The 70897-nt window shown below is 46.4% G+C and overlaps 3 protein-coding genes across 6 annotated transcripts in view; 1 reads left to right on the forward strand and 2 right to left on the reverse strand.

The window, feature by feature from the left end:
- Window positions 1–9391, reverse strand: part of LOC118090351 (lymphocyte antigen 6E) — a 12875-nt gene extending 3484 nt beyond the window's left edge. The window contains exons 1-2 of the mRNA XM_035125980.3: window positions 9269–9391; window positions 394–513 (exon numbers count right to left, since the gene is read on the reverse strand). Of these exons, the coding sequence (XP_034981871.1) occupies window positions 394–513; window positions 9269–9320 (172 nt within the window). The 5' untranslated portion in view covers window positions 9321–9391. The remainder of the gene's footprint in view (window positions 1–393; window positions 514–9268) is intronic.
- A 25067-nt stretch (window positions 9392–34458) lies between these two features.
- On the reverse strand, window positions 34459–39399 carry LOC118090499 (lymphocyte antigen 6E). Of its 4 annotated transcripts, none has more exons than XM_035126300.3 (3): window positions 39241–39399; window positions 36308–36424; window positions 34459–34902 (listed from the first exon to the last, which is right to left on the reverse strand). In XM_035126300.3, the coding sequence occupies exons 1-3, from the start codon at window positions 39293–39295 to the stop codon at window positions 34697–34699; spliced, it is 378 nt and encodes a 125-aa protein (XP_034982191.1). In that variant the 5' UTR covers window positions 39296–39399; the 3' UTR covers window positions 34459–34696. The 4 variants fall into 4 exon arrangements, with proteins under 4 accessions (XP_034982191.1, XP_088532187.1, XP_088532188.1 ...); XM_088676061.1 differs by having other exon boundaries at window positions 34459–34898; window positions 36304–36424; XM_088676062.1 differs by having other exon boundaries at window positions 34459–34898; window positions 36304–36421; window positions 39241–39368.
- Window positions 39400–62825: 23426 nt separating this feature from the next.
- Window positions 62826–68085, forward strand: LOC118090556 (lymphocyte antigen 6E). The gene is made up of 3 exons (XM_035126421.3): window positions 62826–63096; window positions 65232–65351; window positions 67528–68085. Exons 1-3 carry the CDS (start codon window positions 63036–63038, stop codon window positions 67659–67661), a joined length of 315 nt encoding a protein of 104 aa, XP_034982312.3. The 5' UTR covers window positions 62826–63035; the 3' UTR covers window positions 67662–68085.
- Window positions 68086–70897: the final 2812 nt, after the last annotated feature.

Here is a 70897-nt window from a genome sequence, read left to right on the forward strand (position 1 = left end):
TTGCGCACGAACGCACACACTTCTCTTCTTCTTCTTCTTCTTCTTCTTCTTCTTCTTCTTCTTCTTCTTCTTCTTCTTCTTCTTCTTCTTCTTCATACCCCACCCATCTGCCTGGGTTTCCCCAGCCACTCTGGGTGGCTCCAATTTTCGATTTTCAAAACTGATAGAAATGATAAAATTCTTCAAAATGAAAGGAATTTATAAGAGAGAATAAAATCGAATCTGCATAAAACTGGCCCCCTCAAAGGTCAGGATTGCACCCCTCTGAGGTCTGTGCCCTAGGCAACTCACTCAGATAGGCCAGGTAAAAGTAATCAAGAGGTTGCCCCCTTGGGACATTTCAGTTTAGAGAAAAGGCGAGAATGGTCGTTCACGAAGCTATGCGGCACTTACCGACGCCTCCACCGAAAAACTTTGTGACGCAGTACTTGTCTGCGGAGTCGCAGCCCTTTGGCTTCATGCAGCTCCAGTTGGACTCCTCGTTTTCACAATGGAAGCAGGTCAGCGAAGCCACTGCAAATGGAACACAAAACATGCTCCTTAGGTACAGACCACAAAGCAAGGGCATGAATCATAGAAGCTTGGAGTTGGAAGGGGCCACCGAGGGTCATCTAGTCCAACCCCCTGCAATCATAGGAATCTCAGCTAAAGATTCCCTGACAGATGGCCACCCAACATCTGCTTAAAAACCTCCAAGGAAGGAGAGGCCAACACCTTCCGAGGTTGTTCATTCCACAGTCTAGCAGCTCTTGCTATCAAAAAGCTCTTCCCAATGTTGGTTATAAGGAAGAGAATAAGGGGAGAAACAGGCAAGCAAGCTAAGGCATATACAGAGGGAAACAAACTGGGAAAATACCAATAAAAACTACTTCCCAATGAATTCATCCCTTTGTTGTTTAGTCGCGTCCAGCTCTTCATGACCCCACGGACCAGAGCACGCCAGGCACTCCTGTCTTATTCATCTCTTATGGGAGTTAAATTGAGATGGGGCTGGTTATTCAGCTGGGTCATCACAGTGCTACCAAAAGCTCACAAAACCTTATTGAAGCTGAAGTCCATTTTCGGCTTTCCTTCTTTTCTTTTCAGTGAAACATACTAGTCCTCATGACTTCGTAGTGCTGGTGGTTTGGCCTCACCCGCATGTGATGCCTACAATTCCCAAAACTTTTAACACCTCATCATTGCTAAATTGGAACATATAAATACTGCTTGGTGTGCACTCCTATGTATGCCCAATAATAAATTTGAGGATAATTAGTTACAGGGTTCTTGTAAGGAATGATTACTGTCATTATGTGTACACTGTGCTTCAAACGCTCAGAAAGCATTGTATAAACCTTGAGGTGCAAGACAGGAGTGCCTGGCGTGCTCTGGTCCATGGGGTCACGAAGAGTCGGACACGACTAAACGACTAAACAACAACAACAAAACTTTGAGGTGTCCTTTGTTATACCAGCAAGCTGTAAGTGCAGACCCTCCAAGTGTCCCTATTTTCCAGGGACAGCCCCAGATTTACAGAAGCCGCCTCGGTTTCTGATTTGATCCTGGAATGTCCCACATTTCCTTAGGACGCCCCTATTTTCATCTGAAAAATGTTAGAGGGGATGTCTCCATTTTCATTGGAGAAATGTTGTAGGGTATGAAACTTCAGAGCCAGAAGACATCTGAAGATGACCCGTAAAAACTGTCTGCGGACAAACATCGGCTCCCTCGGACAGTAAAGCGAGATGAGCGCCCCAACCCCAGAGTCGTTCGCGACTGGACTTAATTGTCAGGGGTCCCTTTACCTTTATATATAGGGTGCCTCCATTCTTCATGGACTGATTGCATGGCAACATGTGCAAATGGCTTTAGATACCTACAGGTATTAGGTCCATAAATGACCATATAGTATACCGTATATTCAACACAAAAAGCAACGACAATTTGTTGTTGACAAAGGAGAGCTGGACATCTAAAGGGCCCCATTACCTTCAGTAGCTGAGGGCCTCATCAAACCTCAATCCGGCCCTGTTCAGAAGCATCGCTTCCTCTAACTGTGGAGGCAGGGCATAAACATCCTGGCTACCGTGTTTCTCAGAAAATAAGACACCGTCTTATATTTATTTTTCCTCCAAAAAGAACAACACTATGGCTTATTTTCAGGGGATGTCTTATTTTTTTCCTCCTCCTGCCGCGCCTATCACTATGTCTTATTTTCGGGGTATGGCTTATATTCCTTGAATGCTTAAAAATCCTGCTATGGCTTATTTTATGACTACGTCTTAAAATAGGGGAAACAGGGTAGTAGCCATCGGTAGCCATCTCCTCCTCTATGGATTTGTCCAATACTCTTTTTTAAAGCCACCCAGATCGGCAGCCATCACTGCTTCCTGCAGCAGTGAGTTCCACAGTTTAACTCGCTCTCTGCTCTCACATCAGTCCTGTTTTGTTTTGTTTGTTTTTTACCAAAGGACAGTGAAAACTATCCAGCACTTCGAAGCCCTGTTTTTCTAGGCAACTGCTCTTCCTATGAAGCACATTAGCACAAGGAGCTGCCTCAATCTCCATCAGACTATGGGAACATCTCTGGCCCATCCAGTTTGCCCTGACTTGCTGCGGTGCTGCAAAGTCTTTGCCGGCCTTGCTACTTACAAGGGGTGTTGCAAGGTACTTAAAAGACACACAGGCCCTTGACCCAAATATGCTCATTCATATGGATAGATGCAAATCCAGGCTTTCAGGAGTACGCATCAGAAGACTATTAGACTGTTTTTCTTTAAAGCCTTCATGAAAATTCATCAGCATTTTAAGTGCAAATTTCTCCTAATGTGTATATTTGTGTATGCAGCTTTGCCTAATATACCTATTTTGCAAAGCAATTTTCTCTGATATAATGTCTTTCCGTATGCTATTTTCACTGATATATGCATGTTATCCACATTTTACCACAATGCAAGGATTTTTGGCACACATTACTTGACACTGCAAAACTCAGAGAAGTGCAGATTCCCAAGGGTGCTTGCGTTTCAATTCATGTATTGTATTTTGCAATGTGCAATTTATGCGGTTTAATCTTTAAATGCCAAGTGACTCAAAATTCTCCCCCATCTCTATCAGGGCTTACTCTGAGATTTGGGGTGCCAATAGGAGGTTCTGCATGTAAACTGGGCCTTCCTCCCTACCCTCGGTCGCCTGGCAAGAACACTTGCTGTTTGTATTAAAACTCAGGTGAGTGCCTCCAGGAAAATTAAGACGACAGGTGGCTGGCGCCTCACCTGAACGCCACTTTGTATTGCACCCAGTTGCCCTAGGATCAAAGTTATTTTCACCCCTGAAAAAATAAAGCAGTGAGCAAGAGACTTAAGGTATAATATACAGCTTATAGCTTGGGAAAAGTTATGGAAATGGGACGTAAAGTTCACCGCATGTTATATGTTGAAAGAAAATGACATGAAAACAATGTACCGATGGTATTTAACTCCTAGTAAATTAGCAACAATGTATAAAACATGCTCATATGTATGCTGGAAATATAAGGAAAAAGAAGGCACCTTTTAGCATATGTGGTGGAATTGTAAGGTGGTAAAAGGATTTTGGGAAATAATATATAATGAGTTGAAAAAAAATGTTTAAAACAACCTTTGTTAAAAAACCCGAAGCCTTCCTTTTAGCAATTCTAGGTGCTGAAATCCCAAAGGGGCAGAAAAGGCTATTTATGTTACTGGCCCAGAGATGGAAAAAAGATAAAGCTCCTATCAGAGAAGAATGGCAGATGAAGTTAATGGACTATGCTGAAATGGCTAAAATGACCGGAAGAGTCAGAAATCAGGAAGATCAAAATTTTAATAAGGAATGGGGAAAATTTATAACTTATCTTAAAGATCTTTATAAACAGTTAAAATCGTTAGTAGGAAACTTGTTTTATGATTTATGTTTGATATATCTCTGTAAAAGTTTAAGTTGAAAAATTGAATTAAAAAAAGAAGCAGTGAGCAGAGCGAAGGATTCAGGTTTTGGGGTAATTCTCAGGTAAGCATCTTCAGAGTTCCCCCCAGTGTTAGAAACCCAGATATGGTACATAAACTAAGCGTCAAATGTCACCTTAAACCAAGGTTGCAGTGGCCAAAATGGAATGTCTAGTTGCCATTTTGGGGTAAGACAGCTCTAAAGTCGAATTTGTCAAATGATGGACTGACTGTGATTGGTTCTTAGTTAAACATCTGGCTAGTTCAGCTGACAACCTTGAGCTACGGTAGGTTAAGAGCTCTGAGATCTTAAAGGAGAACAGTCACGAGATCCAGGGACAGTCCGCATCTCTATTGCCCTGCTCCTACCTCTTTTTGTTAAGGGTGACACGGACCATTCACAACATAGGAATATTCTTCACATCTGTGAGCAGGGCAGTGGGGTGGGGTAAGCAAAGACAAGCGACAACAATTCGCTATAACCTCGTTCCCTGCTCCTGCTCAGGCTGCACAGAAAAAAAAAGCATTTTGGTTCCAGAAATTCATTCTGATTGTGCAGATAAAATTCATTCTGATTGTGCAGATAGAATTCTACAGGACGGGGTACTGGTGTGTGAAAACAGCCCAGATCCAAGGATCTCCAGATGGTGGAGATGTCAGGCGCCATCGTATGGCCCAAGCATCTTCACTTGGTCAACAGTGGTTGAAAGCCATGTGCACAATGCGCCTGGCCAATTTCCAACACTGCTTTCCCCGGGAGAAAAGTATCCTATCAACTGAAAATTTTCCTCTGACCTCCCAAGGAAGTGTGAAGCCATGCAACACTGCTGTGAGCAGGATCCCCCTTGGTCAGGCCTCACTTTCCTAGATCGGCTCCCCAACCAACTACCTTCCCAAAGTTGTTCTTCGAAGACAGCCAAAACAAGAGTGATGTCATTGCTCAATCAGCAAGGGAGCTCTGGGCAGGCACGCTCTGTGGGCAGATGTTTTTGCAAGAGGCACATGCCAGGCGGTGATTGCGGGACTTAATGAACACCCGTTTGGAGCTTGGCGCTGGGGAGACGTCAAAACAACAACAGCAACTGGTGTGCATGAGAACAGAGTGGGAGAGAGAGAGATAGAAAGAGGTTTGGTGATAAGAAGCAGCAAGGAGGAGTTGAAGGGCATGTGGGGCACAGGGTAAGCCAGCTGAAACTCTCAAGCTGGGAGGGGGTCGGCATTCTTGATAGTGGCGCCCACCTTGTGGAACACCCTCCCACCAGATGCCAAGGAGAGAAGTAACTATACAAGCTTTAGAAGACATCCGAAGACAGCCCTGTATAGGGACATTTTTAATGTTTGATGTTTTACTATGTTTTCGTATAGGTTGGAAGTTGCCCAGAGTGGCTGGGGAAACCCAGCCAGATGGGTGGGGTACAAATAATACAAATAACTGCAATGAGAACAGCCTGCCGGATCAGGCCAATGGCCCACCTAGTCTGGCATCCTGTTCTCACAGTGGCCAAATACCTAGAAATCTAGATAGACTGCCTCCAGACCTGGAGGTTCCACAAGGACATACGAAGAGCCTGATGATTGTTTAGGCCAAAGGGGGGGGGATCTAGTCCTGCATCCTGTTCTCACAGTGATCAATCAGATACCCCAGACGGAAACCAGCAAGCAGGACCAGCAACTGGTATTTCGAACCATTGCTGCCTCCAGCTGTGACGGCAGAGCATCGCCATCATGCCTAGCAGCCATCGAGAACCCTCTCCTCCTCCGTGAATTTGTCCAATCCTCTTTAAAAGCCACCTTGGTTGGTGGCCATCACCGCCTCCTGTGGCAGGGAGTTCCACAGTTCAACTCTGTGATGAATCTGCTTTCCCCCCAAGGGGGCTACTTCCTCCGCTATGGGACCCAACAGCCTCCCAGATCATGCTCATTGTTAGTTTGGGTGGGTTTCCCCCCCCCCCTTAATGCCCTTCTCTGCTTCTTCCAAGGAGACAGGTTGTGGGAAGCCTAGGGCTGGGAAGAATTAGGGCTGGGAAGCTGCCAGTACATAGGTTCTGAGTCCAGCAATGTTTTGGAGACTGCCAACCTCTTCTGTGCAATGTAAAATTGGATTACTGCAATGGGTTATATACATGGGGCTGCCTCTGAAGACGGTTCAGCTGGTGCAGAATTTGGCATCCAGGATGGTCACCAGCGAAAGATGGTTTGAGCATATTACTGTACACCAATCCTGGTCTGACTGCACTGGCTGCCAATTAGTTTCCGGGCCCAATTCAAAGTGCTGGTTTTGACCTATAAAGCCTTAAACGGCTGAGGGTCACAAGACCTCATGGACCGCCTCTTTCTGAATGAACCTACCCGGACCCTGAGATCATCCTCAAAAACCCTTCTTTGTGTGCCTCCTTCAGAAGAGGGTGGCAACATGAGTACTGGCCTTTTCTGCGGTGACTCCTCACTTGTGGAATGCTCTCCCCGTGGAAGCTCACCTGGCATATGTTTAGATGCCAGGCAAAAATATCCCTCTTCAACCAGGCTTTGGGTTTATTAAAAAAGCTGGAATCAATTTCACGCATTGCCTCACCTGAGCTCAGTGCGGCAACTTTGGAACCCCATCAGGCCTACTGATATCAGGCCTACTGAGATGTTTAGAAAGTTTGTACTGAGTTTTAATTTCTTTCAATCTATTCCATTGTGGTTTAAACTTTCTCTATGCTTTAAATTATGGTTGCTGATTTTTTAGTGATAACTTCGTAGAGGTCTATTTGAGGGTTTCTCCTATGATCAAGCTGCAGATACATTTTATGAAACAATCTGCTGCTCCAGAGAAGCGGACACGGAGCAATGGATTCAAATTTCAAGAAAGAAGATTCCACCTAAACATTAGGAAGAACTTCCTGACAGCAAGAGCTGTTCGGCAGTGGAATTTGCTGCCGAGGAGTGTGGTGGAGTCTCCTTCTTTGGAGGTCTTTAAGCAGAGGCTTGACAGACATATGTCAAGAATGCTTTGATGGTGTTTCCTGCTCGGCAGGGGGTTGGACTGGATGGCCCTTGTGGTCTCTTCCAACTCTATGATTCTATGATAATCTTTTTAAAAATGTGCAATCTTGGCTGAAATTCTTTTGCAGTGAGCTGTTTAGCAGAAGATCTGTGGTCCCGAAAAGTGACATAGAAAAGGAAGGGAATGCCAACTATCCTTGCCAAGCCCTGAGGCCACAAGCGATGAGCTCATTGCCACCGCCTGGAGCAGGAAAAATACTGCCCCGCACAATGGCAGAGGAAACCCCCCTCCCCATTGGCTCCGATGTCTCAGCTGACCTCAAAACTCCAAAGTGTAAACAGGCGCCTGTTACTCATATTCTCTCCACTTCCTCGGACAACAAAGGACAATCCAGGGTGTGGCTCTATTGCACATTCGCCTCTGGAAAACCTTTTGAAGGCTGCATGCTAGTGTTGGGCAGGGCCAAGGGCAAAATGCATGACGATTTCCCCTCTGGTTCATCCTTTGGGTTTCGACACACGCTTGCCTGCCTGCCCGCCCCCTCTCCTATCTGGACAATCAGGAGGAATTGTGGGCATTCAAGGACACCGTGTAGCCTGAGAGAGACTTTCAAGGAGGCAGGAGGGGGTGAAGACGGGTTGGTGAGGGGTGTGTGGACCAAGGGGCCTGAGGTGTGCTATCAGAGCTGGATATTAGATCGAAGGGGGCACAGGGATGTTGTGTCCTGAACCCTACCTCACAGGGTTGTTGTTGTAAATGAGGAGCAGGGGGTTGGCAGAGAACCATGAACACCACCTCAAGCTCCTTGGAGAAATTAATATCAGCCTGGACAGCTCAGTTGGCTAGAGCGTGGTGCTGACAACGCCAAGGCTGCAGGTTCGATCCCCACGTGGGACAGCCTATTCCTGCATTGCAGGGGGTTGGACTAGATGATCCTCAGGAACCTTCATGATTCTATCATTTCAGTGAAAATAGTGAGATATAAACACATCCGTGATCTTTGGGCACATAAATTTCACGAATGAGATCACAGTAATGAATAAGCAACATAAAACGAAATGTCAGCCTCTCTGCTTATCAGTCACCCTCTTGCTGCCATCCAGTTTTCACCTACCATAGACACGGCTAGGAAAATGATGAAGGGAAGGGCAATGGCCAAACAGCTGAAGAAGGTCCCAGGGTGGAGACAGGGAACCTCTAGGCAGGGCTTGAGATGAAATCCAAGCGAGAGGCTGCCATACCAAGCTAGAGGGACAAAGGTTCCCAGGCTCAGTGTAAGGCAGCTTCCCGAGCGCCTATCTGGGAAGGCCCATACCCTTTTGCTCTGCGTGGAATCACAGAATTGTTGGAAGGGACCCCGGGGTCATCTAGTCCAACCCCATGCAGATGGTCTCTGGTTCAATTGGCACTGCTCATCAGTTGAGACCATGCTGGGCGTAATGGTCTGACTTGGCATAAGGTAGCTTCCTACATAGTCCTACGTATCAGCTCGGTGGGTAGAGCATGGGACTCCTCAGGGTTGCGTGTTCGAGCCCCACATTGGGCAAAAAGATTCCTGCATTGCAGGGGGTTGGACTAGATAATCTTTGTAGTCCCTTCCAACTCTACAATTCTTTGTCTATGAGTCTATAGCTACCAGCCCTGTTTTAATTAATTGGAAGCTGCTCAGAGTGGATCGTAGAATCATAGAGACCACAAGGGGCATCTAGTCCAACCCCCTGCCAAGCAGGAAACACCATGGAGCAACATAGTCAGATGGACAGCACGTACGTAAATGAATCACCATCACCATGAGGACTAGAATCTTGTCTGCTTAGTGGACACAGGGCCAGAGTGTATCAGCTTTGCATGCAGAAGTTCAGTTTCTGGCATCTCCGGGTTATTTATTTCATAAAAATTGCACATTGCTTGACTAGCGAAAAGCCTCAAGGTGGTTCAGGGAAAAAAGGCAAAGCAATTAAACCATCCCAGGGGAAAAAAATTACAGCCATAATTCCAAACATGCCGAAAGTTAAAACCACAACAGACGAAAGCAAATTAAAACTCATACCAGCTTCCTAAACATCTGGGGTGGCTTGCCTCAAAAAAAATGTCTTTGGCAGGCGATGGAAAGAACACAGGGAAGGTGGAAAGAAAACAGGGAAGAGACCTGCCTGATATCAACAGGCAGGGAGTTCCAAAGTTGCCGCCACTCTAAACGGCTGAGCTCTTCCAGATGCGGTGTGGGTCTTGTATGCCCCCCCACCTGAAGCCCTGGGCTGCTGCTGCCAGCCAGTGCAGACGGTACTGAGCTAGGTGAACCTTCAAAGGAGGAGAAAAAAAAAAGTCTTACCTCTCTCGACGCAGAGCAGAGCTGCCAGCAGCGCGGCAAAGGAAGCCTTCATCCTTGGTGATGGTGCGTTTTGCAGTCCCAGCAGGCAGGTGAGCAGGAAGGGATTCTCTCCGGGTCAGAGGAACCGCGCTAGGAGCTGCCTGCTCCCGTTGAGGGTGCTGTATAAGGGCTCGGTGGCAGGGGAGGGGTCAGGGAGGTGTGGGCCGAGGAGGAGGCTTCTGCAGCCACTCACCACTCCGCGGGATCCCGGATCAACCACAGGGGGGAGGAGAGCGCAAAACCTCTCCAAAGGGACATTCCAAGCGGCTGCGCTTTGCTCCAGTTCCTTCGCAGGCGATGAAAGAATGCAGATGAGGGCAGAAACAGTAGGGCATTCAGCTGGGAAAAGAACAAAAGGGGAGGGAGAGAGAGGCACACACTCTTCCCAGCTCTGCTCCCGATTTTGTCTGTATTGAGGGATGGAGAGAGAAAGAGGGAGAGAGCATTCGCTCCAGATTTCAAGGGGTGGTGTGTGGCCAAACACGTTGCGTGACTTTGCAAGGACACAGAGAAGGGGAACGGGCAGGAAGGAGGGCTCTGGCGGCGCAGCGGGCGAGCAAATGCGCACAGGCTCACGGAATGGCAGGGTTGGTTGGGACCCCCAGGGGTCATCTAGGCCAACCCCTTGCAATCACGCCTCCGGGAACCCAGGCAGATGGCCAGCCAACCTCTGTTGAAAGGCCTCCGACGAAGGAGAGTCCGCCACCTTCCAAGGCCATAGGACCGTAGAAATGTAGAATTGGAAGGGACCACCAAGGGTCATCTAGTTCAGCCCGCAGATGAGGAAACCCTGCCAGAATCCCACAGTATGTTGAATGGCAAGAGAACATAAAGCAGGGCCTGTATAGGAATGTGCCCTTCTTTTCAGGCAGGTTAGTATGTTAGGAGGGGCTTCAAAAGCTATCCTGTCTTCAGGTCAGGGGTGGTGGTATTTATTTAGTATGCTTTTATTTATACTCCAGAGCTCAAGGTGGCATACATGGTTCTCTGCTCCTGTTTTACCCTCACAAAAACCCTGTGAGGTAGGTTAGGCTGTGGGGCAGGGGGATTCAAACCTGGGTCTCTTGGGTCAGAGTCTGGCACTTTAACCATTACACCACACTGCCTCTCTCTCTCTCTCTAAAAAAAAAATTAAAATCAGAACAGGATCATAGGAAAGTGTCTTATTCCACTGGTGTCATTTGGGTCGGTATTCCTTCTCTCTCTCTCTCTCTCTCTCTCTCTCTCTCTCTCTCTCTCTCTCTCTCTCTGCAGTACTGACTGGCCCGTGGACGGTCTGGGAATCAGCGTGTTTTTACATGAGTAGAATATGTCCTTTTATTTAAAATGCATCTCTGGGTTATTTGTGGGGGGGTAGGAATTCGTTCAATTCCCCCCCCCAAAAAATATATAGTCCAGCCCCCCACCAGGTCTGAGGGACAGTGGACTGACCCCCTGCTGAAAAAGTTTGCTGACCCCTGCCTCTAAGCTCTGGACCTCCTATCACAAGCAGAGCCTGAAAAAAACAAAAAACTGCCCAGTAATTATAAGTGAGGTTTGTTTGTTTTTTAATAATTAAAAAAAACCACAGAAAAGAGAATTCAAACGAGAGTAATCATAGCGGGGGGGGGGGAGGGGGGAGCAGATCAGCTGAACAACCATAAGAACATAAGAGCTTGCTGGATCAGGCCAATGGCCCATCTAGTCCATCATCCTGTTCTCTCAGTCGGCAACCAGATACCCATTATGGGAAACCAGCAAAGAGAATCCGATCCAGGGGTGTACCCAGGATCAAAATTAGGAGGGCAAGGGGCGGGGCCAAGGCACGAGAGGGGAGGGGCCACAGTGGGAATGTGGGCGGGGCTACGTGGCCTGCGCCTTTCAGCTGTTCAGAGGAAGCGGCCCCAGGCTCCTGCTCCCCGCGCAAAGCTCCGGAGGCGCATGGGGAGCGTAAGCCTGGGGCCGCCACGCTGTGCCCCTCAGCCTTTTGCTTCTAGGGGGGGCAACTGCCCCCCCTGCCTACGCCCATGATCCGATCACAAGAGCCCTCTCCCCTCCTGTGGTTTCCAGCAACTGGTTTTCAGAACCATTGCTGCCTCTGACTGTGTGGCAGAGCCGAGCCATCGTGCCTTATAGCCAATGCCGGATTTACGTATAAGCTAAACAAGCTACAGTGGTACCTCTGGTTACAAACTCAATTCATTCCGGAGGTCCGTTCTTAACCTGAAACCATTCTTAACCTGAGGTACCATTTTAGCGAATGGGGCCTCCCGCCTGGGGCAAAATTCTCAACCCGAGGTACTACTTCCGGGTTAGCGGAGTTTGTAACCCAAAGTGTTTGTAACCCAGGCCCGTCTTAGCCATAGAGGCTAGAGAAGAGGTCTGGGGGCCACGGCTCAGTTGGGGGTGTGCAGCATGGTGTGCCTTCGCTCCGGGGGAGGCGAGCGGGACTCCTACCGGCCCCGCGCCGACGCTACTGCGCGGACAGAGCTCCCGCAGCCGCGCCGCCAGCCGACGCCCACCCGGGGAGCCCGGCAGGCAGGCAGGCAGCGGTGGGCTCGCCACCTCTGTGCGGGATCCCCACCAGCCGCTATGTGGCACTGCCTCCCTTCCAGTGGGCAGTGGTGACCTGTCGTGGCAGGTGCCGTCGCTCTCGCTCGGCCGGGGCCAAAGGGGGCCACGCTCACCCCGCGGAGCCTCTTCCCTCGCCCAGCGTCGCATGCCTCTCCTAAGCGACTCGCTGGCCAGCCCAGCTCCTCGCGGCCGCTGGGTAGCAGCGAGAGCGGCGGCAGCGGCCTCAACGGCACCCTCCGCTCCAGGCTAAATTTTGGGAAGGGAGGGGGCACCAGAGGGACCTTTGCACCACGGCGCTGGATGTGGTTAAGACGGGCCTGTTGTAACCCGAGGTACCACTGTATAGCTTAGGGCCCCACTCTCTTGGGGGCCCCAAAAAAATTAAAGGGAAAAAAACTGGATGTACATTTCCAAAATATAAGATGAAAAACAAATAAAATAAAACCTACATACAGCAACAGTGTTTGTGTTGTGTAAACTCCTATGATGTAATGCCCCCCACCTGTTAGCCTGCTCCCTAAAATATCACTGGTTTGCTCATTATGAGTCATTGTAAATTGTGTTTCTAAAGGAACTTTTGTTATTGCCAAATGCCAATATGTTTGCATTATTAAGTTTGTTATGAATAAAAAATCATTTTAAGTTAGAGCTTAATCATTATTTCACTAATAATATGCTTCTTGATTGTATTTCACTATTAATATACTTCTTCTTGATTGTGATTCAGTTCAACAATTACTTTGATAAAATACATATTTTGTTATGTGCAAATGGCTTTAGATACCTATTAGGTCCATAAATGACCATATAGCATCTATTCAACAACAACAACAACAAAACAGCAACAATTTGTTGTTGTCAAAGGACAGCTGGACATATAAAGGGCCCCATTACCTTCAGGAGCTTAGGGCCTCATCAAACCTCAAGCCCACCCTGCTAATAGCCATTGATAGCCCTCTCCTCCATGAATCTGTCTCACCCTCTTTTAAAGGCATCCAAGTTGCGAATGCCATACAAAATATGTTAGGTTAAATTACAGGATAAATCTGCAACGATACACTGGGTGAGAGATTTGGGGCATAAGCCATAATATTCAACTTTCGGATTGGGAAAGGTTATGGAGAACTGACCTGACGTTGTACGCTGAAAGAAAATTATATGAAAATGATGTACCAGTGGTATTTGAATCCTAGTAAGTTGGCAAAAATGTATAAGAGCAATACAGATACCTGCTGGAAATGTAAAGAGAAAGAAGGTACCCTTTACCATATGTGGTGGTCGTGTAAGATAATAAAAGTTTTTGGGGAAATGATATGATATATAATGATTTTTTTTTAAAATGTTTAAAATAGTACGTATGTTTTTTAAAAAAAAACACAGAAGCTTTTTTTTAAAGGAATTGTAGGTACCGAGATCCCAGAGGAGCAGAAAAGACTATGTATGCGACAACAGCCGCACAGGAGGTGCTACTAGCCCAGAGATGGAAAGAAGACAGAGAGGAATGGCAAACCAAGCTGTTGGAGCAAAATAAAAAAATTCCTTCAGTAGCACCTTAAAGACCAACTAAGTTTTTATTTTGGTATGAGCTTTCGTGTGCATGCACACTTCTTCAGATACAAGCTGTTGGAGTATGCCAAAATGGCAAAACTGACTGGAAAGCTCAGGAACCAAGAAGACAAAATTATTATTATTATTATTATTATTATTATTATTATTATTATTATTATTTCTTTATTTATACCCTGCCACTCTGGGCGGCTACTACAAATACCAAAATACATTAAAATATCACAGATTAAAAACTTCCCTAAACAGGGCTGCCTTTAGGTGTTTTCTAAATGTCAGGTAGTTATTTATCTCCCTGACCTCCGATGGGAGGGCGTTCCACAGGGCGGGCGCCACTACCGAGAAGGCCCTCTGCCTGGTTCCCTGTAGCTTTGCTTCTCGCAGTGAGGGAACCACCAGAAGGCCCTCGGTGCTGGATCTCAGTGTCTGGGCTGAACAATGGGGGTGGAGATGCTCCTTCAGGTATACAAAAACTTCAATAAAGAATGGAAAAAAATAAAATTTATTTAAGAGACCACTGTAAGCAGATGAAAACATCCTGTAAACAGGATTTTAATAACACTCTAGCATTTATCATGGACAATATGGAGAGAGATAAAACATGGATTGTGGAATAATATGCAATTGAAAAGGTTGACAAAAGGACCCATGGGAAGTCTGGAGATTCAGAGGCATCTCTAAATATGGATATGTATTTGGTAGTGTTATAATTTTACACTTGTGAAATGAAATGAAAATCATTATTACTTTCACCGCCTCTGCCGCTCACACCATAGGTAGGCCGGGGGGAGCGGGGAGAGAGAAGCCGCTTTATATACACACACACTGTCTGGCCCGCCACGCAGTCTGGGGGACGGTCAACTGGCCATCTCCCCAAAAAGTTTGCTGACCCCTGGGTAAGTGGGACCCTCACTCAATTATAAGCTATGGGGGACTTTTTCAGCATAAAAAATGTGCTGGAAAAGTCGGCTTATACTCGAGTATATATGATAAGTCTAATAGAGCAATAGAGGTATAGTTACAGGGATAGAGCATATAATTTCAGGGATAGAGCATAGAGCAGGCATCCCCAAACTGCGGCCCTCCAGATGTTTTGGCCTACAACTCCCACGATCCCTAGCTACCAGGACCAATGGTCGGGGAAGATGGGAATTGTAGTCCAAAACATCTGGAGGGCCGAAGTTTGGGGATGCCTGGCATAGAGGTATAGTTACAGGGATTGCATTTTAGGAGAGCCCCCCCCCCCCCCGACTTCTCTGTTCTGGGTTTGGCTCCCTTTATTCTTTTAATAACAGCTGCATCTGTGGGGGAGGGAGACAGTGGTACTGAAGGTAGGAGTCTATCAAATGCTGAAGATGATCGTCCAAATGTCAAGGACCAAATGGAGCAAACAGCATGCAGACCTAGTGGCGGGATGAAAATATCCTTAAATAAGAGACATGGGGGAATGATCAATGGTCTTCAATGTCTGTATACTAATGCACAGAGCATGGGAAAGGATATATAAAAGGATGTCATATAGAGGAGGGTGAAAGGTTGTTTTCTGCTGCTCCAGAGAAGCGGACACGGAGCAATGGATTCAAACTTCAAGAAAGAAGATTCCACCTAAACTTCCTGACAGTAAGAGCTGTTCGGCAGTGGAACTAGCTGCCAAGGAGTGTGGTGGCGTCTCCTTCTTTGGAGGTCTTTAAGCAGAGGCTTGACAGCCATATGTCAAGAATGCTTTGATGGTGTTTCCTGCTTGGCAGGGGGTTGGACTGGATGACCCTTGTGGTCTCTTCCAACTCTATGGTTCTATGATTCTATGCTGCTGCTGACGTTCTTGTTTTATTGTAGAATATATATCTCCAATATTACTTTGCATTGTGTTGATATCTTGTAAGCAGGTTGAATAACTTGTAAAAAAAATATGTACATGCCACTATATCATTTTAAAAAACACCAAAGCGAATGTCTTTTCAGAGATAGCGTGATAACCAAAAGACAGAGGAGTACATCTAAAAACAGATGTTGGCAATGTGGAGTCTACTTTTGTTTTGTTTTTAATCCTTGGGGTGGGGGTGGGGGAACCCACCCAGAACACTAGAGTCCACCAACTGCCACTAGGTGCGAGAGCCAGTGTCGTGTAGTGGTTACAGTGTCAGGCCGGGAGACCTGGGTTCGAATTCCCAACGTGAAGCTTGCTGGGTGATCTTGGGGACCAGTCCCTGCCTCTCAGCCTCACTTACCTCTCGGGGTTGTTGTGGGGGTTAAATGAGGAGGGGGAAGAACCATGTGTGCCTCCTTGAGCTCAATGGAGAGAGAGAAAGTAGGATATAAATGCAAAAACAGTGGTGCCTCGACTTACGAATTTAATCCGTTCTGAAGGCACCTTCGTAGGTCGAAAAATTCGTAAGTCGAAAAGCGCAATTGGAAATGCGATTTCCCATAGGAATGCATTGGAAACAGAAGAATTTGTAAGTCGAAGCAACCCCATCTAAAAATTCGTAAGTCGAAAAAACCCTATCTAAAACCTCCATGGTTTCAGTTCGGATGTCGAGTAATTCATAAGCGTGCATCCAATTGCCCCATTCATAAGTCGAAAAATTCGGTTGTCGAGTCGTTCGTAAGCCGAGGTACCACTGTAATGATAAAACTGATTTGGGGTGCAGTTAAATGCAGAATGGCGCGAGGTGGGTGAAGGCAGGGACCTGCCACACTTCATAATCCAGGCACTGAATTGTAACCTGAATGCGGAAGCTGAGATTGACAGAATTGCTACTGATCCGGGAGCCGAGCATGAAACTTGTAAAGCTGGCTGGCAAAGTTCCTGAAATACTAGGTCAGGGGTTATTGTGTTAGCTCAGCCCAAAGATTGTGTGGGCAGTAGCAGAACAGAACTCTGTTCTTTCACATTCAGGAATCCACTCCCGGTCTCTCTGACACATCCAAGTTTTCTCAGGGCGCTTCTAGACAACCTGTTTATATAGGGTGATCCCAAAGTTGGTGGTACTGTCCCCCTGAGGGGATGGGGGGGTTACCTAGGGTTGTGTTAAGAGGCAAGCAGACAGCAGGGGGGTGATGGAGGTTCATCGGAGGAGCTACATGATCCACACTTCCTGAAATAAGGCACAGACCAAAATGGAGCTCTCCTTTGTTGTTGGGGAAATGTTGCAGAATCGCCTCCTGTATTTACAGTAAAAAGAATAATCGCCTCCACTTCATGCGGAATAGCATCAAAGTCGTTCAGGTGCCAATTCAAATTAAAACCATTGTGCACCTTAACAAAATGCAGTGGGTGTCTTACCCATAGAGGCTAGTGCCGCGGGGCGCCGGGGCGCCAAGTTCTGGAGGGCACCTGGGAAGAGGCGGAGGCTGGACGCGGCACCTCCCAGCATCAGCTTGCCGCCCTTGCCCGCCTCCGCCATGCCGTGCCTAAGCAGCGCCGTGGCCGGAGCCTCCGTCTGCCGTGGCCACAGTGGCACGAAGTGGCTAGCTGAGCCTGGAGGTGCCACGTCCAGCCTCTGCCTCTTCCCGCCAGAGGAACCGCCCTCCAGCCACTGCCCACCTCCTTCAGCCCCGCCGGCAGCGCCGTCCTCCCTAAAAAAACTCTGGGAAACGGGGGGTGGCGCTGGAGGGTGCTTTGCACCACAGCGCCGGATAGGCTTATGTGCAGTGGGGATCTCTCTCTTTTCACTTTTGGCAGAAATCAACCAATCAATCAATAAACTTTATTTGCATAGCCAACAGCCATAGCAACAGAATACACACAATATAGAATTAAAAACAACATGGATAAAAGGATCATATGACTATGATTGGCAGAAACATGAAGCAATTCCAACAAGCGACAGTACGTTTGAACTAGTTTCGATTGTTGCCCAGCAGGAAATTGTTGTGGTTCTTCAAAAGTATTTTTAAAAATGCAAAACGGGGAGAAATCTGCACGATGCCTACAGTAGATTACTAGCCACAATGACTACGTATGTTCTGCCTCCAAGGTTGAAAGGAGGCAGTTTGCCTCTGAATGCCAGTTTGCCTCCTGGAAGCCACAGGAGGGGAGAGTACTGTTGCGCTCGAATCCTGCTCCAGGGCTTCCCATTGGGGCATCTGGTTGGCCGCCGTGAAAACAGGAGGCAGGACTAGATGAGCCTACTTGGGCCTGATCCAGCAGGCGGGTTGATTTGTGCTACAATGTCACCAATAAAGTGGGGGGGGGACACACACACCGACCCCCGTGTCATATTGTAATACCTGGAAAAGACTCCTGCCCGGAAGCGTGTCGCCCTCTTTGCAAAACAAAGGTTTCTGTTGGGGTGAGTTGTTTCGCTGAACATCTAGTGCATTTTTCAGCTCCACCCTTTAAAATTAAGCTTGCTTATGTAACAAGGCCCAGAGATTTCCATTAGGCATTTGTTATCTGTTTGCCAACTCCAGATGTAGAGTCATCGCCCTGCGAGTTTCTCCACCCCCTGGTGTCAACAGCCAAGAATGAAGAGTGAAGAAACGGGAGCTCTGCATGCAATGGTGTCGTGCTGAGCATAAGGAGCATAACATTGTTGATCTGGAAGGGAACCAAGGCATCATCTAGTCCAGCCTCCTGCAATGCAGGAATCACGGTGTTGTATTCTCTGAGAGTTAACACAGAATAGCGAGAAATGGAGCTTTCGTAAGCTCTCGTTCCTCCCTAAGAACGCACTTTCTTACTAGTGTCTCTTCAGAACTAGAGCTGAGCAATATCTGGTTTTCAGCACTGTGATATATCACCAACTAAACATTATGATATATCGTAGGGTTGACATATGTCTGGAATTTCCTGGACATAGCCTGTATTCGTCCCTTGCTAGCATCGTCTGGGTGGAAATCGCTCAACAACTTTTGTGTCCGGATTTTCACTTTCTGAAATACGGCAACCCTAATATATTGACATTCACTGCTCGAACAAGTGAAACCAACCACCTGTCTGATTGATCCTTGCCCATCCTGGCTCATAAAAGCGAACCGGGAAGGGCCGGGCGATGGGTTCTGTGGGGTGATGAATGCTTCCCTCTGTGAGGGAGCCTTCCCAGACCCGCTGAAAGAGGCGGTCATTAAACCACTTCTTAAAAAAACATCTTTGGACCCAGACAATATGGCCAACTATCGCCCAGTCTCAAGTCTTCCATTCTTGGGCAAGGTGATTGAGCGACTGGTTGCTGAACAACTCCAGGCACGCCTGGAAGAAGCGGACCATTTGGATCCCTTCCAATTCAGGCCTCATCATGGGACTGAAATTGCCTTGGTCACGCTGGTCAATGATCTCCAGCAGGCTAGGGACAAAGGTGAAAGCTGTTTCCTAGTTCTGCTGGATCTCTCATACATCATGATTCACAAGATGTTGCCAGGTCAAAAACTATGAAACCGATTTCAAACCGGTTTGGGACAATATATCCAGATATCGCCCAGCCCTATTCAGGACTACTCTTGAGATAATGGACTTGAATCCCACAGGCATCTGGTCGGCCTCTGTGAGAACAGGATGCTGGACTAGATAGGCCACTGGCCTCAACCAGCAAGGTTATTCTGCTCTTAAGTGAGCTGTCCTTATGCGTGGAAGGGATGATTAAGGCATCATCCTCCAGCCACAAGGATTAGGGCGTTGTCCCAGAAACTGAAAGGCCTCGAGGTCACAAGGAGATGGACATAAATAAATGCACCCAGAAATAATAGACTTGCTATGGTACTCCTAGCAAGGAAGGTAATTTTAGGGACCGCACTTCTGGAAACATTTAATGATGACTCACGTGCTATGGCTCAATCCACCTGTCCCCATAGCAATCATCCAATAGCTGTGGAAAGAATGAGCCGGATATTTGGAGCAGAGCAGGAATCCCCTCCAACAGAAAAGAAGTAAACAATATTTTCCTACTTGGGCTCAGCTCCCCAGGAGCATGCTCAACTTTGTGTGTTCTGGGTGTTGTTGTTGTCTAGTCGTTTAGTCGTGTCCAACTCTTTGTGACCCTATGGACCATAGCACGCCAGGCACTCCTGTTTTCCACTGCCTCCCGCAGTTTGGTCAAACTCATGTTCGTAGCTTCGAGAACACTGTCCAACCATCTCGTCCTCTGTCGTCCCCTTCTCTTAGTGCCCTCAATATTTCCCAGCATCAGGGTCTTTTCCAGGGAGTCTTCTCTTCTCATGAGGTGGCCAAAGTCTTGGAGCCTCAGCTTCATGATTTGTCCTTCCATTGAGCACTCAGGGCTGATTTCCTTCAGAATGGATAGGTTTGATCTTCTTGCAGTCCATGGGACTCTCAAGAGTCTCCTCCAGCACCATAATTCAAACGCATCAATTCTTCAGCGATCAGCCTTCTTTATGGTCCAGCTCTCACTGGGTTCTGGGTAGGCCCAATAAATGTGTCTCTCCGAGGGAATTCTGACCCAGTAGAGCAGTTAGGAGATGCTAATCTTAGGGATATCCTGGGAACAGCCCCTTTATTACAGACTGCACAAATGTCCCATCAACTATCACACCAGGAACAAGACTTTGGGGTCATGGTGGATAGCTTGTAGTCCCCCTTCTTATCTGGGGAAAGGGAACCAGGGGCGGAGGAAGGGCGGCAGTGGGGGCGGTGCGCCCTGGGTGTCACCCCTGAGGGGGGTGACAAAATGCCGAGGGGCACTCACTGCGGGGCCTGCAGTATGCTCAAGCCACACGTCTCTCCTGGGAGTGACAAGGTGGCTTGGGTGCCCACACGCTCCGCGCTGCTCCATACCCACCGCCTCCCCCTCAGCTGTAGGGCGGCACCGCCCCAGGCACCCAATCAGCTTGCTCCGCTGCTGAGGGGAACAATGGGAAGAGCCAATGTGACCTATGTTGCTCTGGGTATAAAGAATGGGTGCATTTTTGCTTTGATGGAGACAAGCCATCGCCTCGCTGTGGTGCCTGTCCCATGCCTCTGTCAGAGAAGGCTTGGAGAGCTGGCAGGCTGACTTGTTGCAGTTTTTTACCTCTTGTAATAAAGCACTGGCCATTCTGATGTCTGACATGTGCACCCTGTGACTCCCAGAGCCAGGGCCGTCTTACCCATAGGCACTAGGGGTGCGAGGCACCCGGGCGCTGGGCTCTCAGGGGTGCCAGGCCGAGAGTTGAGTCTGGGGAAGAGCCCGTCCGTCGGTTGGAGCACCACGGCGAGTTCCTCTGCTGCGGGCAGCTCTGTGCCGCAATTTCAGGGGCGACTGAGCCAGCGAGATGCTGAGGCGGCCGGCCAGCTCCTCCCTCCTATGCGCCTGGGACTGGGCAACCTGGGGAGCTACCAGGCAACATCTCATAGAATCATAGAATCATAGAGTTGGAAGAGACCACAAGGGCCATCCAGTCCAACCCCCTGCCAAGCAGGAAACACCATCAAAGCATTCTTGACATATGCCTGTCAAGCCTCTGCTTAAAGACCTCCAAAGAAGGAGACGCCACCACACTCCTTGGTAGCAAATTCCACTGCCGAACAGATCTTACTGTCAGGAAGTTCTTTCTAATGTTTAGGTGGGATCTTCTTTCTTGTAGTTTGAATCCATTGCTCTGTGTCTGCTTCTCTGGAGCAGCAGAAAACAACCTTTCTCCCTCCTCTATATGACATCCTTTTATATATTTGAACATGGCTATCCTATCACCCCTTAACCTTCTCTTCTCCAGGCTAAACATACCCAGCTCCCTAAGCCGTTCCTCATAAGGCATCGTTTCCAGGCCTTTGACCATTTTGGTTGCCCTCTTCTGGACACGTTCCAGCTTGTCAGTATCCTTCTTGAACTGTGGTGCCCAGAACTGGACACAGTACTCAAGGTGAGGTCTGACCAGAGCAGAATACAGTGGTACTATTACTTCCCTTGATCTAGATGCTATACTCCTATTGATGCACCCTCTTTACACCCCTGGGCCGCATATGCTTAAGACAGCAGCCCTCCTTTGGCTCTGTCGTTCAGAACAACTGCCCTTCATCCCAAGATCACAGAGCGAGAACACAAAATGCACAATGAAACAAAAACAAACCCATCACCCCACTCCCACTGAATACTAGTTGGCAGCTGCAGGTGGGGAGAGGGCTCTGATGCTCAGATCCTGCTTGCTGGTTTTGCATAGGCATGTGGTTGGCCCCTGTGAGAACAGGATGCTGGACTAGATCCCAGATCCTGCAGGTGCTTCTTATGTTCCTACACATTTACTGCAGGAAATGGCAGGTGTGCCCAATTCTCACCGAAGTCAAGGAAAACTTCAAAGGCAAACTCCAGTGTGAAGCCACTGAATTGCGACTCACAGAGAAGTTTGGTTTGCTCATGTGGCTCTAAATACAGGCAATGGTTTAATTTCCTGTCCTGCCATTTACTCAGCAACGCTAAGATGCGTGTCTTCTTTCCAATTAATGTTGCTAGGAGGGGGCCGCTGTGCTCATTTTGCACACATTTTAGACCCTAATCAGATCCCCACCTTTGTCCCTCTTAATGTTTTCCAAAGAGATGCTTTGTGTTGCTTTGCGTATTTCCTGTGACCTTGTCGTGGCATCATGCAACACCCTGAGAATCACCTGCTTATTTAGCAAGTATCTCAGTATGGCCAATTCCTTCCTTGCAGAACACATTAGTAGAAACACTTTGCGGTGAAGCTGTTTTGCAGCATGGAACCCTCTGCTATGTACTGCCAAACCATCAATATTGCTGAAGCTTCGTATGAATGTGTGGAAAGGATTGACATGTGAAAAGGATCTAGGGGTCTTGGTGAACCACAAGCTTAAGATGAGTCCGCAGTGTGATGCAGGAGCAAAAAAGGCAATGCTATTCTAGGCTGCAGCAACAGAAATCTGTTGTTGTTGTTGTTGTTGTTGTTTAGTCATTTAGTCATGTCCGACTCTTCGTGACCCCATGGACCAGAGCACGCCAGGCACTTCTGTCTTCCACTGCCTCCCACAGTTTGGTCAAACTCATGTTCATAGCTTCGAGAACACTGTCCAACCATCTCGTCCTCCGACGCCCCCTTCTCCTAGTGCCCTCCATCTTTCCCAACATCAGGGTCTTTTCTAGGGAGTCTTCTCTTCTCATGAGGTGACCAAAGTATTGGAGCCTCAGCTTCACAATCTGTCCTTCCAGGGAGCGCTCAGGGCTGATTTCCTTCAGAATGGATAGGTTTGATCTTCTTGCAGTCCATGGGACTCTCAAGAGTCTCCTCCAGCACCATAATTCAAAAGCATCAATTCTTCGGCGATCAGCCTTCTTTATGGTCCAGCTCTCACTTCCATACATCACTACTGGGAAAACCATAGCTTTAACTATACGGACCTTTGTCAGCAAGGTGATGTCTCTGCTTTTTAAGATGCTGTCTAGGTTTGTCATTGCTTTTCTCCCAAGAAGCAGGCGTCTTTTAATTTTGTGACTGCTGTCACCATCTGCAGTGATCATGGAACCCAAGAAAATAAAATCTCTCACTGCCTCCATTTCTTCCCCTTCTATTTGCCAGGAGGTGATGGGTCCAGTGGCCATGATCTTAGGTTTTTTGATGTTGAGCTTCAGACCATATTTTGCGCTCTCCTCTTTCACCCTTATTAAAAGGTTCTTTAATTCCTCCTCACTTTCTGCCATCAAGGTTGTGTCATCAGCATATCTGAGGTTGTTGATATTTCTTCCCGCAATCTTAATTCCGGCTTGGGATTCATCCAGTCCAACCTTTCGCATGATGAATTCTGCATATAAGTTAAATAAGCAGGGAGACAGTATACAGCCTTGTCGTACTCCTTTCCCAATTTTGAACCAATCAGTTGTTCCATATCCAGTTCTAACTGTAGCTTCTTGTCCCACATAGAGATTTCTCAGGAGACAGATGAGGTGATCAGGTACTCCCATTTCTTTAAGAACTTGCCATAGTTTGCTGTGGTCGACACAGTCAAAGGCTTTTGCATAGTCAATGAAGCAGAAGTAGATGTTTTTCTGGAACTCTCTAGTTTTCTCCATAATCCAGCGCATGTTTGCAATTTGGTCTCTGGTTCCTCTGCCCCTTCGAAATCCAGCTTGCACTGGAGTTCTCGGTCCACATACTGCTTAAGCCTGCCTTGTAGAATTTTAAGCATAACCTTGCTAGCGTGTGAAATGAGCGCAATTGTGCGGTAGTTGGAGCATTCTTTGGCACTGCCCTTCTTTGGTATTGGGATGTAGACTGATCTTCTCCAATCCTCTGGCCACTGCTGAGTTTTCCAAACTTGCTGGCATATTGGGTGTAGCACCTTAACAGCATCATCTTTTAAAATTTTAAATAGTTCAGCTGGAATATCATCACTTCCACTGGCCTTGTTATTAGCAATGCTTTCTAAGGCGCATTTGACTTCACTCTCCAGTCTAGTGTCCAGATCAAGGGAAGTCATTGTACCACTCTATTCTGCCTTGGTCAGACCATACCTGGAATACTGTGTCCAGTTCTGAGTGCCACAGTTTGACAGGCTGGAATGTGTGTAAAGGAGGGTGACCAAGAATATGAATGGTCTGGAAACCAAGCCTTGTGAGGAAAGGTTGAAGGAGCTGGGTACATTTAGCCTGGAAAAGAGGAGACTGAGAGGAGATAAGACAGCCATCTTCAAATATCTCAAGGGCTAATTGAGCAAGCTTGTTTTCAAGGGCTAATTGAGCAAGCTTGTTTTCTCCTGCTCTGGAGGGTAGAACCTGAACCCATGGTTTCAAGTTACGAAAAAGATTCCAACTCAACACCAGGAAGAAATTTCTGAGAGCAAGAGTTGTTCAACAGTGCAGAGGGGGAGGACATAGTTTTGTTGCTGAGAGCCAGGCAGCGCCTTCGTGGATGAGATCCACCCACCAGACAAGAGTGTGAATGTGTGTTTGCAACAGACTCAGAGGGCGGGAGAGTCCAATGGGCAAGATCACCACAACTTGTCTGTAAACACTTTGTGGAAAGGATGTGCCAAAGGCAGGTACAGCTTCGTAGCTTCCGTTCAGCTATGAACCTATTGCCTTGCTCCTGTACCTTCAAATCTCAACATGCTGGTGAGCCTGTGTAAATTAGCCTGAATAAATATCTCTTCCTTGCTAGCAAGAAAGAGTTCTTGTAGTCTGGGATGGGAGCCTGAGACTAGACAGGACATAATAGCCAATGGCCCATCTAGTCCAGCATCCTGTTCCCACAGTGGCCAACCAGATGCCCGTAAGAAGCCCCCAAACAGGATCTGAGCACAAGCCCATTCTCCCCTCCTGTCGTTTCCTCAAATGGCATTCAGAAGCATCACTGTCTCCAGTTGGATATGGAAACCAAGCCTGATGAGGAACGGTTGAAGGAGCTGGGTATGTTTAGCCTGGAAAAGAGGAGACTGAGGGGAGATATGATAGACACCTTCCAATATCTCAAGGGCTTGGACGTGGAAGAGAGAGCAAGCTTGCTTCCTCCTGCTCTGGAGGGTCGGACTCAAACCAATGGCTTCAAGTTACAAGAAAGGAGATTCTGACTCAACATCAGGAAGAACATTTTGTCAGTATGAGCTGTTCAACAGTGAAATGTTCTCCCTAGGGAGGTGGTGGACTCTCCTTCCTTGGAGGTTTTTAAGCAGAGGCTGGATGGCCATCTGTCATGGATGCTATAGCTGAGATTCCTTCATTGCAAGGGGTTGAACTAGATGACCATTGGGGGTCCCTTCCAACTCTACAATTCCACGATTCTATGAGAAGATGGTTCCACTAAGCATCCTGAGTCGGGGCACCATCTTAGGGGGACCAAGGGCCCCCCATTTTTCAAGGAGGGTCTCCCCTCAATATTGCACAGCTTGTAGTGGGCCCTATCAGACCTCATTGGACCTACCCACAGCTGAGGCGGTCCCCGTTGGGCCTACCAGCAACTGCGGCAGACTTCACAGCCTTCTTCCATGTGTGACATCACTTCTGAGATGAAGCTGGGACTGTCCCTGGAAAATAGGGACACTTGGAGTGTCTGTTACTGTGGTTAAGTTATATGGGAAGTTGACGTCTAACACGCCGTGCAAAGGCAACCGCGATGTGTCTCAAATTCCGAAAGCAGAAGAAGCTAAAATATTCTATGTCGGGGTTGAGGAAAAGCTGGCATCTAAAAATAAAGCATTAATGCTTCTTTCTTCTTCTTCTCCTAGTAGCCGAGTAAGATTGTCTTCCATGAACACGGTCTTAACACTGAGTCTGTAAGTGACTGTGGAGGCCAATTCTGGATCCACACGTCCTTCCACAGTGGGGACATTGGTTTCTGGGCAGGAGTTGATCACGGTGTGGATTTGCCAAGTTACAGGTAGGTAGCCGTGTTGGTCTGAGTCGAAACAAAATTCCTTCAGTAGCACCTTAAAGACCAACTAAGTTTTTATTTTGGTATGAGCTTTCGTGTGCATGCACACTTCGTCAGATACAGCAGCTGTTTTAGCAGTTTTATAGCAGCTGTTTTATTACAGAAAAAATTCAGAAACAGACTGGAAAGAGAAGTTGCTGAATTGCAACTCATTAGCAAGCTTAAAACCATGGAGCCACCTGGAATGAACAGAGACACAGGATTCTTATCTCATTATACATGATCAAGCTTTCCTTAGCACCTCAGCCCTTGCTCCCCCCCCCCGCAAGACCAATTGCAGTCGTTAACAGCCATCAACAGGTTTACCACTCCTATCAGCCCATCACCCATTCCCATCACCCCACCCCCCACCCTCTGAATATACATAAGGGTCTGGTGACTTCTGTTTCAGTGTATCTGACGAGGTGTGCATGCACACGAAAGCTCATACCAAAATAAAAACTTAGTTGGTCTTTAAGGTGCTGCTGAAGGAATTTTTTTATTGGATTTGCCAAGCATGTCTTCCTCTTAGCTCATGTCTCTCTTTTGTCCTGAGTTTGAGCATCTTCAAAGTCCATGACACCTTTGGTAAAGGCTGTTCTCCAATTGGAGCGCTCGCAGGCCAGCATTTGCCAATTGTCAGTGTTTTTACTACATTTTTAAAATAGATTTGCCTTGAGAGAGTCTTTAAACCTCTTTTGTTGACCACCAGCATTACGCTTTCCATTTGTAAGTTCGTGCCGGACACCCTCAAAGATGAGCGGAACCCAGCGCCTGTATCCTGAGCTGCAGACTGCGGCTTGGCAACCCTGAGACAGGCCCAGCTGAAGTGTTGCACAATGAGAAACAGGCTCCCCCTAGCCTGGCAAGTCACATGCACCACTGTGACTCACCGTTTCCAAAGCCTCCTACACAATCCCATTGCAAAAGTGGCAACACAACCACCCACAGAGACGACAGGCAGGCAGCACTCTCTGCCGGGGGTGGCCTCGCAATTTGTGAGTCCCAGCGGAAGGGCGAGGAAGCAGCACTTAATTCCTAAAATTAGAGGTGCCCAGGATCAGCTGTATCAGGAAGGAAGTCCTTTCCCTTTAATCCGAGAGGCGGACGATCTGGTTGAGTGGTTGGGTTGGTTGGGCTTGCTTTTTGCTTGGCCCTGGGCCAAAGACCTGCTTCTTCCTCCCTGAAAATTCCTCCCTCCCTCACCTCCGCAGTCCTGAACTCACCCTCACAGGGGCCAAAGGTGGTGAGATTCAGGCCACACGAAAGGAAGCGCTTTGCACGTCGTTAAGCTGCGGAACTCACTGCCACAGGAAGCTAGCGACGGCCAACAGCTTGGGTGGCTTGAAAAGGGGCTTAGACAAATTCATGGAGGGCTAAGGGTAACAATGGCCACTGGCCACGATGGCTACCTTCTTCCTCCGCTGTCTGAATACCAGTTGCTTGGAATCGCAAGAGGGCAGTGCGCTGTTGTGCTCAGGTCCATTATGGAATATGGCTAGGACTTATCGGTGGCTACTGGCTAGGAAGAGGAAACAGAATCTCCATATGGCAGCTAATGGATTGAGGTTGAATCCTGACTAGACAGAAGTACTGTTTTGGGGGGACAGGGGACTGGCAGGTGTCGGGGACTCCCTGGTCCTGAATGGGGTAACTGTGCCCCTGAAGGACCAGGTGCGCAGCCTGGGAGTCATTTTGGACTCACAGCTGTCCATGGAGGCGCAGGTCAATTCTGTGTCCAGGGCAGCTGTCTACCAGCACCATCAGGTACGCAGGATGAGACCCTCCCTGCCCGCAGACTGGTGCATGCTGTGGTTATCTCCCGCTTAGACTACTGCAATGCGGTCTACGTGGGGCTACCTTTGAAGGTGACCCGGAAACTGCAATTAATCCAGAATGCGGCAGCCAGACTGGTGACTGGGAGCGGCCGCCGGGACCACATAACACCGGTCCTGAAAGACCTACATTGGCTCCCAGTACATTTCCGAGCACAATTCAAAGTGTTGGTGCTGACCTTTAAAGCCCTAAATGGCCTCGGCCCAGTAGACCTGAAGGAGCGTCTCCACCCCCATCATTCAGACGAAAACAGTACTTCTGTCTTGTCAGGATCCAGTACCGAGGGCCTTCTGGCGGTTCCCTCACTGCGAAAAATGAGGTTGCAGGGAACCAGGCAGAGGGCCTTTTCAGTGGTGGCGCCCGCCCTGTGGAACGCCCTCCTATCAGATGTCAATGAGATAAGTAACTACACAACCTTTAGAAGGCATCTGAAGGCAGCTCTGTTTAGGGAAGTTTTTAGTGTTTGATGTTTTATCATTATTATCATTAATTTTGTTGGGAGCCACCCAGAGTGGCTGGGGAACCCCAGCCAGATGGGCGGGGTATAAATACCGGTAAGTTGTTGTTGTTGTTGTTGTTGTTGTTGTTGTTGTTGTTGTTGTTGTTGTTATATTCAGGGGTGGTCTACCTCTAAACACCAGTGGCTAAGGGGGAAGAGAGGGAGATTGTTGGTGCCCAAGCCCTGCATGAGAGCCCTCCAGGGTCATCTAGTTTGACTGCTTCTGCAGTGCTGGGAATGGCAAAACATTTCCCCAGCTCTCTCCAGAGATGTTCTCCTCCTATTGTTTTAGCATTGTGATAGCAAAAGTCACATCTTGTATGGAAACTCAGAAGACGTAAACACAAGCTATTTATGAAACACAGATGTGACAGAAGAGAAGGTTAAGGGGTGATACGATAGCCATGTTCAAATATATCAAAGGATGTCATATAGAGGAGGGAGAAAGGTTGTTTTCTGCTGCTCCAGAGAAGCGGACACGGAGCAATGGATTCAAACTACAAGAAAGAAGATTCCACCTAAACATTAGGAAGAACTTCCTGACAGTAAGAGCTGTTCGGCAGTGGAATTTGCTACCAAGGAGTGTGGTGGAGTCTCCTTCTTTGGAGGTCTTTAAGCAGAGAGGCTTGACAGCCATATGTCAAGAATGCTTTGATGGTGTTTCCTGCTCGGCAGGGGGTTGGACTGGATGGCCCTTGTGGTCTCTTCCAACTCTACGATTCTATGATTCTATGACTGTGTTGAGGTGATTAAGCCACTCTTTGCACAAATATTACCCTTTAATTCGATTAACAAAACAAGCAGGCCACCTCCCAGTTTAACAGGTTACATTAAGGGCTTTGCATGTCCTGTCAAGCTCCAATATGTCAGGAAATTACAGCCCTGGAGAGAGGCATTATTTAAGCAATATTGATACGATATGGGGTGTTCGCCTGTCCTGACTTTTGATCTTTATGGCTGAGCGGCGGATCGAAACCCCAGGCACATGGAATGTAGTCAACTAAGTTTTACTAAGAGTAGACCTATTGAAATTAATGTGCCTGACTTAGAGGGGCAAGAGCATTTTCCAAAGGGCCCATTCCGAGTCCTTTTCACCATTTCGAAGTTTCAAACAACCCCTGTTATTTCAACAACTTCCTTCCTTCCGAACTGAGTCAGAAAGAACAAAACAAGGCAAGGCAAGGCGCAGTAAAGACTTACCTGCCTTGCTCAGTGGTGGACTTTGGGCACTCAGATTTCAGCACTGCCCTAAAACCACCCCTGCATTGCACAGTCAAAATCCCAGCCTGAAGCTTTTAAGCCCTTCGAATTGAGGTGAGCCAATGGCCAATCCGGCCCGGTGGAACTGCTTCAGGATCCAAGGATCTTTTATGGCTTAAGGGCGATGCTCCAAGTCCAACCTGTAACTCTGGAGGATAATCACAAGGGGGCGCTGTGGGCTCTTGGCTACAGCCTTAGCAGCTCCTGGCAAGAAGATATGGGATAATAAATGGGTGCTGGACCCAACTTTGGGCCCAAATGAAGTTATTAGGATTCAGGAAGTTGGAGTGGGGTGAAAGTGCCCTCTCCCACAATTATAGAAATTGTGTGTGAGAGTGTGGATTTTGTAAAATGTCTGTCCTTACCTTAATGTTAAATGTGAGGTTTAAAACAACAACAAAGCCCGACTGCTGCTCTGACCACATTCCTGAATGGCATGACTCTCCCAGAAGGACACTATGTGTGACATTCTTTGGTGGGGAGGGGGGACACCACTGTTGCTGGCATCCGTCTCTCTCAAGAGAAAGAGTGTGCCTCCGGGGATGAAGTCGAAGCATTGTTTTAGCAGCACTGAAGTGACCTCCCCAGGGTGCAAGCCTGGGCAGCGGGTCTGGGCGTCCCGGGCTGCCCAGATGACAGGACCCTTCCCCCTCTTGGCCTCAGAGCAAGATGTTTGGCACCAGCTTGGCTGCAGGAGTTGTCAGAAGGAGGCGTACAAGGTGCCATCCAGCTGCCTCAATGGCTCCACTTTAGATGTGTGTAGAGTTTATTCTTGGGCTCCATGATCACTGCAGATGGTGACAGCAGTCATGAAATTAAAAGACGCCTGCTTCTTGGGAGAAAAGCAATGACAAACCTAGACAGTATCTTAAAAAGCACTGGAAGGACAGATCGTGAAGCTGAGGCTCCAATACTTTGGCCACCTCATGAGAAGAGAAGACTCCCTGGAAAAGACCCTGATGCTGGGAAAGATGGAGGGCACAAGGAGAAGGGGACGACAGAGGACGAGATAGTGGGACAGTGTTCTTGAAGCTACAAACATGAGTTTGACCAAACTGCGGGAGGCAGTGGAAGACAGGAGTGCCTGGCGTGCTCTGGTCCATGGGGTCATGAAGAGTCGGACACGAAGAAACGACTAAATAACAACAAGAACAAAAAGTTTACTCCTGAACCTTTTATCCTCCTAAAGATATCCTGCAAGGCAGCAGAGGTTTAGGGTCAGAGTTTTCCTTCTCAGTTGTGGTGACCGCCCTGTGGAACATCTTCCCATCAGCTGTCAAGGAGATAAACAACAACCTGGCCTTTAGAAGACATTTGAAGGCAGTCCTGTACAGGAAGATTCTCAGTGTTGGAGGTTTAAACACCGACAACTGGGAAACACTGGCCTGCGAGCGCTCCAATTGTAGATCAGCCTTTACCAAAGGTGTCGTAGACTTTGAAGATCCTTGAACTCAGGACGAAAGGGAGAAACATACCAAGAGGAAGGCACGCTTGGCAAACCCTCACCATGAATCAACTCCCACCCGGAAACCTATGTCCCCACTGTGGAAGGATGTGTAAATAACAGTCACAAACTCACTGTTAAAACTGTGTTCATGGAAGACAATCTTACTCGACTATGAGGGACCGCCAAAGAAGGAGAAGGAGGAGGAGGAGGAGGAGGAGGAGGAGGAGGAGGAGGAGGAGGAGGAGGAGGAGGAGGAGGAGGAGGAGATCCATAGTGGTCTCTGTGACCCAGAGATTTGGGGGGAATGAAAGCAATAGACAGAAAACACACACACACACACACACACACACACACAAAACAAACTTGGATGATTTGCTTTTCTGTAGAGCAAAATGATTATTTGTTGCATTTAGCATTTGTAATACAAAAGGTAATCATCTCCCCACCTACAAAGCGGCCAGGTTGCTAGATAGTTTAAGACATGCCCAGTGGGGAGGTAGAGGAAAGAGAACGGGGGGGGGGGGGGTATGGAAAAATTGTTTGAGAGAAAAGGGGGAGGGGTTGTGGGGAGCCTCATCAGGAAAAAAGCAAGGCAGTCAGCAAAGTAAAATTTGCTGAAAGCGATCCGGAGGCAAAAAAAAATCACATGCTGAGTTAGGGGAAAGAAATGGAGTATCCTCAAGCAGGGCTTTCCTCAAGAAGACGGGAATTCACAAGGCATTAGCAGCATGTAGTAAACTATGGAACTCACTCCCACAAGAGGCAGTGTTGGCCACCAACCCAGATGGCTTAAAATGAGAATGAGACAAATTTCTGGAAGAGGAGAGGGCCATTGATGGCGACCAGATTGTGTATAGGAAGGCAGTATAGGAAACAAAAGTGAAATGAAAATGAAATGATGGCTCTTTTTCCACAGCTGGAAGCAGCAATGCTTCTGAATACCAGTTGCTGGGAACCGCCGGAGGGGAGAGGGCTCTTGTGTTCGAATCCTGCTTGCGGGGTTTCCCATAATGGGCATCTGGTTGGCCACTGTGAGAACAGGAGGCTGGGCTAGACGGGCCATTGGCCTGATCCATCTGGCTTTTTTATTTTGGAAGCTCCTGCCTGATGCCACAGAAGCGTTGTGTGTGATTCAAAGGATCTCAACACTTAGTTCTCTTTGTTCGTTGCAATGCATTGTCTGGACCCCATTCCTGAGTAAATCCATGCCTGTTTTTCAGGGCTGCTTTTTCTCCAAACAACCGAATCCTGTACTTTCGTTGTTGCCCATTAGAGGGCAACATTCTTCAATGAAAAGTGCATTATGATTTCCTTGGGCAAATGGTATTATCACTTGTTTACCTGGCTGGCCTTTCCCACCCTAATCTGGGAATGCCAGGGACTTTCTGCATGCAAAGCAACTGTTCTGCCACGGAGTCATGACCATCCCCAGTTTGGTTAGGCAAGATTTGGTGTGTCAGGGCTCACCATCCCAAGAGGGGGTTGGGCTAGATGACCCTAGGGGTCCCTTCCAACTCTAAAATTCTATGATAATTCCATGACTGTTTTCGCACGTCTGTTTGTGATGCTAAAATCAGCCCCGAATCTCCCTGGTGTCTAATGGGTGGAGTACTAACAACAAGGAAGGCAAGAAGGAAGGATCTTATTAGTTTCCAGTTTTTCCAGTCTCAAATTCAGTTTGCCACATTCCCGCATCTACTCGTGCTTTTGCTTTGAAGTCCTCACCAGCATTTTAGTCCAGCTTTAGTCCACATTTGGGCAAGCGATTTCCCCAACAGATAATGCATTTTGCCTGTTCTTTTCACCAACAAATGCATTTGTTCAGTGGCGGAGGAACCCTCTCCGGCACCCGGGGTGGGAGGCCGAGGGGCAGGGCGAACCGCCCGGTGGCGCACGCATGACATCTGTACGGACTGCGCATGTGCGGCATCCCATACGGAATGCGCATGCACGGCAGCCTGTACGGTCACCGTGCGAGAGGCAGGCCATATGGGCAGTGCGTGAGAGCGACAGCCCATACAGATGCCGCGTGAGCAGCGCACAAAAGGACTGTGTGCGCCCTCGGCCGCTCTACAGCTTGGGGGGGAGGCAGGGGTCACCTTGTCAAACCCCCCCCCCCAGAGTGGCACCTGGGGCGAACCACCCCCTCCGCCCCCCACTTTGTACGCCCCTGCATTTGTTTGCACCGTCTTCTCGTAGCCTGTGCAGCATTGTGCCAGTTTTGAAGGATAGTCCCGTCTTTGGTTCATGTGTTTGTTGTTTGGGAAGGTGCAGATTAAGGAATTTTGTATCCAAATGCAGACTGAAATCTCCCTCCCAACGAGGAGGGAAGACATTAGTAAGGCAAAGGAACATGCCGCCAGCGTAATAAGTGCACTGCAAAGCAACATAGGACCTAGAAGGGGCTGGTCCCTTTGGCCCCACCGAAAAAAATATTGGAGGGGACTGCCCCCCCCCTGGTTGACGGGCATTGCCATTCAAATGGTATGAATGTGCTGTGTCTTGTGACTGATTATGCAGGCAGGACTCACCTGCACCCACCCACCCCCCATATTTTATTCAAGTTGGTACCCCTGCAAGGCAATGTCAAAACAAGAGGGGGCTTCCCAATGTCTCAACAAATGAAACTGATTTGTAAAAACGTTACGAGAGACATTGCACATATTTCTGAAAATCAAGAAAATCTTTAATAAAATAAAAAATAAAATGAAAAAAGAGGGGGTGTTTTGTGTGTGTGCGTGTGTGTGTGTGAGAATATTTGTGTTGAGAAGAAAATGAGGAGATCGTCAGAAACAGAGAATCAGTTTTGTCTAAGCCAGCAGTGTTGTCCAAACTTTTTTCAAAGAGGGCCAGATTTGATGAAGTGAAGGGCCGTGAGGACCAAGGTTTTTTAAAGGATTTTACCCCTGGAAATAAACTGCCACAGGGGCCGGATTAAACCAACAGGTGAGCTGGATTACGTCCCCGAAACAGACTTTGGACACAAAGACCAAGAGGTCTCGAAGAGTCACTCAACCCATTACAGTGGTACCTCTGGTTAATAACTTAATTCGTTCTGGAGGTCCGTTCTTAACCTGAAACTATTCATAACCTGAGGTACCACTTCAGCTAATGGGACCTCCCGCTGCTGCCGCTGCGCCGCCACCGCACGATTTCTGTTCTCATCCTGAAGCAAAGTTCTTAACCCGAAGTACTATTTCTGGGTTAGCAGAGTCTGTAACCTGAAGCGTCTGTAACCTGAAGCGTCTGTAACCCGAGGTACCACTGTACACAGAAACAGGAACTGTTTTGAACTGTGCCACTTCAAAATGCAGTAAGGGAGGTTGTATTTTTGAGTGCCCCCCATGAGGAGGAGGAGGAGGAGGAGGAGGAGGAGGAGGAGGAGAGGAGGAGGAGGAGGAGGAGGAGGAGGAGGAGAAGAAGTTTGGATTTGATATCCCGCTTTATCACTACCCGAAGGAGTCTCAAAGCGGCTAACAATCTCCTTTCCCCTCCTCCCCCACAACAGACACCCTGTGAGGTGGGTGGGACTGAGAGACTTCGGAGAAGTGTGACTAGCCCAAGGTCACCCAGCAGCTGCATGTGGAGGAGCAGAGACGCGAACCCGGTTCCCCAGATTACGAGTCTACCGCTCTTAACCACTACACCACACTGGCTCACCACCCAAGCCCCCCCCCCTTTGTTGTAAACATGCTGTGCTCATTTACTTAGTGGCACGCAGAGAGATTTTTATTTTTCGCATCGGCGAGCGTTACATAAAATGGTGCCCTCCCCCCCCCCCCGCCATCACGTGCAACAAAAGGCAACAGCATCCCCCGTCGTGTTTGTAGCATAGCTCTCAGCGAAGCCAGAATCAGGCCTTGTAAAAAGAAGACGTGGAGATTAGTGCCTCCCATGAGCTTCCCAAAAGACAGTTGGTGATCTCTACCACCACCCCCTATCACAGCCCTGTCCAGAGGATACAGGCAAAGCTGGCGAATGTGGCCAGGATCATGAGAGCATAGCTGGTTTTCACACTGCTGGGAGCACCGCTGTTGCAGTAATCGGAAACGCAGCAATTGGTCTCGATGGCCGTTTGGCCGTGCTTGATCTCAAAGTTGCTTGGGCATACGTCTGCACACCACTTGCTGACGGAAAACTCACTGCCTGCAAAACGAGAGAATTCAAGGGAGGGAGGGAGGGAGAAAAATTGCTGTGGGATTCAGTGGCCAATAGTTTGGAGAATAGTTTGACTTGAAACAGCACAATCCTATCCACAGGCATTTTCTTATGTAACAACAACAGAGAACCCCACTATTGTCTTAAATAATTGGTTTTGAGTAGCAAACCAGTTTGATACACGGTTATTAAAGGAGGAATGGAATAAAGAATTGGGGGTCTCAATCTCAACTAAACAATGGGAAACTGTGTTAAGTTCTATAACAAGGGTTCTCTGTACCTCAAATTAAGACTCATGTAACACAAAATAATATTTAGAATTTACAGGACTCCAGTATGCTTTTTTTATCTAAGACATCTAGCTGCTGGAGATGTCGCAGGAGTAATGCTTCTCTAAAACGTATGTTTCTACAATGTCCCATATTGATAAATTTTTGGCAGAAGGTAATAGAGACAATCAACACAGCATTACAGAATAATCATAAATTTGCAGAGGAAATTATCCTTTTGAATGGTTATCTAACAAAGAGACACTATGAATGGACTCTCCGTGGCCTTAGTACGGCACAAAGACAGGTTTTCATGAACTGGGAAAATAAAAACGAGGCTCCCACGATTGGATTGAAGATATGTACAAACTCGCTACACACGAACAAGTTGCATACAAACCTAGACTTGCCATGGGCAAATCTAATTTGGAATTCATTTTTATAAATACCGTCATAGGTTTCGGTCTAGTTAACGACGATAGCATTTTTTTGTAATGTACTGTATACAGGTCCCCACCCTCCCGTTCTGTTTTGTTTTCTACATGGGTGCTATTTCTTTTTTCCCCTTCTTCTTCTTCATTTGTGTCTTATCTTACTCTGTGCACTTATGATTTATGTGCTTTTTATCTTTCAATAAAGAATATATATATATATTTAAAAATCCTATCCACGGGTACTACTATGTTGAGGTGGGGGTCGGTCACATGGCAGCAAATTCAGGTTGAGCAATCGTAATCGACTGGGAGGTTTCCCTTTCCCAAAAGACTGGACTTTTTGCTGTCATGTGATGCATAGAATGTGCTGGAATGTGCTTGGTAGCGCATGTTTTAATGCAAACAAATCAGAGCAAATGCTCATTAAATGGCCAACATCGTCTAATCTCCCCACAAACAAACCAAAACATAATCTCCTGGAATAGCCCATCCCATCCGATCTTCCTGTAAACAAATGGACTAAAGGGTCATTAAAAAGTCAACGCCGTCTTTCTCACTGCAAATCTGTGCAAAATTAACTGACAGTTTAATTGATCAAATCTTCAGTTCCAGCCAGCAAGGCCTATGGAGTACAACTTCTTTTTCTCTCTGGCTTCCTGCAAACAGATCATGAATTACCCTGAAACTTACCAGGACCTCTGTGGGCCGCCGACACGCAATATCTGTTCATATCCGAACACCTGTTCTTGGTGCATTCCTCGTGGGATTTCGCCTTTTCACATGTGTAACAGTGCAAGGACGAAACTGCTAAAAAAAGGGGGGAAGTTGGGGGTATTAGGTTGCTATAGCTACAAGATTTCTACTGAATATTCTTTGGATGTGGGGGGGCACCAGGGCTGGCATCAGGACTGCGGACCCCTGGGCCACTGCCAGGACCCCAACACAGTGGCAGACCCCACTACGGGCACCTGTCCTGGGACTGCCTTTATTAAAAATATTTCCTGGTCAGAGGCTCAGAGTGGCGGGGTTCAACTGCCATTTTAATTCCAAACAGTGTTCCCAATGCCAGCTTGCTGAGGGGCATTGTGGGAAATCTAAGTGGCCATTCCCAGCCACCCTTTGAATAGAGCAGGGCTGGAGGACCTGTAGTCCTTGAGATGTTGCTGCACTCCAAGTCCCATCAGTCATGGCCAGGGATGATGGGATTTGTAGTCTAATAATAACCCCAGGTTTTGAGATATGCAGTCTGTCTCTGAAGGTGCTGTTTGGCCACATGGCTAATAGCCATTGATAGAACTCTCCCCCCGGCCATGAATTTCTCCAATTTCCTTTTAAATCCGCACTTTCATAGAATCATATAGGTGTAGAGTTCAAAGGGACACCAAGAGTCATCTAGTCCAACCCCTTGCAATGCAGGAATCTCAGCTAAAGCATCCATGGCAGATGACCATTCAACCTCTGCTTAAAAACCTCCAAGGAAGGAGAGTCAGCAGCCTCCTGAGGGAGTCTATTCCACTTACTATCAGCAAATTCTTCCTGATGTTTAGTTGGAATCTTCTTTCTTGTACCTTGAAGCCATTGGTTTGAGTCCTACCCTCCGGAGCAGGAGAAAACAAGCTTGCTCCATCTTCCATGATGGGACAGCCCTTGATATATTGGAAGGTGGCTCTGCTATCTCCTCTCAGGCTCCTCTTTTCCATGCTAAACATCCCCAGCTCCCTCAACCATTCCTCATCAGGCTTGTTTTCCAAACGCTTGATCCTCTTGGTCGCCCTCCTCTGCACAAGTTCCATCTTTTCAACATCCTTCTTAAATTGTGGCACCCAGAACTGGACCCAGTATTCCCAGTGTGGTTTGACCAAGGCAGAAAAGAGTGCTACTACTGCTTGATCTAGACATTATACTTCTGTTGATGCCACAGAATGCTTTGTGGCAACAATTTATATAGATGCAATTACAGTACGCATTAGGAAGGAGGGCAGGCCTTTTCCTGGTTTGTCCTGGTTCTAGCACTCATCAGTTTTTCCCTCTGTGAAACAACTCTCCCTATCTCTTTGCCATCAAGTGCTTGGCGGAGCAAACCCTTCTGTTCCCTAAAGTTGTTTACCTGTGAAGCACTTGGGGTGCCACCCTCCTTTTTAAAGTTGGGTGTTTGGCAAGTCAGAGATTTTATAGGGTGATACTGGGTGCTCTTGCGATGCCAGTAGGTGTGAGGTGCCTCTTTGATGGGAAAGAACTTCAAAACAATGGGGTGTCTGAGCTTCGGGGTGCCTGAGTTATGGGGAGGGAGAGGGCAGGGCGAGGTTTAATGGTGGAGCTGACTCACTCCAAGCCACGGGACCAGTCCACAAACTTCACTCGCACAAAGAGACGCTGAGATACAAGAACAACCAGACCTTCCACAAGCATTGCTTCATCTTTCAACATGCTGTGCCATAGATTGCAGGCAACCCTTTGACGCTGCTGCCCACAGTAGGACTTTTGCAGGGGCTTCCAGAGCCAACTGCGCCATTTTGGTGCACACGCCACCAGCCTGGCGCCCTCGGGGTGTTTTGTACTGCAATTCCCATCAGCTCCTACCAGAACGTCCTGATGGGAGTTGTAGTCCTTCTGTCTGCTCTGGAGTATTGCTGGCTAATTTGTGTTTCCGTTTAATACAGTAGTTCTCAATAAAATCAACACAAAAACCCTAAGACAGCAGGTTGATGAAGGCCATCTAAATGGATGTAGAACATCTGCAGCCCTCCAGATATTGTTGGACCACAGTTGCCATTGTGCTTGGCCACTTGATCCTGGATTCTGGTATCAAGAGAGGCAGAAGTGCTCTTCTCCAACTATGACCCGAACTCATGTATATTTTTAGACACCTCGGCATTGTCCCCACCTGAAGCATCCTTTTTCTAAACTGGAAAAAAAGCTCTGAAGCCTGTGTAAAGGGCTTTGTCAACAGATTTAGACTGCTTCATCTTCAATTAGAAATGTTAGGTTTCAGCCAGGAGCTCCCATCCCAAGCAGAACAGTTGCACTTAGGGATGGACAAGTCCGTCAAATCTGATTTTCTCATCTTTGCATTCTTAAATTCAGCTTTCCACATTTCTGCAGCTATTTGCAAAACAGCAATAATGAGAATAATTCTCATGAAAATTCATCGGCATTTGAGTGCTAACTTATTCCTTTAAACACACTTTTTGCTCCAGTGCACACAGTTTTGCAAATGATTCCCCCAGTGTGAAGCATTTCTGCATGTTATTTTCACAAATATATGCATTTTGATGCACACGAATGGTGACACCTGTTGGGTGGGGAACTGCCCTGCAAAAATCAGAGAAGTGCAAACTGCAATGGACAATCTGTGCTTCGGTCCACGTATTGGTCCTAGAAGTGCAAATGATGTGGTTTCTCTTAGAATGCAAATGTAGTCCATTTCTTCCCCCATGTCCCTACCTGCAAAGAGCTGAGAATTTAAAGCAGCCCCCAAACCTGTTTTCAGCACATGCTCTGTCCACTGCAACATCTCAACAACAAAGGTTGAACTCCATGCCTGTAACTGTTCAAAGCTGTTTCCCAGACCACTTCTCAAGATCTCCCCACCCCCTCCTTGACTTAACCCCAGTGAAGCTCACCTTGCTCCAGGCAAAGGGCTGCAACTACCAAGAGGACGGCAGTGAAAGTCTTCATCCTAGCAAGGTCTTAACCAGCTGCAAAGGAACAGCTGGCAATTCTGACATTATATGATGCCCATTTAGGGCGGAGCCGTCAGAGGGAGAAGCATCTGATTGCTCCCAGGGTTTTTTGCTGGAAATTCCCGCTGTGCTTGTTGCACTTGTGTGGCCTTCTTGAACTGAGTGCCACATGGCAGTCTATTTTTTTTGCCTATAGATGCAGGGTTTTTTTGGCCTGTTGGATTCCATCTGCTGCAAAGTGACACGGATGTTCAGAAGGAATCTGACTCAGTTTGGGGGGGCTCTTTCAAAAGGGAACAAGGAGATTTCCTGCTTAGCCCAAGGCCATTTCCGCCTTCCCAGGGCTTTATTAAGACACAGTTGTAAAATAATACCACACATGCAAACAAGTTTGGCCGGGGAAAGGATGCCTATAATATGAAATACAGAAAATAAATGCCAATGGGAGGATCACTAAAATGAAATCCAGCCTTAAATTTCACCCTGAATTCCAGGTAGCAACCCAAGATGACATCACAAGAAATTGATTGTTAGCCAGATAGCTAAAGTTTTTTGAGACGGCAATCCTACAAGTTCTTATCTCAAAATATGGTCCATTGAACTCAATGGGACTTTCTTCTGGGTAGATACCCTAGGTATAGGATTCTGTTGTTAGTTTATGAACAACCAATGAAGATATCTGCTTAAAGATCCCAGAAGAAAGAGGCAGGATAAAGTAACTTCCGGCTTAATTAATAAATAAAAAGTTTTAATGAATAAAAGTTTCTAATATCTTAATATTTCTTCTTCTTTGGCAGCTTTAGAGGCATTGCTGTTGTAAACTAACCCCAGAATGGCCGAGATGAATAAACAAGTTCAAGTCCCATCAGTAACACAGAAGATTCAGATTTGAAGCAACAGGGGTCTCCTCCGGTTGATCAGTTTATTGAGCATTATGCCAGATTTGCTTGCACAAAATTTATACGATGGTTAATTGTATAAATTTATAAATGGCTGCTGCTGCTGCTACCAGCCAGGACTCCCCTGCTCAGCGCCTGAAGGCCCCAGTCCTGCCACTCACCACCTGGCCCAGGGCGGGGCCTGATGGGCTTTATAAAGGACTGCTGCCGCCACTGCTGCTGGGCAGAGAGGGCTCCGTTTTGTTTTGCTTTTTTTTAAAAAAAATTCCTGTTATTTTTTACCTATTGTAAGGGGGAGGGATTATAGAGAAACCCCCCCTCTCTCATCAGGAGCAGTCCATCTCCAAGCAGTCATGAAAGCGCGGGGTCTGAAGGGGCTAGTCAGGAGACAGAGAAGGAGTGCCAGGTCTCTGGCAGCATGGGAGAGCCCCTGCTCCACAGGCGGGAAGAGAGAGAGGCGGGAAGGGTGGACAGGGAGAAAGCAGATCATAGACCCTTCCCCCTGACACCGGAATTAAGGAGGAGGAGAAAGGGGAGGAGATTCACTGTCCCGAGGCTTTTATGTTGGTCAAAGTCGCGAAAAGGGGCAGTGCCGGATTCTGAAACGGAATGAGAAGACATGAAACCGACAGCTCACTACACTGTAAATAACGTGCACCAATAAAGACTTTTGAAAGACAAGTATGTGGAAAGTCGTTACTCAAGAGTAGTCTGAACAGCCCTGACACCTATGTCATTTTATTAAGGCTGTATTCTTAGTTTTAGATTTTGATTTATGTGGAAATTGTTTTTCATTTGGTTGTATTTTTCGATGTGGTTTATGTATTGTTTGTGACTTTTGTAATTGTGCTATTGCTGTAATGTTTTAATATTCAATTGGGAGCCGCCCAGAGTGGCTGGGGAGACTCAGCCAGATGGGCGGCGTACAAATAAATTATTATTATTATTATTATTATTATTATTATTATTATTATTAATCTATGTCCAGACTTTATTGAGCATTTGTTCTGATTTGCTTGTGGGGAGGTTATATGACAATGAGCGTTCAGGCTGCATTCCTCTTCCCACTAGTCACTGTTAGCATAAATCAGGGGTCCCCAGACTACGGCCTGCCAATTGGCCTGCCAATCCGGCCCGCGACGACCCCCGCCGCCCGCCGCCCGCTCTTACGGCGCGCAGCGCGGCAGCGCTCTCCCGGGTCGGGAAAAAAGCGCCGAAAATCCTTTGTGCGCATGCGTATGGGCCTCTCCCAACCCGGAAGAGGTCATTTCTGGTGCACTTCCAGGTCGGGGGAGGCCCATACGCATGTGCACAACAGATTTTCGGCGCTTTTTCCACCCTGGAAGCGCGCTCCCCCGTCCTCCGGCCCGCCGCGCGATCGGCGCGGTGGGAACCGGCCCAAACGCCAGTAAGTCTGGGGACCCCTGGCATAAATCCTATGCAAGGAAAAAAGGCTGCATGTGACTGAATTGTTTACTTTATAAGACTGCTGTACTTTCCCGCACAGGAGCCCGGCTGTAACCTGACTCCTGTCATGTAATGTTCTTTGTTCTGTTTCTACTTTCACTTTTGACTGAATGAGAGTGATGGCGTATACACTTAACCATCGTTCTCTAATAAACGTAGTTAAAAGCTACGATTGTTTGCTGTCTTCTTAACCAAAGCCAGTGGCAAGAGAAAGAATATAGGGCTTTACACCCCGATATGCTAACAGTCACTAGTTCACCCCACATCTTGAAATGCCCCTCCTCCAACAGCCCCAACACCCCCTGCACCCTGCGACACACACACACACACACACACACACACACGGTTCCGTGCATCAGTTGTCCACCGGAAGAGTGAAGCTTCAAGGCCTTTGCTTCTGACTTTGGAGTGGGAGGGTGGTTTCTTGGTTGTTCATCCCCTGAAGTGTATTGGTGGTGGCTGGCTATCTGATGCTCTGGAGGAGGGCAAAGTTATTGGCTTCTGCTGGCTCCCTTCCTTATTCTGCTAGGAAGTGCAGGGTGTCCTCATTTGTTGTTGTTGTTTAGTCGTTTAGTCGTGTCCGACTCTTCGTGACCCCATGGACCATAGCACGCCAGGCACTCCTGTCTTCCACTGCCTCCCGCAGTTTGGTCAAACTCATGTTTCTAGCTTCGAGAACACTGTCCAACCATCTCGTCCTCTGTCGTCCCCTTCTCCTTGTGCCCTCCATCTTTCCCAACATCAGGGTCTTTTCCAGGGAGTCTTCTCTTCTCGTGAGGTGCCCAAAGTCTTGGAGCCTCAGCTTTACGATCTGTCCTTCCAGGGAGCACTCAGGGCTGTTTTCCTTCAGAATGGATAGGTTTGATCTTCTTGCAGTCCATGGGACTCTCAAGAGTCTCCTCCAGCACCATAATTCAATTATGGTGTCCTCATTACCCACATAATTATCTAACAAATAGTGCAAGATGACAGTGTCTCGCCTGCCTGGCAGGCTCCTTGCAGGAAATTCCAGTTAAAGAAAGCAATGCCATTGCATCCTTTCAGAACTGTCCCTAACACCAAAACACAGAGCCAGCCAAGGGGTTGCCAGGGCTGTGATGTTGGACACATCATTGCTCACCCATCTTTTGAAACCTTCTCAGGATTCTGGGAATGTGGCATAGTTGCGGCGGGTGAGGGGGACCTGAGCAAAGCAGCCATGTGCCATGCACAGGATCTGGCATTCAGGGGAGTAGACTTGGGATCACAGAGTCGTAGAGTTGGAAAGGACCCCAGTGGTCATCTAGTCCAACCCCCTGCAAGGCAGGAATGACAGCTAAAGAATCCCCTACTGGTGGCCATCCAGCTGTAGCGTGGAACCTGGGAACCTTAGTTCTGTGGTTTCTCAAAGATCACAGGCGCGGTTGTGGAGAAATAGAAATTAAGTTTTATTGCTGGCAGCAACAGGCTCAGAGGATCATTCCAAAAGCTGAGTACCGAGCATCCTGTTCCCTAGGTCTATATACCTTTTCCAGGTAGCGTCATTACATTACATATTCATATACTGCAGCAAGATTTAATCAATTACGTGGTTGCAATTCTTATAAGTTCCTTTTCTTGCAAAGCTTAGCATTTCAATTACATTTTCCCTTACAAACCTCACATATGGAGCTGCCCAGGTGCTATGGTATTTTTAACAAAGTACTTTTCTGTTCACCTTTCTTATTATCAGACATCCTGGACATCTGGCCAGCTAGAACATCCTGACATTCTGGGACTGCCCGGAACATTCTAACCATTCCTTCCCCTTTTCAAATGGCAAACCACAAACACAACTAAATATAATTCGAGCATCAACATTATGGCAAGGCAGCAAGAGACACAGAAATATATGATTTCTAGCAGGCATTCTGGCCTTAAAAAGTAAGTTTAGGCATGAAGGCAGATTAATAGGAAATTTGAGACCCTTCCCCTCGGCACACTTGCCACACAAAGCCTGTTAACAGAGGAAGGAGCGTCCACCACCTTCTCGCTCTTGCTATCAAAAAGCCCTTCTTAATGTTTGGGAAATATTTGCACTAAAATGCTGATGGGTGCTCATGAGGGCTTGTGGAGAACTGAGTTTAAGATTGGAAAAATGAGAAGCAGAGAGAACTGGAACAGAATCCATCCCTAATCTTACCTTAAGCTAACCTCCCTTGATGGGAACAATGCAAAGGGCCTTTTCGGTGGGAACCACCAGACTGTAAAACTCTCTGCCCTGAGAGATTCACCTTGCTCTGCCCCTTAGGATTTCATGCAGGGGGGGGGCTCTGGGGGAGGGGAGAGTGAGGCGGAGGGAAACTCAATTGTAAAAAAGAACTCATTTGGATTGTCACCTCTCATAGGTCTACCTAGTGGCAGGAGGGGGCCTATGGGGAGGGGGTATGAAGAAGGAGGAATGTTGGGTTATTTTTTTAGAATAAGAATGGAATTTATGAGTAAGAAATCCGCTATAATTATTAGAAAATCATGAAAACCGGGAAGAAGGGATCTGAGGAAGCCACCAGAATTAGGTTTGATGAATTAAGAATTTGGAAATGAATATTTTAATTTTTATTCTCTTTCTAGGTTTTTCTTTTCTTTTTTTAATTTTATTTTTGTTTGTTTTTCTTTTTTGATTATAAATAAATAGATGAGGGGATGCCAACCCCTATCCCGCCTTGTTATACTGAGGCCTCTTGGTGGCAGGGGGAGGCTTTAGGGGCAAGGGGGGGGAGGCGAGGACAAACCCATCTATAAAATGGACCGCCTTCGACTCTCACCGTCCAGGGGATTTTCTTGTGGCAGAAGGGGACCTTTGGGGGGGGGGAGGGAAGGTGGATGGATATGTAGGATATGTCTCTGTTTCCTTTTTCTTTTGTTTCCTTTTCTTTTTTCTCTGTGTTATTTTATAAAACCAATAAAAATTATTTTTTTAAAAAAAGGATTTCATGCTGTTTGGTTAAAAGAGATCAACTCTGCGCTACAAAGATGTTGGCAAAAGTGACCTGAAGGCTGACAACCCCATGTGGGAATCCCTTGCAGATGACCTGGAGACCGACAGGTTGTGTATCTACAGCAGTGACCAGAGGAGGAATGATCTCTGGGAGGAGCGCAGACACCCTGTCTGCAGTGCAACCGGACGCCTTCATCTGCCCTGGCTGCAACAAAACATGTCTCTCCCCTATCGGTCTCTACAGCCACAGCAGGCGCTGCAACTCTCCAGTGGTTTGAGTTCACCCCTGAATGCACCATTGTCTCCCAACAAAATGGGGCTTAAGTAACCATCTCTGATGTCTGCATGCAATTGACATTCAAGCATATAATCTGCCCAGTTTCTCGCACACCCTCTCTTAATCTGCCTAATGTTATCATCGCATCCATTTGTTCAAAACGTCGTCATGTGGAAGCCCTTCGACGCTCCAGCCTCATGGGTAACGAAAGGTACCCTTCACATTAGTAACTGATAGTTGGCACATGCCAACCACCTTGCAGTGCTAGAAGCTGTAAAATCCGAAACTCTTTGTTCAAAGGTATTTCTAAAAGGATTTCCCCATAGATGTATAAGCTGTAAGGAGTAACAGAGGTTGGGAGTGATTTTGAGAATTCCTGCTGCCATTAGTTATCCAGGATTTTTTACTTTCTGTTTCCCTAGGCCCAGCTGGTGCTATCTGTTCTCCAACAGCTGATTTATTCTTCCGCAGTAAATTCCAGCCTAACATTCAATTTTAAACACTCAGTGACCTGCAGTTCAGCCTGAACTGCTGCAAGCCTGGAGGAACTGAGCAGAATAAGCAAATATTGACCTCCATCAACCCAAGCACTCAATTTCCAGAAAGGCCTGTTTGGGCACCTTTAGCCCTTTGGGCTTGAGGTTCCTCACCCCTGCCCTAATCAAATGCATTTCTTTATATTAAAGGTAAAGGGACCCCTGACCATTAGGTCTAGTCATGACCAACTCTGGGGTTGCGCGCTCATCTCGCATTATTGGCCGAGGGAGCTGGCGTATAGCTTCCAGGTCATGTGGCCAGCATGACAAAGCCGCTTCTGGCGAACCAGAGCAGCACATGGAAACGCCGTTTACCTTCCCGCTGTAGCGGTTCCTATTTATCTACTTGCATTTTGACGTGCTTTCGAACTGCTAGGTTGGCAGGAGCTGGGACCAAGCAACGGGAGCTCACCCCGTCACAGGGATTCGAACCGCCGACCTTCTGATCAGCAAGCCCTAGACTCTGTGGTTTAACCACAGCACCACCTGGGTCTTATATTATCTTATATTATATTACTCTTCTTTATATTATCTCCACACAATTATATGTATTTTTCATATTCTTTACCCTAGTAAATCCATGTTTGTGCAGGTTACTTGGCTTGAGGACTGCTCTGCAAGATTCAGAGGAGGGCGAATTTTGCTTGCTGTTCAGGGGCATGTGAACTGAGTTTGCCTTTCAGTGTGAACCGAGCCAACTTTCTCCCCTCCTTCCCAAGCGGAGCATCTGCCAGCATTCCAGCCTAACCCTAACCCTAACCCAGTTCATCCAGCCCAGTTCATGAAGAAGTCTCACCTGTTGCAAGGATGTGGAAGGGGTGGAAATAAACAGGGGTGGCTTTGATTGCAGGTGAGCAGGCCCCAACATGCTTAGTGGATTTCGGCATCCTTGTGTGGGGGCAGAGATTATGCAAATCACCTGCCAGTGGGCTCCCTGGCTGCCTGTTGGTGAAGGGAGCAGTTTTTATGCTCTCATTGGCTGGACAGAACCCGGCTGAGGTGGTCAAAATCTCTAATGTCAGCTTTGCCCAAGACGTTTCAGGCTACACTTCCCATCAACCTGGGGCAGCACTATGTTGGCAAAAGCTTCCACAAGTCTATGTAGAACATAAATGGCCTCGGTCCAGTATACCTGAAGGAGTGTCTCCACCTCCATCATTCTGCCCGGACACTGAGGTCCAGCACCGAGGGCCTTCTGGTGGTTCCCTCGTTGCGAGAAGCCAAGTTGCAGGGAACTAGGCAGAGGGCCTTCTCAGTGGTGGCGCCTGCCCTGTGGAACGCCCTCCCAAGAGTTGTCAAAGAGGAAAACAACTACCAGACTTTTAGAAGACATCTGAAGGCAGCCCTGTTCAGGGAGGCTTTTAATGTTTAATAGATTACTGTGTTTTATTTTTCTGTTGGAAGCAGCCCAGAGTGGCTGGGGAAACCCAGCCAGATGGGCGGGGTATAAATAATATATTATTATTATTATTATTATTATTATTATTATTATTATTATTATTATTATTATTATTATTTCCTAGGCCACAGGAGAAAGGCCATATCTGCACAATGCAGTGGTACCTCAGCTTAAGTACTTAATTGGTTCTGGAAGTCCGTACTTAACCTGAAGCGTACTTAACCTGAAGCAAAATTTTCCATTGAAATGTATAATTGTAATATATAACTGTATTTGCAGTGGTACCTCGGTTTATGAACACAATTGGTGCCGGAAGTCTGTTCATAAACTGAAGCGTTCATAAACTGAAGCGAACTTTCCCATTGAAAGTAATGGAAAGTGTATTAATCTGTTCCAGACGGGTCCGCAGAGTACTTAAATTGAAAGTACTCAACCTGAAGCGTACTTAACCCGAGGTATGACTGTAATAATGTTGAAGCACAATGATACCTCTTTAAACAGCCATGGCTTCCAGCAAGGGAACCTGGAAGTTTATATATATATATATATAATTTTATAACAGAAAAACAAAAAGAAACGAAAACAAACCATATGGAAAGCAAACCATATGGGTTACAAAAAATACAAACATACAAAAAAAACATACAAAGGTAGAAACAATAAAATGTCTAACTCTTTGACATTGTTGACTTCCTCATGTCCCTCCTAACTGCGTTTCATTATATATCCTCTTTAGTAATTTCTAAATCATGGTTCAAATCTTGTTTTTACATTACATAACCTATTATTTCTTTTATTTCACAATTCATAATTCGTTCACTTTTTGATTAACACTTATATCTAAATCTATATATATATATATATATATATATATATATATATATATATATATATATAGGTAAAGGTACCCCTGACCATTAGGTCCAGTCGTGACCGACTCTGGGGTTGCGCGCTCACCTCGCATTATTGGCCGAGGGAGCCGGCGTATAGCTTCCAGGTCATGTGGCCAGCATGACAAAGCCGCTTCTGGCAAACCAGAGCAGCACACGGAAACACCGTTTACCTTCCCGCTGTAGCGGTTCCTATTTATCTACTTGCATTTTGACGTGCTTTCGAACTGCTAGGTTGGCAGGAGCTGGGACCAAGCAACGGGAGCTCACCCCATCACAGGGATTCGAACCGCCGACCTTCTGATCAACAAGCCCTAGGCTCAGTGGTTTAACCCACAGCGCCACCTGGGTCCCATATATATATCAACAAATTCATTTCTACAACCTCTATGTACTTCCAAATCTTAAACATTTCCAATATTGCAATTATTTTTCAAATAAACTTTGAATTTCTTCCAATCTTCTTCCACCGACTCTTCCCTCTGGTCACGGAGTCTCCCGGTCAAATCCGCCAGTTCCAGAAATTCAATCATCTTCGACTGCTGCTCGTCCACTGTAGGTAGGTCTTCATTCTTCCAATTCCTAGCCAACAGAACTCTCGTTGCTGCTGTGGCATACAGAAAAGCGTAACAACTTTCTTAGGTATTTCCTCTCTAACTATCCCAAGTAAAACAGCTTCTGGTTTCTTTATATATATATATATCAATCATATTTTATTAAAATTTTTCAGATTAGATACACACACAAAAGAAAAACCATACTAAAACACATTACAAAAGAATACAGAAAACAAAAACAAAAAGGATAACAAAATTACAGAAAAAACAAAAACACACACTTAAAGATACTTATTCCTTTGTTTGTTCACATTGTATATGGGGACCCCCTCGGGCTCCCTTCCCCTGTGGTGCTTTAGCCCGTGTATACTTTAGCAAATTCTAACTCATTTTAGTCACCTTATATAATTTACTCCTTCCATTTAACATATTCATAATTTCCACAGTTTATTTACACCCTGATTCTAATCTTGATAAGTAACTTTTGCATATTTTTTTAAAATATAGCTTAAAATCTTTCCATTCTTCTTCAGTCGCTTCATCTCCCCGGTTGCGGATTCTTCCAGTCATCTCAGCCAGTTCCATGAACTCCATCATCTTCATCTGCCAGTCATCAATCGTTGGTAGAATATGTGATTTCCAGTTCTTGGCAAGTAGAATTCTTGCCGCCGTCGTAGCATACATAAAAAAAGACACATTTTTCTTAGGAATCTCTTTTCCGACGATGCCCACTAGAAATGCTTCTGGTTTCTTAACAAATGTGTTTTTCAACACTTTCTTTAGTTCATTATAAATCTTATTCCAGAAGTCACTTACTAGTGGACACGTCCACCGCATGTGGTAAAAGGAACCTTCTTCTTTCTTACATCTCCAACATTTATTGTCATGATTGTGATATATCTTTGCTAGTTTTACTGGTGTAAGGTACCATCTATACATCATTTTCATTATGTTTTCTCTTAGTAAACTATACGCAGTAAATTTAATATTCTCTTGCCACAGTTTTTCCCATTCCTCTATCATGATATTATGACCAACATCCTTTGCCCACAAAACAGCTTCTGGTTTCTTACCCGGCGCAGGGTTTTTTTTTTTTAAGGGTGCTGAGAGTTGTCAGGAGACCCCTAATCCCCTCACAGAGCTATACTTCCCTGAGTGGGGTTTAACAGCAAATCCCTCTTCCTGGGGAACCCTGGGAATTGTAGCTCTGGGAGGGGAATAGGGGGTCGCCCAACAACTCTCAGTAGAATTGGTGAGTTTGGCTCCCACTAAGGTGCACACTTATAAACGCCATCTCCAACTCCTTGAAAGATTCCATCAAAAAAATTCTCTGAAAAATGTTATACATCACTTGGGAAGACAGGTGAACTAATGCCAGTGTCCTGGAAGAAGCAAAGATCACCCGTGTCGAAGCAATGATTCTTCAACATCCACTTCACTGGACTGGTTGTGTTGTGTGGATGCCTGATGATCGTCTTCCAAAGCAACTACAGTGGTGCCTCGCTAGACGAATTTAATTCGTTCCACGGGTTTTTTCTTATAACGAAAAAATTCGTCTAGCGAATCCCATAGGAATGCATTGAATTTTTTTTTAATTTTTTTTTTGCCCATAGGAACGCATTAATTGAATTTCAATGCATTCCTATGGGAAACCGCGATTCGCTAGACGAAAACGAATTCGTCTAGCGAGGCAACCTCTGCTAGAAAAAACCTTTCATTAAGCGAAAATTTCGTTAAGCAGGGCATTCGTTAAGCGAGGCACCACTGTACTCTATTCCGCAGTTAAAAATGGAAAGCATAATGCTGGTGATCAACAAAAGAGGTTTAAAGACTCTCTCAAGGCAAAATGTTTTTAAAAAGTAGTATAAACACTGACAACTGGGAAACACTAGCCTGCGAGCGCTCCAATTGGAGAACAGCCTTTACCAAATGGGTCATAGACTTTGAAGACACTCGAACTCAGGACGCAAGGGAGAAACGTGCTAAGAGGAAGGCACACTTGGCGAACCCTCATCGTGATCAACTCTTGCCCGGAAACCTATTTTTCCACTGTGGAAGGATGTGTGGATCCAGAATTGGCCTCCACAGTCACTTACGGACTCACTGTTAAAACCATTTTCATGGAAGATGATCTTACTTGGCTACGAGGGATGGCCAAAGAAGAAGATGAAGCACACCCAGAAGGATGTGAAAACCATGCTGCTGGTGAGAGTGTGCGCAGGAGGAAAGGGCATGTGAATCCACCGTTTCTCTCTCCTTTCAGGTTTGGTGGCATCAGCCTGGCCAGAGGCAATGTTGTCAGGGTTTTGGAGTGTGCCTGACACCGGGCTCTCTTTCTGTGTTCCCTCCGTCGCCAGGTGTGGCTCAGAACAGGCGCCTAGGATCCATGATTGCCTGGATGAGGGCAAATAAGCAAGAGTTTAATCCGGAAGACAGGTGTGTTTTGTTTTGCAGTTTTGAAAAGCAGACTCTTCTGCAATCCTTGGCCCACCCAGGCGGCAATTTGAAGCAACTGCCTCAGGTGCTAGAGCTTCAGACTCAACCTCCGAGAATGAATCACCACGGCTGCATACCCTCCAAGATTGCTCAGATGGAAATGTTTTATTCTTTGGTAGATTTACAAAGGGAAGATCACACGCCAATAAATAAATTCTAGAAAGGAGTAAGATTAGACGTGAAATTGGCATACTAAAGATGAGGAGGTTAAAGGGGTGATGATACAGTGGGCTAAATATTTTGGATATAATGCTCAGTTAGAATCTTGGGGAAAGTGTGGAAGGAAGGAATTAATTTTACTGCATGCAGTGCACTTAAAATGTTATGAAAAGGATGTACAGATGGTATCTAACACCAGCCAAATTGGCTAAAATGTACAAGACAAGAACTAATGAGTGCTGGAAATGTAAAGGAAGGGAAGGTGTCTTCCACCACATGTGGTGGACTTGGAAAGAGGTAAAGGCTTTCTGGGAAATGGTATATAATGAGCTAAAGAAAATGTTTAAAAATACTTTTGTTAAAAAACCAGAGCCTTTTTATTAGTTACTAGCTGTACCCTGCCACGCGTTGCTGTGGCTCATCCCTGTGATTCCCCCCACCCCGTCCCGTCCCGTCCCGACCCATGACCCATCCCAACCCCGTCCTCCCCCCACCCCCCACCCAGGCGAGCCCCCACCTCCACTCAGGTGAGTCTGCAGTTTCGCTCTTGTCCAGCAGGGGTTCCTGAGCTGAGCTACTTTGGAGAGGGAAAGTTTGGTAGCTGCAGTACCAGTGGAGTCGTCACCAGAGGGCGATGTTTTGGGACCTCTCCTGTTCCTGTTTTTCTTGTTTTTCCAAAAAGCATGTTTTTACCTGTGACAGGTGTGACATCTGTATAATCTAAGTATATGCAAACAGTCCCATATTCGAATGGAACGTTGTGTCAAAATTTCAACGCAATCGGTCAAGTGGTTTCGGAGGTAGCTGGATGCGTACGAACGGGGACCTTTTACATTTATATATAGATAGATAGATAGATAGTGGGTGAAGAGATACCAAGGGAAGATAAAAGAATGTTTATGTATGCAACAACTGTGACGAAAATTCTTTTAGCCCAAAAATGAAAACAAGAAGAAGTACCAATGAAAGAAGAGTGGCAGATGAAGATGATGGGCTTTGCAGAACTGGCAAAGCTAACAGGAAAAATCCGAAACCAGCAAGATCAAGTATTCCAAAAGGACTGGAATAGAATCATAGAATCATAGAGTTGGAAGAGACCACAAGGGCCATCCAGTCCAACCCCCTGCCGAGCAGGAAACACCATCAAAGCATTCTTGACATATGGCCATCAAGCCTCTGCTTAAAGACCTCCAAAGGAGGAGACTCCACCACACTCCTTGGTAGCAAATTCCACTGCCGAACAGCTCTTACTGTCAGGAAGTTCTTCCTAATGTTTAGGTGGAATCTTCTTGTAGTTTGAATCCATTGTGCTGTGTCCGCTTCTCTGGAGCAGCAGAATAAATTTATACGATATCTGAAAGATTATTAGAAGCAATTGACATCACTAGGGTTGTCTGAAGACTTGTAATGAGAAGCTTTCTATCTTTCTATCTTCATTTAAATTTTGAGTCATTCTGTAATGAGTGCAATTAGAATTGGAAAATTGGAATGATAAAAAGGTTAATTTTGAAAGCCATGAGGCAGGAGGGAAGGAAGTCGACAGGCTCTAAGAGCCAGGGTGGTATAGTGGATAATGATGATGCGAATGTATAATATTAAATGGAAAACAAATAAAAATTATATATATAAGATTAGACATGGAATGTTTCAAAGTACCCCCCCCCAAAAAAAAACACATTTGGTTGGGGTTGGGGATAATTCAGGTGGAAGTTTCCTGGTGTCAAAAAAGGCTGGCTATGTATGCCACTACTGCGGCCTATGTTTTGTTAGCCCCAAAATGGAAGACGAGCGCGGTCCCAACCAAAGAAGATGGGCAACTTAAACTGTTGGAATATGGCCAACCCGCTAATGCAATAAAATTTTGATTGATTGATTGGAATATGCACAGCTTGCGGATCTAACTTATAGAATAAGAGAACGAGAAGAATGTATATTTAAAGAAGATTGGGAAATGTTTATTGAGTATATGGGGGAGACTGTGTACACTTGAAAACATTGGCAGCATTAAGATAAATTCCACAGTGTGGACAAGTTTTAATGGAATAAAAGGTAAAGGGACCCCTGACCATTAGGTCGAGTCGTGACCGACTCTGGGGTTGCGGTGCTCATCTCGCATTATTGGCCGAGGGAGCAGGTGTACAGCTTCTAGGTCATGTGGCCAGCATGACAAAGCCGCTTCTGGCGAACCAGAGCAGCACACGGAAACGCCGTTTACCTTCCCGCTGTATGGAATACTGAATGGTTTAGTTTATGTAAAATACGCAGGGATTTACAATATGCAAATTGAACCATGGAAAAAGAAGAAGGGAAGCCACTGACATGTTAAGGCTGTTTAATGGATATTTTAATTGTTAAATTTGAAAACTGAATAAAAATTATACACAAAAAAACCAAAATACAACAGAAAACTAAAGGAGGGGAAAGAGGAGGAGGAGGAGGAGGAGGAGGAGGAGGAGGAGGAGGAGATTAGACGTGAATGCTGCTTCCCCTTTCTTCCCACCCAAGGCGACCCTACCAGTGGCAGTCTCTCTTCCTCCTTGCCTGCAGTCACCACAAGATGCCCAAGGGAGGAGGCCTGCAGCCACCATCGTTGTCGATCGGGACAAGCGCCGGCTTATCCTCCTCCCTGAGCTTGGTGGCAGTAGCACTGCCAGGGAAAATAGGGACGTTCTGGGATCAAATCAGAAGCTGGGGTGGCTTTTGTAATTCTGGGACTGTTTCTTCTCTGTTGCACTGGTTCAAACTCTCCTCCTTTGCGCACGCCACCTTAAACCTGACCACAGGTTCAAATTGCAACCAGGACTGGTGCGTCCATTTAGGTGAACTAGGCACTTACCTAGAGCGCGTAAATGGAGATGGCGCAAAAACCCCGCGCCACCGCCGCCCTCCCACGGTGCGCGCTCACGCTCCTCCCACCTTCAGCTTGCTGAAGAGCTCACGGTGTCCCCTCCATAGGCAAATGAGAGCTCAGCGCCCTCCCACCTATGAAGGGGACGCTGTGAGCTCCACAGCGGCTGCAGCGAGCGGCGGTGGCAGCACCCGTAGCTGAAGCCTTCAGCTATGGGCGCTGTTGCTGCCGCCACCACCGCTCACTCGCTGCCGCCGCTGAAGAACTCACAGCGTCCCCTCCATAGGCGGGAGGGGCGCGAGCCAAAATGAGAGCTCAGCGCCCTCCCGCCTGTGGAGGGGACGCAGGGGCTTCAGCGGCGTTGTGCACGCATCATGACGCATGTGCTGGGGGTGGTGGTGCCAGAAGGTGATTTTGCCTAGGGCGCAAAAAGCCCTAGTGCCGGCGCTGATTTCAACATAGCCTAAGAAGGGATTTCTTAGGCTATGTTGCAATTTGATGCTAGCAGCCTTGTCGGTGCTAGCAATTTGATTCTGGCAACCTTGTTTTCCAGCTCCCCATTTGAAGTAATTAAATAATCAGGTTCGTTAATGACTAAGTTGTGCAACAAGGCTCTTGAAGTCAGCCTACTCTGCTTACTTCACTGATGTGTTGAGTGGCTGGAAGTGCCCGTGATTTGCCAATTCAGAAAGTGATCTGCCGCATTTTGTCCTGGCGCTCTATCTAATCTTTTATCTCCTTTCCCACATTCATCAGCAGTCGTGTGGTTTTCCCCAGGGCACAAAATCCCAGAAAATTTATCCGCAGATTAGACATGCCCTCCAACTCAGCCAGCATCCACGAACCATTTCTGAGACTGGGAGATTCGTGTGCCCCCATTAAGGAGGTAGAGTCGGGCAGGTGTGCCTAACGACAAAATATATCTGACTGCAAGCTTTCCACATCAGAGGGAAGAGACATATGAACACATGGAAGAACAACAACCACTTCATTCTCTCTCGCCTTCTTTAAAACAAGGACATAAACTTCCTCTGGCTTATTGGATTTGTACAGCTGTTCCCATTAAGCAAGTCCCAAAGAGATGTACAAAGAAATACTATGACAAAAACAAATAAACATTATTAAAAGCAGATTTAAACAGCACAGGATTTGGGGGAGGTAATTCTGTTTGAAGACTGGGAAAAATTGTGGAATAGGGACATAAAATATATTTCAAATTATGATCTAAAAGAAAATGTTTACAAAATGCAATACAGGTGGCACCTCACACCGTCAAGATTGGCGAAAATGTATAAAGGTAATAACAACTTTTGTTGGAGATGTAAAGAGGAGGTGGGCACTTACATACATGTTTGGTGGCATTGCAAAAGAATCAAAAAAATTTGGAATGAAATTTATAAAGAATTTAAAAAGATAGTCAAGTATTCCTTTAAAAAGATCTGGAAATATTCCTTTGGGGGATGTTAAAAGAAGAGATCAAAGCAAGAGACAGATGTGTTTTGATGTACAGTGGTACCTCTACTTACGAATAACTCTACTTACGAATGTTTCTACTTACGAACGGAGCTCCGTCCGCCATCTTGGATGCGGTTTAGATAGGATTTTTTCTACTTACGAATTTTTAGATAGGGTTGCTTCGACTTACAATTTTTTTCTCCCAATGCATTCCTATGGGATTCGACTTACAATTTTTTTCGACTTACGAATGTGCGTTCGGAACGCATTAAATTCGTAAGAAGAGGTACCACTGTATGCTACTGTGGCTGGGAGACTCCTGATAGCAAAAAATTGAAAAAGTGATAAAGTCCCAAGCAAAGAAGATTGGCTTACAAAATTAATAATGTATCAAAAATTGGCTATTAAAGTTGGGGTAGCAAAGGGGTTGAGTGAAGAAAAAGGAGGGAAAGATTGGATCTCCTTTAAGCAATACTTAAAGAAACAGGTGGAAAAAGCGAATCTTATAGCAGAAATAGGAAGGGTACAAAATTAAAAAAATAACAGGAAATTATAGGGAAATAAGGTATGCAATTAGCTAAGTAGATATAAAGCAGAATGTAGGAGAGGCTGGAAGTCACAGGTGGTGGAGGGGGGTTGGGGAAAGGGATTTATTTTGGAAAAAGTATGTTTGAAATTATTTTGAGAAGGCAGATTATGGTTTATTGTTAGTTTGTGTTTCTATTTTATTGTTAATTTAGTTTATTGTTAATTTGTGTTTATATTTTATTGTTAATTTAGTTTATTGTTAATTTGTGCTTATATTTATATTTTCTTTATATTTTGTATATGTATATTGTATATGTTTTTAATGAATAAATAAACTTTATTTAAATAAAATAAAATAAAAATAAACAGCACAATCACTTCACTGCCGATGCCCTATTGCATGGGTAGGTAAACAAAGGGCCAGGGCCGGCTGCGGCCCAATCGCCTTCTAAATCTGGCCCGCAGACGGTCCGGTAAACAGGGTGTTTTTACATGAGTAGAATGTGTGCTTTTATTTAAAATGCATCTCTGGGTTATATGTGGGGTATAGGAATTCGTTCATTCCCCCCCCCCCCGAATAGAGTCCAGCCCCCCACAAGATCTGAGGGACAGTGGACTGGCCCCCTGCTGAAAAAGTTTGCTGACCCCTGTGACGTGTTTGTTTTTTTTGTTTTTGTTTTTAAAGAAATGTTCTGTTGTATTTTGCTTCTCCAAGCAGGCCGCTTGAAGGGTTAACCCACTCTCCCTGGTGACTGGCAGCAACATTCCGCTGGAGGTGGGACTGCCGAGGGTTTAAAATATGATGTGCAGCAGTTAGTTGGCTGTTGGGGTTTTTTTTGGGTGGGAGCTTGGCTGGTTGTGGAGAAGGTAGAATTTAGAGTAGATGAAGTAGTGGATAGGTATTCTGTTATTTGATTACCAAGAACGTTATCTGTGAAATTAAGTTTGTACCAATGTTACCAGAAAGCAACCATTAAGATTCAAGCCAATAAATATCCATCTTTAAAGTGTCACATTAGTAATCGTCTATTTCATTTTCCAGCTAAGGTACCCAGGAACCCAGGTGGTGGGGGACTCTTTTAAACTGTCAAAACTGCCTTTTAGAGGAGAAAGGTTAGTTTGTGGCTGAGAGTGCACCAAGAAAGGGGGGGGCTAAAGGAGGAGACAGGTTCTGAGTGATAATAAAGTTACCTCAGGAAGGAGGCTAGCTTTACAGTGAGGGAGTTTCTAGTGAAGGGAAACCCTTATCTGAGCGCACATAGGAACAGTCTTATTTATAGCCCCAAGTCTATATAGGTACCTGGTCACGTTTAGGCTGGAAGAGGACTCTCTTTTATTTTTGAAAACCCACAAGTGCTAGAGGGTTTAAAGAAAGGCTAGAGCAGGGGTCCCCAGACTTACTGCGCGGCGGGCCGGTGCCCGCCGCGCCGACCGCGCGCTGGGCCGGAGGGCAGGGGAGTGCGCGCGCAGCGGGCCGGAGGGCGGGGGAGTGCGCGCCCGTGCGCATGCGCACACGCACACAGGCGGGAAAAAATCGCCAAAAATCGCTTGTGCGCATGCGTATGGGCCTCCCCCGACCCGGAAGTGCACCAGAAATGACCTCTTCCGGGTCGGGAGAGGCCCATACGCATGCGCACAAAGGATTTTCGGCGATTTTTTGCCGATTTTTTAGATCGTCGCTGCGCTGCGCGCCGTGAGAGCGGGCGGCGGCAGCGGGCGGCGGGAGTCGTCGCGGGCCGGATTGGAAGGCCGATTGGGCCGCATCCGGCCCGGGGGCCGTAGTTTGGGGACCCTGGGCTAGAGGGATAAGTGGGAGGTTTTATTTACCTCAGAAATCCCTGCTAGTGCTTTTAATAGAATCATAGAATCATAGAGTTGGAAGAGACCACAAGGGCCATCCAGTCCAACCCCCTGCCAAGCAGGAAACACCATCAAAGCATTCTTGACAGATGGCTGTCAAGCCTCCGCTTAAAGACCTCCAAAGAAGGAGACTCCACCACACTCCTTGGCAGCAAATTCCACTGCCGAACAGCTCTTACTGTCAGGAAGTTCTTCCTAATGTTTAGGTGGAATTTTCTTTCTTGTAGTTTGAATCCGTTGCTCCGTGTCCGCTTCTCTGGAGCAGCAGAAATCAACCTTTCTCCCTCCTCTATATAACATCCTTTTATATATTTGAACATGGTTATCATATCACCCCTTAACCTTCTCTTCTCCAGGCTAAACATACCCAGCTCCCTAAGCCGTTCCTCATAAGGCATCGTTTCCAGGCCTTTGACCATTTTGGTTGCCCTCTTCTGGACACGTTCCAGCTTGTCAGTATCCTTCTTGAACTGTGGTGCCCAGAACTGGACACAGTACTCCAGGTGAGGTCTGACCAGAGCAGAATACAGTGGTACTATTACTTCCCTTGATCTAGATGCTATACTCCTATTGATGCAGCCCAGAATTGCATTGGCTTTTTTAGCTGCTGCATCACACTGCTGACTCATGTCAAGTTTGTGGTCAACCAAAACTCCTAGATCCTTTTCACGTGTACTGCTCTCAAGCCAGGTGTCTCCCATCCTGTATTTGTGCCTTTCATTTTTTTTGCCCAAGTGTAGTACTTTACATTTCTCCTTGTTAAAATTCATCTTGTTTGCTTTGGCCCAGTTGTCTAATCTGTTAAGGTCATTCTGAAGTGTGATCCTGTCCTCTGGGGTGTTAGCCACCCCTCCCAATTTGGTGTCATCTGCAAACTTGCTCAGGATTCCCTCAAGCCCATCATCCAAGTCATTGATAAAGATGTTGAACAAGACTGGGCCCAAGACAGAACCCTGTGGCACCCCACTAGTCACTACTCTCCAGGATGAGGAGGAGCCATTGATGAGCACCCTTTGGGTTCGGTCAGTAAGCCAGCTACAAATCCACTGAATGGTAGCATTGTCTAGCCCACATTTTACCAGCTTCTTTACAAGAATATCATGGGGCACCTTGTCAAAGGCCTTGCTGAAATCAAGATAGGCTACATCCACAGCGTTCCCTTCATCTACCAGGCTTGTAATTCTGTCAAAAAATGAGATCAGATTAGTCTGACATGACTTATTTTTCAGGAACCCATGCTGACTTTTAGTGATCACAGAGTTTCTTTCTAGGTGCTCACAGACTGTTTGCTTAATGATCTGCTCTAGAATCTTTCCTGGTATTGATGTCAGGCTGACTGGGCGGTAATTGTTTGGGTCCTCTCTTTTCCCCTTTTTGAAAATAGGGACAACATTTGCCCTCCTCCAGTCTGCTGGAACTTCGCCTGTTCTCCAGGAATTTTCAAAGATTATTGCCAGTGGTTCTGAAATCACCTCTGCCAGTTCTTTTAATACTCTTGGATGTAGTTCATCTGGCCCTGGAGACTTGAATACATCTAAACTAGCCAAGTATTCTTGTACTACCTCCTTACTTATTCTGGGCTGTGTTTCCCCTGCTGAATCATCTGCTCCATATTCTTCAGGTCGGGCGTTGTTTTCTTTCTTGGAGAAGACTGAGGCAAAGAAGGCATTGAGGAGTTCTGCCCTTTCTCTGTCCCCTGTTTGCATTTCACCATCTTCTCCTCTGAGTGACCCCACTGTTTCCTTGTTTTTCCTTTTGCTACGGACATACCCATAAAAGCCCTTTTTGTTGCTTTTAACCTCTCTGGCGAGCCTGAGTTCATTCTGTGCTTTAGCTTTTCTGACTTTGTCTCTACACGTGCTGGCTATATGTTTGAATTCCTCTCTGGAGATTTCCCCCCTTTTCCATTTTTTGTACATATCCCTTTTAAATCTTAACTCAGTCAAAAGTTCTTTAGATAGCCAGCCTGGCTTCTTTAGGCACCTTCCATGTTTCCATCTCATTGGTATTGCCTGAAGTTGTGCTTTTAATATCTCCCTTTTAACAAACTCCCAACCATCATGAACTCCCTTCCCTTTTAGTATTACTGTCCATGGGATTTCACCCAGCGTTTCCCTAAGTTTTCTGAAGTCGGCTTTCTTAAAGTCTAGAATTTGGACCTTAGTATGCTTGGTTGCTCCTTTCCGCTGGATAATAAACTCCAGAAGAGCATGGTCACTCCCACCTAATGATCCTGCCACTTCTACCCCACTAACCAAGTCATCACTATTGGTTAGGACCAGATCTAAAATGGCTGATCCTCTTGTTGCTTCTCCCACTTTCTGGACAATGAAGTTGTCTGCAAGGCCAGTGAGGAATCTGTTCAACCTTATGCTCTTGGCTGAGTTTGACATCCAACAAATATCAGGATAGTTGAAATCCCCCATTACTACTATCTCACTTCCTTTGGAATGCTTGGCCATCTGTTCCAGGAAGGCATCATCTGTGTCCTCAGTTTGGCTTGGGGATCTATAGTAAACTCCCACAATGAGATCACTGTTGTTTTTCTCTCCCTTAATTTTGACCCAGATACTCTCAATTTGGCTTTGAAGTTTTAAATCCTGGATCTCTTCACAGGTATACATATCCCTAACATATAAAGCTACTCCTCCTCCTTTCCTGTTTGGTCTATTTCTCTTAAATAGATTGTATCCCTCTATTACTACATTCCAGTCATGAGACTCATCCCACCAGGTTTCAGTGATGCCTATTATGTCATATTTAGTTTGCTGCACCAAGAGCTCAAGTTCATCTTGTTTATTTCCCATGCTCTGTGCATTAGTATACAGACATTGAAGACCGTTGATCATTCCCCCATGTCTCTTATTTAAGGATATTTTCGTCCCACCACTAGGTCTGCATGCTGCTTGCTCCATTTGGTCCTTGACATTCGGATGATCATCTTCAGCATTTGATAGACTCCTACCTTCAGGACCACTTTCTCCCTCCCCCACATAAGTCAGTTTAAAGCCCTCCTGATGAGGTTTTTGAGTTTCGTGGCAAAAACATTCCTCCCAACTTTTGTGAGGTGCAGTCCATCACTTGCCAATAATTGAGAGGTCAGAGTTATAAGACGGAAAGTGAGAGGGACTTTCGTCGCAACCCCTGTCCTATTGTTTTTCTGCCTTTAGGACAAAGTGGCCTCCAACAGGTGAAGGATAAAGGCCTACATCCTCCTTCTGGAAGCATCACCAGCTTGTCGTTTCTATGGCAACGCAGCCAACTCTTTAATCAGGTAAGGGGATGCTCAACAAACACACCCAGGTCCATTATATTAAAAGAGGGACTGGCTTGGCTACTTCAGCCATTCCTTCCACTGCAGACTCCCATTTTCAGACCCCAAATCCACAGGTTTGGAGGGGACCCACAGACATCATCCAAACCAACCCTCACAATCCTTTCTCGCTGTTTTACACTGCTGCTGCTGTTTCTCGTTTAATAATAATAATAATAATAATAATAATAATAATAATAATAATAATTTGTTGTTTAGTCGTTTAGTCGTGTCCGACTCTTCGTGACCCAATGGACCAGAGCACGCCAGGCACTCCTGTCTTGCACTGCCTCCCGCAGTTTGGTCAGACTCATTTTTGTAGCTTCGAGAACACTGTCCAACCATCTCGTTCTCTGTCGTCCCCTTCTCCTTGTGCCCTCAATCTTTCCCAACATCAGGGTCTTTTCCAAGGATTCTTCTCTTCTAATGAGGTGGCCAAAGTATTGGAGCCTCAGCTTCACGATCTGTCCTTACAGTGAGCACTCAGGGCTCACTGGAACTCACTGCTCACTGAGTGCTCCTGAGAATAATAATAATAATAATAATAATAATTTATTATTTATACCCTGCCCATCTGGCTGGGTTTCCCCAGCCACTCTGGGCGGCTTCCAACAGAAAAATAAAATAAAATAATCGATTAAACATTAAAATCATTATTTTTAACCTTGGTTTTTCATACATTTCAAGTGTTGCTATAATCCTGCCAAAGTTTTTAGTTGTTTACGGTGTTCTCTTTAACAATTCCTTGTTAAAGTTTCTATCTTCCTGGTTTCTGATTTTCCCGGTCATTTAATAAATAATAATAATAATAATAATAATAATAATAATAATAATAATTTATACCCCGCCCATCTGGCTGGGTTTCCCCAACCACTCTGGGCGGCTTCCAACAGAATATTAAAATACAATAATCTATTAAACATGTAAAGCTTCCCTAAACAGGGCTGCCTTCAGATGTCTTCTAAAAATCTGGTAGCTGTTTTTCTCTTTGACATCTGATGGGAGGGCGTTCCACAGGGCGGGCACCACTACCGAGAAGGCCCTCTGCCTGGTTCCCTGTAACTTTGCTTCTCGCAACGAGGGAACCGACAGAAGGCACTCGGCGCTGGACCTCAGTGTCCGGGTAGAACAATGGGGGTGGAGATGCTCCTTCAGGTATACTGGACCGAGGCCGTTTAGGGCTTTAAAGGTCAGCACCAACACTTTGAATTGTGCTCGGAAACGTACTGGGAGCCAATGTACATCTCTCAGGACCGGTATTATGTGGTCTCGGCGGCCGCTCCCAGTCACTTTGGACAAACAAAGGAAACAGAGGTGTCTGCCTTTAATAACCTGACCCTGGCCATATTTACCTGGAAGTAACCCTCACTGGTTTCAGTGGAATTCCCTTCCAGGTAAAGATGCTAAGGACTCCATCCACAGGCATTTATCTCAAACAAAGCAGGAAAGGGTGTTTTGTTTTGTTGCAATGCACGCTTCTCACTTTCCTCCCCTGCAATAACAAAACACTTCTGCTTCTGATCTTAATCTTGTTTTGTCTTCTCCACCCCCACGTGAACACTAATTTTGGGAAAGGCAGGCTGGGGATGGCAGGCGGAATGTACCAATTTGACCCTACAAGGGCATGGCCTTGCTTGGGTTCCCATCAGAACATGCGCTTCCATTTACACGCACGCCAAAAACCGCCCCGGAAAGTGGTGGAGCAGGCGCGGAACGGGAGAATCCTCACCCACACATGCCCTGAAATGGAAAACCCATTGCGCGTGGCTCCCGCAGAAAGAATGTGGTTGGCCAAGGGCACGGTGGACATAGAAAGGTTGGGAACCATTGCGTCAAGGAGGAAACCCTACAAAATTCCGGAGTGGAGTCCCTAAGTTGGATAGTATTTTGCACGCCTCCTTCCCGTAACTCCTGAAGCCATGCTGGTGCCAAATGTATTTCTGGGCTTTCCTTTGGACCACACATTGGCAAATTTCTTCCAAACAGCTCACACCCTGTTGCATATAAGTGGGAATTCTAGAGCAGCCTCTGTCCCTTTATAAATAACCTCTCCTAAGGAGAACTTGATCGTTCAGAGTGAGCTGGAGCAACGACAATGAAGAAAGCGTCTTATCTTCTCTCCTTGTTGGGTGTGGTGATCGTCTGCGCACAGATAGGTAAGCTCTTCTCCTGCCCTCCTCCCTGATCCAAGCATGAGAGCAGAATGGCGCTTTGGGAAACCGAAGAGAGGCTGCCTGCTTTAATAGAATGACCCGGGCTGTTTTTGCAGGGAAATTAAGGCTGCTGGTTTCCATTCCAATTTTTTGGGGGGGGGGTGAGTCAATTTGCTTTGCATTTTAAGGAGAGCCTAGTTAATTTGCATTTCCCAAAACAAGAGGTGGGCCAGAACATAGCTGTCCTTCGAAATTCACCCTTCTCTGAATTTTGCAATGCCGTTCTCCAACCAAATAATCTGTTGCATACATTAAGGGGAAACAATGCACAGAAATGCAATATATGGAAACTTGCTGACAAAAATGCATACCTTCAAAATTGCATGCAAAAACATTAGGGGAAGTTCACACTTAAATGCTGAGGAAATCTTGCAAGGACATTTTTTAAGGCAAATTGGTGCCGAAATGTGGAGAGCTGGGGGAAAAAATTGCAACTGAAAGAAACCCAAATTCCCAAATCTATCCCTAGCTTCAGTGGGATTTACTTGCAACGGAGCATGCTAAATCCATAAAGGAAATCATGTTGGTATCCATTTCAAATTGGGTTAGTCCCGGTCTGTTTTGCTTATTCCTGAAAGTGCGGAGTGGAGGAGACAATGAAGCTGTCTTCACTGGAGGAGGACTGGCTGAGCCTCCGCAAGAATAAGCCAACATTTGATTGGCAACACCTCAAAGGTAGAAGGAGCTGCTGTTTGCTGTTTACTCAGCCAAGAATTTCTTGCATTGAGCTATCACAAATGCTGACCTGGTTTTGACTAACTGCTTTCACCAGGATCCAATTTCTTTGCAGTGTGCCTGGGAGGGCGTCAGCGCACCGTTTTGCAAGATGATGCCACCTACTGGCGCCACATTATATGAAACTGCTATAGAGTTTCAAAAGATGTTTGAGCTATGACAGGGGGCTGGGGGGGCTGGGGGGGGAGCACCCTGCTGGCTTTTAAAAAAATAAAAAAAATGCACCCGGCAAGGCCAGCCCTTTGTCATGGCTAAGGTGGAGATGTGGCAAGGCTACCTGTAGGGAGCATATAATCCTACCTGTATCTCATTCTGTATGCTTTATTCCATATTATACCTGCATCTCGCACTTTGTGTGATTTTCTTATTACTATTGTTGTTGTATCTTGTGAGAAATCATGTTACTGTGTATTTCGCTGCGCTTTGGAGCTAGATTAGCAAAACAAACATATTTAGCTTTGCAGAATGGTTAGGGAAGACACCGATCATGTCATAACTGCAATATGGTTTTGCTTGAACAGGATGTCTTAGTTGGGTGAAACAGGATGGTAAAGCAGGATGTCTGGAGCCAGGTGCTGGGCACTCAAGATGTCTAGAGACATGAGAGCTTTTGCTAGGTCTGCCAAAGGAAGATTTATTTTGCTTGCTAAACCATATCAGATGCCTAACACTGTAACTGGTATCTGAAGAAGTGTGCATGCACACGAAAGCTCATACCAAAATAAAAACTTAGTTGGTCTTTAAGGTGCTACTGAAGGAATTTTTTTATTTTACTTCGATCCAGACCAACACGGCTACCTACCTGTAACTGTAACTGGGGTAAAGTTTATAGGGGCGCCGAGTCGTTACAAAAAAAAGCAGAAGTGTTCCCTTTACTAGGACAAAGGACAAGGGAGGGGTGCTGGGGTTCTGTCCCACGCTTATTGGCTTAATATTTGACGCAATGTATGGATACGTAATATCTAAAGTTACTTATATAACTTGTAATCGGGGCTCAGCTTTTGGAAGGATCCTCTGAGCCTGTTGCTGCCAGCAATAAATCTACTTTCTATGAGAACCAAGGTTCCCTTTTACGTGCTACAGAGGTTGTTAAAAAGAAGCCAAAGGGGGGGGGGCACACCCTCAAAGCAGTTTACAAAAAAATATAATAAAACAATTAAATTATCAATATAAAAAAATTCCTTCAGTAGCACCTTAAAGACCAACTAAGTTTTTATTTTGGTATGAGCTTTCGTGTGTGTTGTTGTTTTCTAAAAGCTAAAAGCAAGTAATCAAAGTGACTGTGCTCTCCAGGAATTTCCTGCCCCCAAAGTTTTATCTCCCTCTCTCCCTTCGCTTTGCAGCTCATTCGATTATTTGTTTCACTTGCGAAAGACAGACCTCTAATTGGAAGTGCCTGGGAATGACTGTTTGCCCTGACCATGAAAAGAGATGTCTAACAATGGGAGATGCTGACAAAACGGGTGAGTCGTGCAATCAGCTGATTAGCTGCACATTTGAACAGATCTCAAGACTGATCTGCCCTCTTGAGCAAGCAAGCAAACAAAAACCCTACGAAAATTGCAAGCAATTCCCACATGCACAGATCCTGGGATGGATAGAGGGAGGACAGGGAAGCGGGTGGCGCTGTGGTCTAAACCGCTGAGCCTCTTGGGCTTGCAGATCGGAGGGTTGGCGGTTTGAATCCCCGCGACGGGGTGAGCTCCCGTTGCTCTGTCCCAGCTCCTGCCAACCTAGCAGTTTGAAAGCAAGTAGATGAGAAAGCAAGTACCACTGGGGCGGGAAGGTAAACGGCGTTTCTGTGCGCTCTGGTTTCCGTCACGGAGTCCCATTGCGCCAGAAGCGGTTTAGTCCTGCTGGCCACACGACCTGGAAAGCTGTCTGTGGACAAATGCTGGCTCCCTCGGCCTGAAAGCGAGATGAGCACTACAACCCCAAAGTCACCTTTGATTGGACTTAACCGTCCAGGGGTCCTTTACCTTTACCTAGAGGGAGGACACTTCTTCATGGAGGTAAGAACATAATGCCCTTCTAGTCCAGCATCCTGTTCTCACAGTGCTGACCAGATACCTGTGCGAAGCCTGAAAGCAGGATTTCAGCACAGGAGCCCCCTCCAGCAACTGGGATTCAGAAGATTTGCTGCCTCTGGCCTTCAAGGCAGACCCTCCAAGTGTCCCTATTTTCCAAGGACAGCTATGGATTTACAGAAGCTGTCCCAGTTTCTGATTTATTTATTTTTGAAATGTCAAAATGATTGCAAAATTAGTGAAATGTATAAACTTGAAAAGTACAAAATAAAAATACATAGTGAAAAGGAAAAAACAAACCAACAGATAGGCAGCATATTATTATTATCATTATCATTATTATTATCATTATCATTATCATCATCAGTGCTTTTTTCTTTAAAATGTTCAGGGGTATTCTAATTTTCCTACTCATATTGAAAAGCACCGATTATTATTATTATTATTATTATTATTATTATTATTATTATTATTGAATAGGACATCCCTATTTTCATCAGAGAAATGTTGGGGGGTATCTCAAGGTTCCTTTGGATTGCCAACTGACCAGAAATTGCATCTAGCTGATGCCTGTGTCTTCAAAAGTAGCTCCCCCTCCCCCTCCTCACTTGCCCCCGTACAGCAAGAGCAGCTGTTTCCCCCCCCCCACTATTGTCTGCTGAGCAAGCTGGGTTTTTTTTAATGCAGCGAGGCAGAGTCCTACCCCAAAGTTGATGGTCCGATGGCAGTGTTATACCGTCCAACATTTTCAGACCAAAACCAGGATGTGCGGCTTCCGGGACACACTCCTGGCAGAGTCACATGACCCAAGCCTCGGTCTCCCACGGACCCCTGACCATTAGGTCCAGTCGTGACCGACTCTGGGGTTGCGCGCTCATCTTGCATTATTGGCCGAGGGAGCCGGCGTATAGCTTCCAGGTCATGTGGCCAGCATGACAAAGCCGCTTCTGGCAAACCAGAGCAGCGCACGGAAACGCCGTTTACCTTCCCGCTGTAGCGGTTCCTATTTATCTACTTGCACTTTGACGTGCTTTCGAACTGCTAGGTTGGCAGGAGCTGGGACCAAGCAACGGGAGCTCACCCTGTCGCAGGGATTCGAACCGCCGACCTTCTGATCAGCAAGCCCTAGGCTCAGTGGTTTAACCACAGCGCCACCTGGGTCCCTAATAGATACCTACTAGGTCCATAAATTACCATATAGCATATATTCAACAACAACAACAAACAGTGGCAATTTGTTGTTGACAAAGGACAGCTGGACATCTAAAGGGCCCCATTACCTACAGTAGCTGAGGGCCTCATCAAACCAAAATCTGGCCCTGGCCACCCCACCCCACCCCCGATCCATGCTGCCCTCGGGACAAATCTTCATTACAACGGCAATTATTTATCTAGGATCATCAATGCACTTTTACAGACTAACATAGGCAGTCGAAAACTCAAATGAACTGCAACCAAAAAACCTAGGTCCCTGCTGCAAGGAGCTTACAAGCTAAGTTCTGGCAGTTGAGGAGACAGCAGAGAATGAATATGTCGGTATCTGTAGTTAGGCTTGAATTCTGCATTGAGCGAGGGCTTCATATGTGCTTTTTACTTTCCTTCCTGCCTCAAGGTGACGACACCAAGGTTCTCATCACCAAGAAGTGTGCCCAGGCATGTCCCACTGAAATCAACAATTCAAGCAGCGGACCCAAGTCTCTCTTCTGCTGCGAAAACAACTGGTGCAACCTGTGGCCCCCCAAATAAAAAGTGTCCGGTCCACGCTGAGTGGAAGGGCCAGTCTGGAAGGCCCTTGAAGGAAGCTGCTTTCTCTGAGCTCAGCTACTCTGTTCTGCAAAGAAAGTATAACGATCCATTTTGTGAAAGCATCTCCCTGCAACAATTGTTAACAGTTAGCAATTGCAATTATTAACCTACTACATTTTGTATCAACGAGTTTCAAATTTTGTTATATTTGCCCATGCAAAGTCTATGTCAGGGTCTCTGGCTGTTTTTGGACTACAATTCCCATCATCCCTGACCACTGGTCCTGCTAGCTAGGGATGATGGGAGTTGTAGTCCAGAAACAGCTGGACACCCAAGCTTGGGAAACCCTGGTGTATGTCTATAAGCGACCTGCTCTTACGCGGCAAGTCGTCAATCCATTGAATAAATGGAGCCGTGGATTGTGGATTCATGATGGTTTGTACTCAGTACACGGGTCTTTTCTTATAGCGAAAAATTCATCTAGCGAATCCCATAGGAATGCATTGACTTTTTCTTTAAAAAAAATGCCCATAGGAACGCATTAATTGAATTTCAATGCATTCCTATGGGAAACTGCGATTCGCCAGACGAATTTTTCGTAAAACGCATTCGTCTAACGAGGTAACCTCCGCTCAAAAAATCCTTTCGTTAAGCGGAAATTTCGTTAAGCAGGGCATTCGTTAAGCGAGGCACCACTGTAATGGTACCTGCCCGGGGGATTGGGGGAGTGTTATACATTGTTAAAGGAATTCTAAGGTCTTAAATATAGAATAAATGTTGATCACTGTAAAGCTTGTCCCGCTTTTGTTGTTCTCCCGTACAAAAGTGCCCCGGCAGATGGCAATCGTGAAACAACACTGGGGGGAGCACTGCAGAAAAAACAATAAAGCACAACAATGTGCAAATGGCCCAGTATAAACCCAGTATAAACTATTGCAGTAGTTTGTGGGTCATTGAGATGTTACAGAAAATATGGTATACCAACTGAAAAACCCCAGTCTGGAGGAGACGCTTCCCTACTTGTAAGGTAAAGGTAAAGGGACCCCTGACCATTAGGTCCAGTCGTGACCGACTCTGGGGTCGCGGCACTCATCTCACTCTGTTGGCAGAGGGAGCCGGTGTACAGCTTCCAGGTCATGTGGCCGGCATGACTAAGCCGCTTCTGGCAAACCAGAGCAGCTCACGGAAACGGCGTTTACCTTCCCGCTGTAGCGGTACCTATTTATCTACTTGCACTGATGTGCTTTTGAACTGCTAGATTGACAGGAGCTGGGACAGAGCAACGGGAGCTCACCCCGTCGCGGGGATTCGAACCGCCGACCTTCTGATCGGCAAGCCCTAGGCTCTGTGGTTTAAACCACAGCGCCACCCACATCCCACTTGTAGGAGGCATTAAATGTATTTTCATGTTTATTCCATAATTCTCAGATATAATGAGGTTGGGGGAGGGACCCCCTGGCTCTCATTCAGATCACACAGGTTCCTTTGGAAGAGATCTGCTATACATTCAAAAATGACCCAATGTAAAACTGGATCTAATAATACGTAAAAACGGTCTGTTTCTCCACAGTCATGAAAGTCCACAAGTCTTTCTGATATCCAAACAATATTTTTTTTGAAGGGGGGGGTGTTTCCCTTTCAAAAGTACTAGCAACTTTCCTCCAGATTTTCTACTTGGGGTTGGGAATGGACATCCCATTGAGAGTAGTGTAGCACCAGCAGACATTCCCATTCACGCTGTGATATCGATTTCTGATATACGGCCACCTTTGGTTGCAGGGAGATTGGCTTCCTATACCCCAAGCTAATCTGGAATTGATTTGGGGACTAGATCGTAGATACTTGCTATCCATGCCGTATTTTTTTATTCTGCTCCATGACTGCTCGCAATTTGCTGGTAAAAGTTAGGGGCGAGGAGCCTTCAACCATTAAGATGTTGCTGACTACAACTCCCACCTTCCCATTGCCATGCTGGAGGACTATAGGTTCTCCATCCCTGGTATGAGGGCAACATAAGGACCATAACGTTGTTTTCCCTCCACAGCCCTGGGGACAGACTATTCCCAGCCCCACCCAAGCATGAATATGCTGATCTGCTAAGCCAGTGGTGGCGAACCTTTTATTATTATTAAAGGGTAAAGGTAAAGGGACCCCTGACCATTAGGTCCAGTCGTGACCGACTTTGGGGTTGCGCGCTCATTTCGCATTGTTGGCCGAGGGAGCCGGCGTATAGCTTCCAGGTCAAGTGGCCAGCATGACAAAGCCGCTTCTGGCAAACCAGAGCAGCACATGGAAACGCCGTTTACCTTCCCGCTGTAGCGGTTCCTATTTATCTACTTGCATTTTGACGTGCTTTCGAACTGCTAGGTTGGCAGGAGCTGGGACCAAGCAACGGGAGCTCACCCCGTCACAGGGATTTGAACCGCCAACCTTCTGATCAGCAAGCCCTAGGCTCAGTGGTTTAACCCACAGCGCCACCTGGGTCCCTATCTAAATCTTAATATACTACAATACCTCTACAAATCGTCCTCTACAACCTCCCTATACTTCTAAATCTTATATTAAACATTTCCAATATTGCAGTTATTTCTTAAATAAACTTTGAATTTCTTCCAATCTTCTTCCACCGACTCTTCTCTCTAGTCGCGAAGTCTCCCGGTCAATTCTGCCAGTTCCATAAATTCAATCATCTTCATTGGCCATTCATCCACTGTAGGTAGGTCTTCACTCTTCCAATTCTTAGCGGTGGCGAACCTTTTAGAGACTGAGTGCCCAAACTGCAAACCAAAACCCATTTATTTATCGCAAAGTGCCCCAAGTTTTTGAGCTGGGGGGGGGGGCTCCCCAAATAAGTTGTTGGCTGTCGACACGTGATTTACCACCAAAAGGCAGATGCAGGAAACTGGACCCACAGAGGGTGGGCCCATTTGAAGTTCTAGACCAGATCCACCTCATGACTTTCAGACTCTGATTGCCTGTTTCCATGAAGATGAATCCCGTCTTCCACAGATCGGTCTTGTCGCCCGTCGTGCCCACACACCCTTACCAGGCACCTAGACAAGCACCTCCACCTCCCGTCATGGTGGAAGGAGAGGAAGAGTACGAAGTAGAACAAATTCTAGACTCCAGGATGTGAAGAAAGAAGTTGCAAAACCTAATTGCATATAATAATAATAATAATAATAATAATAATAATAATAATAATAATAATAAATTTATTCCCCACCCATCTGGGT

This window comes from Zootoca vivipara, chromosome 8 (genome assembly GCF_965207765.1).
Source record: "Zootoca vivipara chromosome 8, rZooViv2.hap1.1, whole genome shotgun sequence".
In the NCBI taxonomy this organism is placed as follows: domain Eukaryota; kingdom Metazoa; phylum Chordata; class Lepidosauria; order Squamata; family Lacertidae; genus Zootoca; species Zootoca vivipara.

Excerpts from the sequence above, each read along its gene's own strand:
- LOC118090499 (XM_035126300.3), bottom strand. The coding sequence starts at position 39,295 with ATGAAGACTTTCACTGCCGTCCTCTTGGTAGTTGCAGCCCTTTGCCTG. Across the intron at positions 36,425-39,240 it reads AGCCCTTTGCCTGGAGCAAG|CAGTTTCGTCCTTGCACTGT; the intron begins GTGAGCTTCACT and ends CCCTTTTTTTAG. Across the intron at positions 34,903-36,307 it reads GGCGGCCCACAGAGGTCCTG|GCAGTGAGTTTTCCGTCAGC; the intron begins GTAAGTTTCAGG and ends CTCGTTTTGCAG.
- LOC118090556 (XM_035126421.3), top strand. The coding sequence starts at position 63,036 with ATGAAGAAAGCGTCTTATCTTCTCTCCTTGTTGGGTGTGGTGATCGTC. Across the intron at positions 63,097-65,231 it reads GATCGTCTGCGCACAGATAG|CTCATTCGATTATTTGTTTC; the intron begins GTAAGCTCTTCT and ends TTCGCTTTGCAG. Across the intron at positions 65,352-67,527 it reads GGGAGATGCTGACAAAACGG|GTGACGACACCAAGGTTCTC; the intron begins GTGAGTCGTGCA and ends TCCTGCCTCAAG.